Source organism: Apis mellifera, linkage group LG12, assembly GCF_003254395.2.
Source record: "Apis mellifera strain DH4 linkage group LG12, Amel_HAv3.1, whole genome shotgun sequence".
NCBI classification, from domain to species: Eukaryota; Metazoa; Arthropoda; class Insecta; order Hymenoptera; family Apidae; genus Apis; species Apis mellifera.
This window is the reverse complement of record NC_037649.1, coordinates 3420644-3481591: the sequence shown is the minus strand read 5'-3', so window position 1 is coordinate 3481591 and position 60948 is coordinate 3420644. Positions and strand designations below refer to the sequence as shown.

Here is a 60948-nt window from a genome sequence, read left to right as displayed (position 1 = left end):
ATAGCTTCGCATTACTTTTTTAATTCAGATTCATTTTTTGATATTTCAAAAATAATAATAAAATATATTATAACAGATATTTTTTCTTTAAAATAAAAATTAATGAATAGAAAAAAATTTAAATTAAAAAAAAAAGTCATATTTATAAATGGAATTAAATACATAAGAAATTTATTATTTCATTTATAGGATATAATGATATATATTTATGAGACATCTTTGAAAGTTGATTCTAAAGATTAATTGTTAGTATATAAAAATATTTGAAACTTATTTATTAAATTATAAACAATTTAAATTCATCTTAAATAAAATGAAATATCTAGAAATAGAATAAAACAACTTTATTTCCGTGTCTTCGTCTCCACTTTGCTTTATCTAATTAAAATTACAAACTTAAATTACTTATAACTTAATAAAATAAGTTAATGAAATAAATTAACTTAATAAATCTGAATTAAAATGGTAAACTTCAATAAATTATACATAATTAAACATTAACTATACTTCAGTTAATTATCTTTTCGATTATTCAAACACGAGATAATATGTAGATAATATGTACATATATATATAGATGTATGTTTATTAATATCTAACTGTTTAAATTCTGTTATATAATAAATATTTATTAATACGTGAAAATTATTTAATTTTATTTTATAGTAATTTCATATATTAATATTTCAGAATCATTAATTTAATTTTTTTTGATTGATTTAAAAATTATGTTTTTCAATTAATTCGAATAATCAACATTCTATTATACTAACTTTTTTGTTTATTTTGAATCAATTTTGCAAAAGTATTTCAATCTATGTTATATATTATTTATTTTGTATATGAATGATTTTTTTTTATAATATCACTGTCGCTATTTAATATTAACAATAATATAAAATTTAGAAATTATGACATTATAATTTATGAAATAATAATTTTTATGTAATTAAAAAAAATAATAATATCAATAATATCATCATCAAAATGTAATACATATCAAGATTAATATCAATATTTTATTATATTATTTAATTTAATATAACTTATATTACTTGTAATATATTTTAATGATTTTGAATCATCTTAATTACCACATTATTTTATAAAAGTAAATAAATAATTATACGAAATCTTTTAATTTATTTTTGAATTCAATTTACTAACACAAAAAAATTAAATTAAATTCCTTAAAATTAAATCTATTCTCATATTAAATAAAGATAAAAATTTCCATGTTCAAAATTCCTCACAGGAAAGAAAACATCTCGCATATGTGATCATTGCTTACCACGTATACACGTGCAAAAAGGATAGAAGAAAGACTGCGGAACACAGAGGCGGTATTTTCATGGCTTGTAGAATAACTTGTAGAATAGCTTTTGTGTGCACTTCAAGTCGATAACTTTGATTTTCAAGCGAGTAGACACGCTTGTTTCTTTCTTGTAGTGATCCTTAGCATCCTTTACATTCCTTTTTTATTTAACGCATTTCGATAACGCGAAATGTTTTCGAATATATCTCTGCAATCAACGAATGTGAATTTTATGGAGATATACATACTACTATCTGATTTATACAGCAAATTATCGTCTACGTCTTAAGAGAGTGTCAATGGTATCTATAAATAAAAGTTTGTATTTAATGAGAAATGAATTATCTCATGTATTTAACAAAGAATAAATTTCCACATATAAAAGTGCAATCTAATAACATGCTAAAAGGTGAGTTCTCATGAAAAAATAATGAGAAAAAAATATAAAATAAAATTTTTTTCTTCTAAAGCTTAGTTTTTAATATACAATTATTTGGTTGATAAGATAGAAAGTACAATACTGATTTATTAAGTATTGACTCTAACGTTATTACATAGTTTTTTCAATGCGTTTCTGATAATATTCCTGCATCTTGGTAGGCAGAACAAGGAAAGTTGACTGCAGACTATATTTTTTTTATTTTTATATTATTAAAAAAACGAAAATTTCTGTAGAAGAAAAATTTATTTTATTATATGAATAATATTATACTTAGTTTTTTATATTCTTTCCATGAGATGAATTTTTTTTTAAAGTATTTTAAAAAAATGTTAAATGGATTTTAATTAAGAAATAATTATCCTAAAAATTAATATTTCATAAAATATTACAAATACATCTACAAATATTACAAATAGTATATCTTATAATTATATTATGAATTTTTATGCTAAAACAAATTCAGATAATCAATTAATGCATAAAAATATAATCAAAATATAAACAAAACACGATATATATTTTAATAATAATAACACTCAAAATATATGCTAAATATAGAATTTATAAAATAATATTAAATTTTATTTTATATAAATTTAATCACATAAAATTATAATATTATAAAAATTTCTCATAATTTTTTAATAAATTTCTTTATTTGAAAAAAATGAATTAAAAAAAGATTTTCTACAAAATGATATAAATCTATATATTATATGTCTAACTAAAATGTTATATTTACCGTCTACAGATAAACTATTCGAAATTTTTCCAATTATTGAGAATATTTGTCAACATTACATTCCGATGATTTCATTTCTACTTAATGATGCTGAATCTCATTAAAATAATAATAGCCTGTTGATACGAAATGAGTATTGCTGTCGAATGAATCTGCTTGAAGATATTCTCGATCTTGTTCTCTTGATGATTAAATTTTTTTTTCTCTCTTTTCGATGTTAGTTCAATTCACTTGTCTCTCGGATGCAACATCTCTGATTTTTGTCTTTTCGAAAAATCAAAGGACATGTTGACATGTCCATCGCTGAACGTTCTCGATGAAAGGGATGGGGGTCTGAAATGAAAGACCGCGATATCTCGGAGACTTCGTTCTGGATAAGGGCCACGGTCAAGAAGAGTGTCACATATTGCTTTCATATTATCCTTCAGAAACTATTTCTAATTTATAACACGTCTGCGGCTATTGAGTGCAGAAAAGAAGAAATCTTGAAGGTTTATCATTAAAAATTTTCTAAAAATTTTCACTTTTAATATAAATATATTGTATTCGCTTTTTATTCATCATTCGTCATCTCGTTCCTTCATTGTAACTTTATTTATACATACTATCCATAACTTTAATATTAATTTAGATTTATTTTTACAATGATAACTCGTCTATTATAAAATACAATATTCTCGAGAGGACAACACGTTAACTTTATACTCCTTGATATCAGATTTTAATTGATATATTTAATTTCGATGACAACCAATGTTATCATCTCTCGTGGCGCGGCTCATATTCACGTTTCACACGATAGCTCATACTTGTAATGATAATATAAATCAACTAACGCACCTCGTTTAGGTTTCAAAACCAAATGAACATGTTGTTGCAACATAACATACCGCCTCTCTTAATCGGCTTCCTTCGATGAAAATGCAATGCACGTATTTCAGTGCGATTAATGTTATACATGTATAATATAATATGATTAATAAAGACATGTATAATATTGTAATTTTGTAATATAAACTTGAAAATAAGATGGTTTTAATGTGCTGATGATGACGTATTGACTTAATTGCTACTAAATATATAATATTGCGTTACATGATAATAAATGTCGCTATGATTATCGCTCCACTGTCAAAGATGCGATAATTTCACGGATTCGCCACGTGCTGTTTTCATCGTCCGCTTCCAGGATGACAATGCATCCATTTCATGCACTCTTGAACTTTGATCATAATTTCAATTAAGACGCTATCCTGGAATATTACTTAGTCCAAATATCATTCCTATGATATTCTCCATCCCTCTAAAAATATTGTTTTAATTTTGGATTGTTGACGCTCGTCCAAGATTTGCGAAAAATCGTGATAAATAGTGATTCGTTAAAAATTCGCTAATTAAAAAATTATCGCAATCAATGCGGTCAAATCTGTGGTCAGATCTGAAAGGTGAGAAATTAGTGCACGCGAGTTGAGAGCAGCAATTTGAATTAAGACGAAAAGCAGATTTTCGAAAGACAATAACAATAATTTACTACTACGCGAATTAATTAAATGATATTTCATGAATTTAACTATTCATTTTCCAAATATTGAAGTGCAGTAATTTTGATAAAATACAATCAATTGATTTGCTGATTTGCATGATCGATTAATTAAGAATTTTTTTAATTCGCGGTTGTCATATTATCTGAGTGATATTATACTTATCACATCTCGAAAGAAATTATCATAATCAATGTATATACCAGAATTTTCTTGCAGTAATATATAATGTTTTCTGTTAATCTGGAGATGCATTGTTGTGATTGTGTTGGAGACAATTCGCGCATAATTCTTTTTTTTTTTTTTTGACCCAGTCTATTCTTTTTTCTATGTCTAAGTCGATCAATCATTGACAATATTACGTGAAATGATTTTTCTTGCAGAGAAAACAGCGAACGTATACACTTAATATAATTTCTATGTTTCATAATCCACAATTATGCGGAAATCGAATTAATATATGTTGTCGATTCGAAATTTCTTGAACTCGATATCATATGACTTCTAATAGGTTTTTTTTTATGAAAAAACCTATTTTTTTCGATGAAAAATCGGTCCCCTATGTTTTCTCCGTCCATCCGTTGTCGCTCATCTAACTTTCTCGTTATCGCGTAGATCGGAAATGCTTCGAGAAATCGTTTATTAAGATTCTTCAAGCATTACAATTCGTGACTAGATCGATTAGCCTATTCAGCTTTCACGTGTTTGTTTATTATGACATTTGAATTATTGTATAATATTTCTTGAACAATGATTGCATAATTTGACCCGATTGTCTCCAACGACTTGATTTTTTCGCCAATTTTTTCTGTTAGACAAGATTTTAAATGGATTAATTTTTGCGCGTTGCATAGTGATTCGAAAAATAGAAAATTATTTTTTTCAGATTTTGAGCTTATATAGAGATTTAATTTTTAGAAAACAATATTATTTTTTATTATTTCATTAAAAATGTATGTAAAATGTATAAAAAATAATTAAAAATATAATAAAATTAACATTTCATTAATATATTGAGTTGGCAACTAAGTAATTGCGGATTGTTTTTAGAAAATCAAAGACAATTTTTTCATTTATTCTGTAATGTGTTGCCCATTTTGATTAATGACCTTTTGCCATCTTTCAGGCAGCATCACAATTCCATGATCATAAAACTTCTGGTTTTTATTAGCAAAAAACTGAATCAGGTACGATTTGATATCATCATTATTATTGAAATTTTTATCATTCAAGGAGTTTTGTAAAGATCGAAACAAAAAGTAATCAGATGGTGCAAGGTCAGGATTATATGGTGGATATGGCAAAACATCCTAATCAAGCTCCAATAATTTTTGCCGAGTGACCAAAGATGTGTGGCCTTGCATTGTCATGATGGAATACAATATACCTTTTCGATTTGTCAATTCGGGCCGCTTTTCTTCAACTGCATTGTTTAATTTCGTTAGTTGTTCAATGTAGATTTCGTTAGTTGTTCAATGTAGACAACAGAATTGATCGTTCGGTTGGGTGGTAAGAGTTCAAAATAGACAATTCCTTTGTAATCCCACCAAACTGATAACAAAATTCTTTTGATGAATACCAGCTTTTGATGTTGTTTGAGCTGGTTCATGTGGCCTGCTCCACGATCTTTTCCGCTTGATATTGTTGTAAACAACCCATTTTTCATCGCCAGTTATCAGTCGTTTTAAAAATGGATCATTTTCATTACGTTTCTTTAGCAAATCGCAGCTGTTAATGCGTTGCGTTAAATGCTTTTCTTTCAGTTCGTGAGGAACCTATGTATCGAGTTTTTGAACATAGCCAAGTTGTTTTAAGTGGTTTCCAATGCATGTATGTGATACATGAAACTTCTCTGCAATCTCACGAGTTGTACTGTGACGATCCGAATCGATTATTGCTTTGATTAGGTTGTCATCAACTTCAACTGGACGACCAGAGTGTTTTTCGTCTTCGAGTGAAAAATCACCAGAACGAAATTTGTCAAACCAATTTTGACATTACCGTTCTTTTAAGGCTTCGTCGCCATAAACAGCACATAACTTTTTGTGAGCTTGCGATGCGTTTTTCCCTTTGCGAAAATAAAAAAGCAAAATATGACGATAATGTTCCTTTTGATTTTCCATTTTTCAACGAACGCCAAACGAAAACTACGCAACTGATCAAAAAACTTTTTTTACTGATTGACAGCTGAATTTCCAACTATCAAATAACAAAATGTGTTTTACATTTGGACTACCCCAGCAAACCTAAAAATTCAACTGAAGCCATGAGTGAAATCCGCAATTACTTAGTTGCTAACCCATAGAATAAAAAAGAAATTATATCGATTATATAATCAATATATAATCGTATATAATCAATATATAAAAAAATATAACAAAATTATAATTTTTTATATATTATCCATTATAACATTAAAAATATACAATTAAAAATATTAATATAATTAAAAATAGAAATATACAATTAAAAATATGCTAGTTTTATTCACTATTTGAATTTAAATCTGAATCTGAATCCAATGACTTAATAATAAAATACATAAATTGAACAATTTTCAAATTGACAAGAGAAATAATCGAATCTATTCTATTGAAAAAAAAAAATGCAAAATGTGACAATTTTCAAGTCATTGGTTTACCATGACTTGATAACCATTTTCATTGGTTACTCTTGAGTAATCGCACAAAAAAATCTGCATGGTAGATATAGCAAAAAAATTATAGAAGTTCTAAGCAATTAACTTCGAAAGCATTTCAATTTTCAAATTTGATAAATATACGATAAACTGGATTTTGAAAAATGGAAATGATATTTTAAAGAAACAGATTAAGAAAAAAATGCTTATTAAAAAAAAAAATTTTGCTATGTTCAGGAGAATCCTATCCTATAAATTATCTGATAAATATGAGCCATAAATATGGAACTATAAATAATGATAATTTAATGAAATAACATAATAATAATAATCAAATTAAAAATTATAAAATGAAAAAAGCATTGTAAAAAAATATACCGATCGTTTAAAGATTGAAAGAAATAAAAAAATTGCTTACTAAAGTTAGAAATATTATTATTGCTTATTTCTTCAAAATATAATAAATAAATAATCATAGAAATGCATATATTATAATATAAGATAGATTAGAATTAATCTATAAATATCAGTAGCTATATTAAAAAATCTGTTAAGTGACAAACATTTGATTACGCCTATACATATCATGAGCGGCCGTAAACAAAATTAATTATAGTATAGTTTTGTAAAGTTTTACAAATTATTGCGTGGAATATATAAAAAAATCATTGATAAATCATTATTCAATATAATTACTCAACTTTAAATTTAATTTACAAAAAAAAAAATGCAAAATAAAAGAAACTTATTGATAATTTATAACTTAATAATAATTTAAATTAAAATAGATATTTCGAGATGTCATATCCTTTAATTGAAATTTAGAAATGATATTTAAAATTGAAATTTAAATGCTTCTTAATAAATTTACAAAATATTTCTCAATTATTGAAATATGATTGCTCAATTATCGATTAGTTCTCTGCTTATATACATGTATTTTGTTTAATCTGTAAACGTTTAAAAAGAGGATTAAAAATTTTAATGCATAAGAGTTTTAATGTATGATTATTATATATTACATTGAAACAATTATTTTTTTATAAATTTGAAAATGAATTTTATTCATTTTAATATATTTGTTCGAACCACTATGCGTCGCGGAAATTAGGGTTTTTGTGTATATTTTGTGATATAGTTTCTGCCGAAAGAGGAATCCATCATCGGATATTTAATTTAGGAATCCGATATGAATGGAGATAGAAATGATATTTGAGTCGTTACCGCGATCGATTCTGCCTTTAAATCTTTTCTTGGTTTTCCTTACAATATCCATCGCGATTACCATTCAAAAATTTCTAAATATCTATCTTCGAATCTCTTTTTTCATTGAACCGCGCTTCAAATTCACTTCATCAGATGATGAATTAATCCTAATAATTTTTCTTGAATTGATTTGAATGTGTTCGAGTTCTTTTTCGTGATAATTTTAGTTGATCAAGACGTGTGTTCTCCGATACTTCATACAACTCAACGAATTTCATAAACGTAGTTAATTTTGATTTAATTGCTCTGCGTTTCTTAACGAATTATTCTCGAAGGCCATTGTGAGAACGAAATTAGGAATAAAATTAAGAAATTGGCGAGTATAACATAATAATAAATAAAAGTAGGTTCATTTGCGTTGTGTGGACAATTCTGGAGATTATTGTGATGGACTTGCTCCGTGAAGTGTGAGAAGATTTTCAAGTTAATGGCCGATGTTAATAAGTCGATTCCTTAATGTCAAGTTGTTGGAAGCCCCTAGATTTGTCCTTGCAGTATGCAGATTTCTTCAATTCTCGTTATCATAGATTTGATAGAATTTAACAGCAATTTTTTTTTTTTTTTGACCGCTGGATTGTATTGGATAGTATGATTATGATGGATAGTGTTGTTGTCGTTATCAGTATATCAATATTAATGAATGCTGATAGAAACTGGATTTCAATTGTTAAGATTGTGGAAATCTGGCTCGAAAAACCAAACAATGTTGAGAATGTTCCGATTATACATTGTCGTTATACTTCCAATTCAATTTCAATTTAATGATGCTGAATCTCGTTGAAATAATGAATTCGTTAATGCAAACTAAATGTTGTAATGTTAATATCGATCTTGTTCTTTTGATGATTAGAATTGTTCTTTCTTTTCGATTCATTCAATTCGCTCGTCACAGTATCTTTGATTGTTGATTTTTATCTTTTTTTGAAATCAAAGGACACGTAGACGGTTATATTATCAAATGTTCTTGATGGAAGGTGATATTTGGCATGAAACCCGGAAGATCTCGAAACTATTTCCTGCGTGAGAACTGTGATCAAGAATGTCACATATTGCTACTGAATTTTCTTTCAGAAACCCTGGTTTATAACATGTTATAACGTCTGCAGAGAAAGGGAGAAATGTTGGAGTATCTGATTTATCGCTAAAAAACTTTCTCTCAAAAATAACCTAGTTATAAATGCTTGTGTTAAACCAACCTTTATGTGTTTCGTTAGAGTTTCCAAAGCTGAATGACATGCACAACACAAATCATTATATCGTAACCAAAAACTTTATTTTTTGAATATAATTAATAAAATAATATTTAATGATTATATGAAATAAAATTAATATTATAAAGAAAAATATTTTCATTTTTATGTTTTATGTTTTTACATGAAAATTCGCCTTCTATTTATATTTTAAAATTTCAAAATTTATTTTCAAATCTTAATTAATTGAAAAATCATAAAAAAATTTAAATTGGAAAATATTAATGTAAATAAATATATCTATGTATTTTATTACTAATGTAAATTTTTACGACTAAGAAAGCACTGTTATATATTATATTATATATTATATATTATATATATTATAAATATTTAAAAGAAACAAAGCGGTTTTTTTGGCAAATTACATTGAACTATGTGAAAATCGTGGAAAGAAAATAGGAAAACAAATTGGACTAGTCATTTTGAAAGAAAAACACGATTTAATCCGATCGAATTACTCATTTTGTTATTACAACTTGTTGAAAATATTAATCCTCCAACAAAATCAACCACTTTCTCCGAACCAGGCTAGGCGAATTCGCAATTCGAATCCGTGGTTACAAAGTGGTCTTATCGAGATGAAATTTCTATTGGAAAGTAACTGAATCGAATTGTGAGCGTTTCCTGGTCGATGATAAACGAACAAGAATTCATTGAAAATCATCGAAGAGACGATAAAAGATTTATCGATGGAAACGAATTTTTTCATCTAATCTTGTCTTCAAAATAGAACGAAAGATATCTAGAATCTTGAGCTGATCGATTTTTTTAAAATTATTTTTTAATTAATTTTTCAATTATAAAAAACATATTATATTTTAATACATTTGTTTTTACTTTTACTGTCGAAACATTGTCGATTAATATGATTTCTCTTATACCATCCGTCGATAATGCTTCAATAATATATTGATAAGAATCAAATTAACAATACACATTTATAATTAGAAAGAAATATTGCATTTTTCGACACGTTCATTATCAGTATTAAAGTACTATCAATGGATAATACATATTTAACAATAATAGCAAACGTAATTAAATATTACGTAAACTATTTGCAATATTTGCAGTTTACCATCATTGTTGATAAGAGCGAATGTATTAATAATTTATTTACAAAATTATAATATAAATAATATACAATAAAATAATAGTATACAGTAAAATAAGCATACAGCATGTTTTTTAGTTTTTTTAATAACAATATATTAAAATTAACATAATTAATTGAATTAATAATGTAAATATGTAGAATAGATTTAAAATGGCGATATTAAATAAAGATATCTGTAAATTTTTTGAATAAAAAAAGTAGTCAAAAGTTTAGTATTTAAAATAGCATCGATTAGAGAAATTATAGAGTCAATGGAAAACTTATCATTAAAACAACTCATCAATGAATATCGAAGTTCATAAATATAGATCATTTTTATAATTAATCTATATTCAATCAAGAGACACTTTTAATAGGGACACTTTTAAACCATTTTATATTCTTTTGACGATGTAAATAAAATTTAATATTTACAATTCAATATGAGTAAAAAATATGAGTAAAAAATGACCAGTTTTCGGTGATTTGAGAATTAAATTAAAATTATAATATTACGAATTATATTTATATTATTTATATTATTAATTACATAAATTTATTCATAATTATATATATATAAATTGAATCACTATACATTTGATAATTTTTTTAAAGCAATTCAATTTTTTTGTTCAATATTTTTTTGCATAGATATATAGGTAGATTATTTTCTTTGTAATCTCAGTTTATTAAATATTAAAAATTATATTTATTGTTATTATTAGTGACCAATTACAATAATAGATACTACTATGTAACATCATTATTATAAAAAATATAATATTTTAAACAGATATCTCTGATATCTATTTTATTCATGAATAAAATAAATTTTATTCTTTATATGATAAATTTTGATACTCCATATTCTTGATCAATATTGATCCAAATACTAGACTGTAAACTAAAAATATTTTAGCATAACAATTTTATTATATTTTAACAATTTTATTATATCACTTAAATAAAAATATAAATATATAAATATTATAAATAATTTTACACTTATTTTTAAAGATAATTTATCGAAAAATTACCTCTTTATTAACTTCAATGAAATTATAGTGAAATATATTATTAAGGATTCATTTTCAACAATTTTTTCTATTATACGAATATTATATTCGTGAAACGTTTTAAAAGAATTGATTCTAAAGACTAAAAAATAAACAAAAATTAATACAAAAATGTTTCAATAGCATTTTTGCGCCTATAATAGAAAACAAAGTTATTTCTATTATGTGATTCTCGATAACCAAGATTCAATAAACAATGTTCTTTCTATCTCATTCAACCTTACTATTTTTTATTTTTACTATTATCCTCATTAATAGTAAAAATACGGCATTCTACTATCGTGTAGAAATATCTACAGCAATGTGATGAAGATAGAGCTTACTTTCATATTACTTTATCTAATGTAAACTTCGATTGCTTATAACTCAATCAAAAAGTATCAATTGACATTTCTTCTATTACACTTCATGTTCTATATTAATTTTTGTTTTATTTTAATTTCTAGAATTAATTTTCCAAAAGTAATTCACATAAATTATTATCCTATATAGTTTTAAAATAAAAATATGAATAATTTCTCATAATCATAATTTATATTATCCAGATAAAGTATGAGAGAAGACATATTTTAATTATAAAATTGCGAACAAAGGATTTATAATTCTTTTGTATAATATATAATTTCCTTTTATATATATTATAATAGAATAATAGAATAATATAATAGTATAAAATTAATTTTCAAAATTAATATATAATAGCAAAGCTAAAAATTAGTTTAAAATCATAAAAAAAATTAAAGTTAAAAATTAATAATATATAGAATGCGATCAAACAATATATTTAGCAAACAAGTGATTTCTTATAAAAAAATAAAATAAAAAAAAAAATAGTATAAAATTTTATCGTCAAAGTTTCGTTTTTGAGAAAATCAAATTTGAAAATTTTTTAACTTTTTATATGAAATTGGATAATTCTCAATTTGAATAAATTATGAATAAATTATTAATAAGAATTGAATAATAAGAAATATATTTAAAAACTATGTTTAAAATAAACAAAAAATGTGGAATTAATTTTATTTTGTTTAAAAATTAATTTTAAATAAAATTATATACATAATTTAATTCTAAAATACAAATTTTAGAAATTGTCAATTATATAATTTAACTGATATACGTTCAATTTTGATTTTTTAAAAAAAACAATAAAAATTTAAACAATAAAATTTTATTTTATTCTATTCTATTCATTTTTATTTAAAATTTTTTCATTTAAAATATCCTCTTATTAATAATTCATTCATATCTAATCGAAAATTAATTAATAATTTTCCTGAATAAAAAACTTTGAATGAAAATATATATTTCTATAACTTTTCATAAGGAATGATATCCTACTCATTTGATATATTATTCGACCATACTTTTTATTTATAATAATAAAATTGATATTCATAATTATTAAATCTCATAAAGTTTTATTTATTTATAAGTTCTACATTTTCAAGATATTTGAATTTCATAACTTATTTTTATAAATTTAAAAAACTCTTTTGAAAATTACAAATATTAAATCTATCAATAGTTTACATATGAAATCAATGAAATCAAGTAGATTAGCAGATAATTTTTAATTTCTGATTTTAATCATCAACTTCTCATTCATTTTTTTATATTTTGATTTTTATACTTTGATAAATTGGAAATATAACAAATTGATTTAAATATGCGTATATTTATGAATTCTACATATATATATCATTATATATATACATTATTTTACATTATTTTTGACATCTAGTTGCCACGAAAAATACAACCATTCTTTTATTTTATCGCGGGATAGATACGAAAAATGCAATTAGTCTACGATTTATGTAACAAAATATGGATGGCAAGAAGTTTTTTGCATTTTCTAATAATTTCGCAACGAAAAGTTCTCCGTATGAAATATCCGCGTCGACGGTAAACTTTTATTCCTGTTATCCCATGAACGCAAAGAGTTAATTGCGAAGCGCACCATCGTATTGCGAAGGCATAAAATAAAGTTCATAATTGCATTCCCTTTGTCTACCATCAGTCAGCCGGCATCGCTTCATTTCTTTAATTCGTACAACTTTCAAAATCCCTTTCATGCCACGATCTCCCATCTCTTTCATTTATCTCCTCATTATAAAGAAAGATCTTTCTTCGTTAACGACAATTCCGATTGTATTATGAAAATACGACATTGTCCGTATCCTTTGCATTGATAGAATTTTTAATCGTCAATTTTTCATCTTTTCGCTACAAAAGAAGATCTCGGTTTCACGTTATCGTAGATATGATGCTAGTAACGAGATATCTTGTACCAGTTTTTATTATTCGCAATTTATATTTGTTAAATAATAACAACATATTATACAAAAATAATTTATTTGAGAATTGAATATGATTCTGCAGATTTTTTGATTTTTTTTCGAAATCATATATGATATTTATATTATATTCATATATTCAAATATAATATTCATAGAAATAAGTAAATGTAAATAAATATTAAATATAAGTAAAAACGTATATTAGATTTTTTAGGCATAATCTTTTATTAGTAAATAGTGATTCAAATATTTGTTTTATTTTAATAAAATAACTTTGTTTTTTGGAAATTATATGATTATTTCATCAATTGAATTCATGTATTAAATGTTCGTTCTTTTATTAATTATAAGAATTAATTTAGTTATTTTAATTTATTAGTTGTTGTCATTATATCATTTTTCAATTCAAATGAATTAAATTTTGAAAAATAGATTAATTGCCTCTAGTTACTAAAAAATATTATTAAATAAATCACTTGATATTCGTTATGAATTTTGCAGGCTAGTTTATCAATTACTATTCGGTTAACTATTCTGATGAATGTTTTTATCTTCAAATCAATATCTATTTGAATGTTAAGATTATTTATTATTATTCATTCATCATCTTTAGATATTTAAGTCATTATTAAAAATTGATGACATTTAAATTATTATAATTTTATGAAAAAAAGTTCTATAATAATCCTGGCTTATTTTAAAAATTTACTTTCAGAATTTCCCTTCATAATTTTTTTTTTCCCGTGAAATTTATACATTATGTAACAAGGGAAAGAAAAAAATTTTTTTTATTGAAAATTTTATATATTCAAATAAAGATAAGAAAATTTTTTTTATATCTACCAATACTAAATTTGGAAATTGAAAGTTTTTTTTAAAATGATTCTTCAAAAGTCACAAAGTAAGATTTTTTTTAACTTTGAATATATTCTATTGAACTTTGAAAAATATATCATGAATCCAAAGTTATCATGTGAAAATTAAATATGTCTAAATCATCGAACATTTAATAAAATTAGAATATGATAATAATTTATATTATAAATGATAGATTAATATTATAAATGATAATTATAAATGATAGATTATAAAAAAAATTATTAATTATTAAATATTAATTATTAAATAATTAAACAAAATATATATCATATATATTTATTTTAATTATAAAATCATCACGCATATGATGATTTTAATTTTGTTTTAATTTTTTATTTTATTTCATAATATTTATGTTTTAGAATAAATTTAAAATTATTATTATAATTTTTTTTTACAAAATTATTATTAATTTAAAATATTGATAATCTTTTATCGAATATTAATTCACTTATACTCTTTATTTATAAAAAGTTAGATTTTCGATGAAAACATGAAATTGTTAGTTGTTAGTATCGACTATTCAATTGAATTAGCTAAATAATTATATTATCTGAACTCATAAAATATAATTTTTAACATTGAAATTAATATGTAATAAATATCTTAGAAATGATCTAAGTACATCAAAAGTAAACAATATAGTTTCAAAGCATGTATATATTAATAAGAAACAAAACACAAGTGCTTTCTATAAAAAATAATAATTTATTTACATATCACCATAGAAAATGAAAAAAATTTGATATAATATATATATTTGAAGAATTTTTTTAATGTAACAAACATATGAAAATTTTGTATTTCTTATTTTATATTCTATATAGTTTTATAATTATATAATCATGTTGACAACTCAATTTTCTTTAATAACATTGTTATTAAGAATAAATGAAATATAACAAATTTAAATAAATTTAATATTTTGCATAACCATTAACATTGAAAAGAACTCCAATTCGTCTTGGCATACTTTTAACTAGATTTAACTACATTGCATAATTCCAAAAAGATCGTATACCGCTATTCTTTTATTGTTCTCCATAATTCATTCAAGATTATATAGTGGCATATCATGTTCGTCTCATAATTGTTTTTCAATACTGCCTATAAATTTTCGATTGGATTCAAGTCTAAATTTTAGACTAGTCAATCCAATGATTGAAAATTTGAAATGATTGCAACTAATATTGCACAATTTTTATTATATACTTTTACATTTTTATTAGAACACAATATTCCTTTTATCAATTGGCATGTTTTTTATCGTTTCTCGTAATGCATCTCATCATTTCTTTTTATATTTAAAACTTGTATAATATGTGTTGTATAATTTTATAATATGTTGTATAAATGTATTGATTTATTTTTTCATTAATACAATGATCTTATATTATATATTATGAAATATATCTTTATATCTTTACAGAATAACAGATCCACTAATTTTATTGTTTCAAATTTTATTGTTTCTTTCAAATGTCGTTTTTATGTTGATTTATAGATATTTATGGATCGAAGTTTATTAACGTCTATTGAATAAAATTCTTTCAATTTTGGATTCATCTCATTATAATATAATATATAATATAATATATTTCTAATTATCTAGTGTCCAATATATATTTTTTTAAAATCTCGTCATATAATAACAATGGCTGTAATAAATTCTTATGATTTTTATTAATTTTCCTGCCATTTAGCAGATTTTACGATATCTGAATTATATAATAAAGTATATGAAATTTTTCTTACTTTATAATGAGAACATTCAATCGACTCTCCAGGAATATCTCAACAATATTCTTTTCTAATCCTTTGCATATTGGATCGTGACATTAGGTACTTTCTACGTAGAGTTAAAATAATTCGCGAATCAAAATATCGTTTTTACAAAATTAAAAGGAAATTAAAAGGAAATTATATCATGTTGAATTTTTATTATGATTTCATTATATAGGTTTTATTATAACACAAGTTTATATTTGATCAATATAAATTCGATTTTCTCAAGCAGTTGTAAATATAATAAATACAAACATATTTAAAAGCAAAATTAAATTGAATGTAACAAATAAAATCAATGTAACAATTTAAGTCAAATGCTATAAAATTTACACAGGTTTCTTTCAATAAAATTGTTCTAATTTAATATACATAATACATTTTTTCTATTGTCTTTCTTTGTATAAATAAATTATTATTTTTTATAAAAAGAATTTCTATTAATTACTGTATATATATTAAATATGCATTGTAAGAATAAATATTATTCATTTTAATTTTTAAATGATTAGATCATTTCAATATTTATTATGATTTATCTAAATATAATATAATTAAAAAGATTTAGTAGAAATAAAAATAGTTGAAATTATTTGTAATACATTAAATAATTAATGCATGAATACAAAATACATAAATTTTTGTTAATGTAAAAATATATTGATTTTTTTGTATTGATACTGATAAATTATAATTAAATGCATAATTTCAATTCTTGCTTGAGTAAATAATAAATAATTTTTAATAATACGTATAAGAACATTTCTAAACTTCAAAATTATTTTGTATTCAAAGAACAACTTCGAGAATTATATATTAACTTAGAAAAATGACTTTAGAACTAGAAATACATATATAACTATTTGCAACTAAATATTTTTAAAAGCAATGCAATATTTTTATTTTTAAACAAATATGCAAACATAGAATTCTTATATTCACATTTCATTCAAATAAAGTATTAATATATCTGATGGAAAAATAAAAATTAATTTTAATCAGTATGATTTTCTTTTATTTAAAATTTTTCTTCGATATCAAGAGTAACAATACAGATTGGAAAATAATTAATTCTATTTTTCGAAATAATTATATAAATATATACAAATTTTTATGCAAATATATATTTTTTATATTACATATATTTCATATATTTCATATAAATAGTATAAATGAATATGTTACATATCTTTTTTTTTAATATTGTTTTTAATTATTTTTACTACTGAATGTCATAAACAAATTTAACTATACTCTAAATAAAACATTTGATCATAATAAAATATTAAAAATAGGATAAATTCGGAATAAATTTATAAACACACCTGTAGAAAATATATTACATAAAATTTAAAACATTTATTCATTAATTTTTTAAAATAAATATAAGCAATTTAAAAAAATTTTTATATATAGGAATATCCATTCATTAATTCGTGATATCAATCATCAGAAATTTTAGATGTCGATAGTTTCCACTATTTTATTTCTAACAATTACTAAAGATACATTGAAAATTCTTAAGAAAATTATTTTTCATTAAAAAATAATCTTACGATAGTGACTTATTAAACAGTAATTTTCAATCTCAATGCAATATTCATTAATAAAAAATTCTCAAATAAATTTAGATTTTACATTAATCTTATTATTCTTGTAATGGAAACACTTACTTCAATAATAAATTATTTTTCAATTAGATGTTTCACCATGTTTTAAAATTAGTATCTGTTAGACATTATAACTATTATATATCCCTTTGCATTCGAACTTTTTCGTTCGCCCGAAGCAACAAGTCGAAATTTTTTATATTCAATGAATTTCTTATAAAAAATTTAAAATGATTTCACACATAAATTAACATATAAAATTTTTATATTTTAATATTTTATATATTTTTATATATAAAAAAAATTTGTTATTAAAATATTAAATTCTATTTCTATATTGTTGTTTTGTGTAATATATTTATAAAACAATCGCCAAGATGCATCTTTCATTTATCAGGATAAGTATCACAGTAAAATGCTATTTGATATCGTTCACTTTTCTTAGTTCATTGAGAACAAACTTTTAAATTTAATTAATATAACGTAATATCACATTCACTATCTACTATTCTTATTTCTCATTTTCTCTTACATCTCTATTTTCATCATTGCTTTCCTTCTCTCTATTGTCAATTTCTTAATGAATAGAAGTAATATCATTCAAAAATGAAAAATCAAACTCATCTCATTTGAACTAATTTTATGCTTATATATTTTATGCTTACAAAACTCAAAAACTTCAAAATTTAAAAATAATATTCCGATTGTAAAACTCGGATTAATGGCGAAAATGCAAGTCAATTCGCAATCACGGTATACTTTCATATAAGAAAATCTAATCATTTGATAGTATATTATTCTATATTTCATAAGATTATATGTAAAATGTTTAGGAATTTATACTTGAAACAGTATTTTTAAAAAAATCAAATATAAATATTGTCAATATTCAAATTACCTCATCAATATAAATAATGCCCTAAAATTCTCGCATCAAATCATAAGCTGCCTAAAACCATTCGAATACAAAAAAATATATTTACTACATACTAAGTCTATTTATAAGTGAAAAAAAAGAGAGAAATATGCAAAGAAATACAATTTGTACAAAAATATACATTTCAATTTATTTACGAACATTAATTCTTTGAATTCAATCGAATATATTTAAAGCGGATATTTTTCAAGATTTTATTAAAATTATGCACATTAAATTTAAGATATCGTAAAAAAAAAATACATACAAATATTATATAATATATATATAATTAATTTGCATTACTTAAATTGGTGTATCTGACTGACAAGTGGTAAATCTTTCCATTATCGTTTTAAAGTCAATTTTATAAGATGCATATCCATAAAAGCATTGACAAATATGGTGCCAACGACCATACCACGTAGGAACTACTGGTTCTCGTTCGATCACCAAAGTCAAGCTACGTCGGGCACGGTTAGTACTTGGATGGGTGACCGCTTGGGAACACCGTGTGTTGTTGGTTTCCTTTTTTTCTTTTTTTTCTTTTAATCTTCCAATTTATTTTATCGGTATATATTAACTTTTACAAATTTGTATATTGTTTTCTAACTGTACGAATATTTAATTTTATCAATATAAAATACTCTCTTCTTTTAGGTAAAGCATTTGCGGATGATATTGATTTCTTTATACTAAATATTGACTAAATATTTATTTCACGATTTGCTGCATGTAAGACGTACTGTCATGTATGACAATGTACGTATACTTGTGTCATCGGGAATAGTGATCTATTCGTCTATTTGATGACAAGCATTGAAAATTTGAGAAATAAGGAAACGAAAATGGTAGGAAGATTGAAATTTTGAAGTTAATAGTTGTTGGAAATAATCATTATGGTTGTGTTCTGATTTGATCGTAAATATTGGAAACGTAAAGATTAATTGTAAAGAAATGCAACTTGTGTAAAAGATTTCGAGTTATTTTTAATCAGCTCTCGACTGTCTGATAAGTTTCGATTTTTTCCAATGATTTATCCGTCTTTAATAACCGATATCCTATTGTGTTTTCATTTATATTTTAAATCCTTTGAACTTCGTAAAAAATATAGATGCAGCCATCGCGTGATATTATTTTACGCAGTGCGTTTGACTGATAGATGGTAGATCTTTCCATTATCGTTTTAAAGTCAATTTTATAAGATGCATATCCATAAAAGCATTGACAAATCTGGTGCCAACGACCATACCACGTAGGAACTACTGGTTCTCGTTCGATCACCAAAAAGTCAAGCTACGTCGGGCACGGTTAGTACTTGGATGGGTGACCGCTTGGGAACACCGTGTGTTGTTGGTTTCTTTTTTTTCTTTTTTTTTTTTTAATCTTCCAATTTATTTTATCGGTATATATTAACTTTTACAAATTTGTATATTGTTTTCTAACTGTACGAATATTTAATTTTATCAATATAAAATACTCTCTTCTTTTAGGTAAAGCATTTGCGGATGATATTGATTTCTTTATACTAAATATTGACTAAATATTTATTTCACGATTTGCTGCATGTAAGACGTACTGTCATGTATGACAATGTACGTATACTTGTGTCATCGGGAATAGTGATCTATTCGTATATTTGATGACAAGCATTGAAAATTTGAGAAATAAGGAAACGAAAATGGTAGGAAGATTGAAATTTTGAAGTTAATAGTTGTTGGAAATAATCATTATGGTTGTGTTCTGATTTGATCGTAAATATTGGAAACGTAAAGATTAATTGTAAAGAAATGCAACTTGTGTAAAAGATTTCGAGTTATTTTTAATCAGCTCTCGACTGTCTGATAAGTTTCGATTTTTTCCAATGATTTATCCGTCTTTAATAACCGATATCCTATTGTGTTTTCATTTATATTTTAAATCCTTTGAGCTTCGTAAAATATAGATGCAGCCATCGCGTGATATTATTTTACGCAGTGCGTTTGACTGATAGATGGTAGATCTTTCCATTATCGTTTTAAAGTCAATTTTATAAGATGCATATCCATAAAAGCATTGACAAATCTGGTGCCAACGACCATACCACGTAGGAACTACTGGTTCTCGTTCGATCACCAAAGTCAAGCTACGTCGGGCACGGTTAGTACTTGGATGGGTGACCGCTTGGGAACACCGTGTGTTGTTGGTTTCTTTTCTTTCTTTTTTTTTTTTTAATCTTCCAATTTATTTTATCGGTATATATTAACTTTTACAAATTTGTATATTGTTTTCTAACTGTACGAATATTTAATTTTATCAATATAAAATACTCTCTTCTTTTAGGTAAAGCATCTGCGGATGATATTGATTTCTTTATACTAAATATTGACTAAATATTTATTTCACGATTTGCTGCATGTAAGACGTACTGTCATGTATGACAATGTACGTATACTTGTGTCATCGGGAATAGTGATCTATTCGTCTATTTGATGACAAGCATTGAAAATTTGAGAAATAAGGAAACGAAAATGATAGGAAGATTGAAATTTTGAAGTTAATAGTTGTTGGAAATAATCATTATGGTTGTGTTCTGATTTGATCGTAAATATTGGAAACGTAAAGATTAATTGTAAAGAAATGCAACTTGTGTAAAAGATTTCGAGTTATTTTTAATCAGCTCTCGACTGTCTGATAAGTTTCGATTTTTTCCAATGATTTATCCGTCTTTAATAACCGATATCCTATTGTGTTTTCATTTATATTTTAAATCCTTTGAGCTTCGTAAAAATATAGATGCAGCCATCGCGTGATATTATTTTACGCAGTGCGTTTGACTGATAGATGGTAGATCTTTCCATTATCGTTTTAAAGTCAATTTTATAAGATGCATATCCATAAAAGCATTGACAAATCTGGTGCCAACGACCATACCACGTAGGAACTACTGGTTCTCGTTCGATCACCAAAGTCAAGCTACGTCGGGCACGGTTAGTACTTGGATGGGTGACCGCTTGGGAACACCGTGTGTTGTTGGTTTCTTTTTTTCTTTTTTTTTTTTTAATCTTCCAATTTATTTTATCGGTATATATTAACTTTTACAAATTTGTATATTGTTTTCTAACTGTACGAATATTTAATTTTATCAATATAAAATACTCTCTTCTTTTAGGTAAAGCATCTGCGGATGATATTGATTTCTTTATACTAAATATTGACTAAATATTTATTTCACGATTTGCTGCATGTAAGACGTACTGTCATGTATGACAATGTACGTATACTTGTGTCATCGGGAATAGTGATCTATTCGTCTATTTGATGACAAGCATTGAAAATTTGAGAAATAAGGAAACGAAAATGATAGGAAGATTGAAATTTTGAAGTTAATAGTTGTTGGAAATAATCATTATGGTTGTGTTCTGATTTGATCGTAAATATTGGAAACGTAAAGATTAATTGTAAAGAAATGCAACTTGTGTAAAAGATTTCGAGTTATTTTTAATCAGCTCTCGACTGTCTGATAAGTTTCGATTTTTTCCAATGATTTATCCGTCTTTAATAACCGATATCCTATTGTGTTTTCATTTATATTTTAAATCCTTTGAGCTTCGTAAAAATATAGATGCAGCCATCGCGTGATATTATTTTACGCAGTGCGTTTGACTGATAGATGGTAGATCTTTCCATTATCGTTTTAAAGTCAATTTTATAAGATGCATATCCATAAAAGCATTGACAAATCTGGTGCCAACGACCATACCACGTAGGAACTACTGGTTCTCGTTCGATCACCAAAGTCAAGCTACGTCGGGCACGGTTAGTACTTGGATGGGTGACCGCTTGGGAACACCGTGTGTTGTTGGTTTCTTTTTTTTCTTTTTTTTTTTTTAATCTTCCAATTTATTTTATCGGTATATATTAACTTTTACAAATTTGTATATTGTTTTCTAACTGTACGAATATTTAATTTTATCAATATAAAATACTCTCTTCTTTTAGGTAAAGCATCTGCGGATGATATTGATTTCTTTATACTAAATATTGACTAAATATTTATTTCACGATTTGCTGCATGTAAGACGTACTGTCATGTATGACAATGTACGTATACTTGTGTCATCGGGAATAGTGATCTATTCGTCTATTTGATGACAAGCATTGAAAATTTGAGAAATAAGGAAACGAAAATGGTAGGAAGATTGAAATTTTGAAGTTAATAGTTGTTGGAAATAATCATTATGGTTGTGTTCTGATTTGATCGTAAATATTGGAAACGTAAAGATTAATTGTAAAGAAATGCAACTTGTGTAAAAGATTTCGAGTTATTTTTAATCAGCTCTCGACTGTCTGATAAGTTTCGATTTTTTCCAATGATTTATCCGTCTTTAATAACCGATATCCTATTGTGTTTTCATTTATATTTTAAATCCTTTGAGCTTCGTAAAAATATAGATGCAGCCATCGCGTGATATTATTTTACGCAGTGCGTTTGACTGATAGATGGTAGATCTTTCCATTATCGTTTTAAAGTCAATTTTATAAGATGCATATCCATAAAAGCATTGACAAATCTGGTGCCAACGACCATACCACGTAGGAACTACTGGTTCTCGTTCGATCACCAAAGTCAAGCTACGTCGGGCACGGTTAGTACTTGGATGGGTGACCGCTTGGGAAACACCGTGTGTTGTTGGTTTCTTTTCTTTCTTTTTTTTTTTTAATCTTCCAATTTATTTTATCGGTATATATTAACTTTTACAAATTTGTATATTGTTTTCTAACTGTACGAATATTTAATTTTATCAATATAAAATACTCTCTTCTTTTAGGTAAAGCATCTGCGGATGATATTGATTTCTTTATACTAAATATTGACTAAATATTTATTTCACGATTTGCTGCATGTAAGACGTACTGTCATGTATGACAATGTACGTATACTTGTGTCATCGGGAATAGTGATCTATTCGTCTATTTGATGACAAGCATTGAAAATTTGAGAAATAAGGAAACGAAAATGATAGGAAGATTGAAATTTTGAAGTTAATAGTTGTTGGAAATAATCATTATGGTTGTGTTCTGATTTGATCGTAAATATTGGAAACGTAAAGATTAATTGTAAAGAAATGCAACTTGTGTAAAAGATTTCGAGTTATTTTTAATCAGCTCTCGACTGTCTGATAAGTTTCGATTTTTTCCAATGATTTATCCGTCTTTAATAACCGATATCCTATTGTGTTTTCATTTATATTTTAAATCCTTTGAGCTTCGTAAAAATATAGATGCAGCCATCGCGTGATATTATTTTACGCAGTGCGTTTGACTGATAGATGGTAGATCTTTCCATTATCGTTTTAAAGTCAATTTTATAAGATGCATATCCATAAAAGCATTGACAAATCTGGTGCCAACGACCATACCACGTAGGAACTACTGGTTCTCGTTCGATCACCAAAGTCAAGCTACGTCGGGCACGGTTAGTACTTGGATGGGTGACCGCTTGGGAACACCGTGTGTTGTTGGTTTCTTTTTTTTCTTTTTTTTTTTTAATCTTCCAATTTATTTTATCGGTATATATTAACTTTTACAAATTTGTATATTGTTTTCTAACTGTACGAATATTTAATTTTATCAATATAAAATACTCTCTTCTTTTAGGTAAAGCATCTGCGGATGATATTCGATTTCTTTATACTAAATATTGACTAAATATTTATTTCACGATTTGCTGCATGTAAGACGTACTGTCATGTATGACAATGTACGTATACTTGTGTCATCGGGAATAGTGATCTATTCGTCTATTTGATGACAAGCATTGAAAATTTGAGAAATAAGGAAACGAAAATGATAGGAAGATTGAAATTTTGAAGTTAATAGTTGTTGGAAATAATCATTATGGTTGTGTTCTGATTTGATCGTAAATATTGGAAACGTAAAGATTAATTGTAAAGAAATGCAACTTGTGTAAAAGATTTCGAGTTATTTTTAATCAGCTCTCGACTGTCTGATAAGTTTCGATTTTTTCCAATGATTTATCCGTCTTTAATAACCGATATCCTATTGTGTTTTCATTTATATTTTAAATCCTTTGAGCTTCGTAAAATATAGATGCAGCCATCGCGTGATATTATTTTACGCAGTGCGTTTGACTGATAGATGGTAGATCTTTCCATTATCGTTTTAAAGTCAATTTTATAAGATGCATATCCATAAAAGCATTGACAAATCTGGTGCCAACGACCATACCACGTAGGAACTACTGGTTCTCGTTCGATCACCAAAGTCAAGCTACGTCGGGCACGGTTAGTACTTGGATGGGTGACCGCTTGGGAACACCGTGTGTTGTTGGTTTCTTTTTTTTCTTTTTTTTTTTTAATCTTCCAATTTATTTTATCGGTATATATTAACTTTTACAAATTTGTATATTGTTTTCTAACTGTACGAATATTTAATTTTATCAATATAAAATACTCTCTTCTTTTAGGTAAAGCATCTGCGGATGATATTGATTTCTTTATACTAAATATTGACTAAATATTTATTTCACGATTTGCTGCATGTAAGACGTACTGTCATGTATGACAATGTACGTATACTTGTGTCATCGGGAATAGTGATCTATTCGTCTATTTGATGACAAGCATTGAAAATTTGAGAAATAAGGAAACGAAAATGATAGGAAGATTGAAATTTTGAAGTTAATAGTTGTTGGAAATAATCATTATGGTTGTGTTCTGATTTGATCGTAAATATTGGAAACGTAAAGATTAATTGTAAAGAAATGCAACTTGTGTAAAAGATTTCGAGTTATTTTTAATCAGCTCTCGACTGTCTGATAAGTTTCGATTTTTTCCAATGATTTATCCGTCTTTAATAACCGATATCCTATTGTGTTTTCATTTATATTTTAAATCCTTTGAGCTTCGTAAAAATATAGATGCAGCCATCGCGTGATATTATTTTACGCAGTGCGTTTGACTGATAGATGGTAGATCTTTCCATTATCGTTTTAAAGTCAATTTTATAAGATGCATATCCATAAAAGCATTGACAAATCTGGTGCCAACGACCATACCACGTAGGAACTACTGGTTCTCGTTCGATCACCAAAGTCAAGCTACGTCGGGCACGGTTAGTACTTGGATGGGTGACCGCTTGGGAACACCGTGTGTTGTTGGTTTCTTTTTTTTCTTTTTTTTTTTTTAATCTTCCAATTTATTTTATCGGTATATATTAACTTTTACAAATTTGTATATTGTTTTCTAACTGTACGAATATTTAATTTTATCAATATAAAATACTCTCTTCTTTTAGGTAAAGCATCTGCGGATGATATTCGATTTCTTTATACTAAATATTGACTAAATATTTATTTCACGATTTGCTGCATGTAAGACGTACTGTCATGTATGACAATGTACGTATACTTGTGTCATCGGGAATAGTGATCTATTCGTCTATTTGATGACAAGCATTGAAAATTTGAGAAATAAGGAAACGAAAATGATAGGAAGATTGAAATTTTGAAGTTAATAGTTGTTGGAAATAATCATTATGGTTGTGTTCTGATTTGATCGTAAATATTGGAAACGTAAAGATTAATTGTAAAGAAATGCAACTTGTGTAAAAGATTTCGAGTTATTTTTAATCAGCTCTCGACTGTCTGATAAGTTTCGATTTTTTCCAATGATTTATCCGTCTTTAATAACCGATATCCTATTGTGTTTTCATTTATATTTTAAATCCTTTGAGCTTCGTAAAAATATAGATGCAGCCATCGCGTGATATTATTTTACGCAGTGCGTTTGACTGATAGATGGTAGATCTTTCCATTATCGTTTTAAAGTCAATTTTATAAGATGCATATCCATAAAAGCATTGACAAATCTGGTGCCAACGACCATACCACGTAGGAACTACTGGTTCTCGTTCGATCACCAAAGTCAAGCTACGTCGGGCACGGTTAGTACTTGGATGGGTGACCGCTTGGGAACACCGTGTGTTGTTGGTTTCTTTTTTTTCTTTTTTTTTTTTTAATCTTCCAATTTATTTTATCGGTATATATTAACTTTTACAAATTTGTATATTGTTTTCTAACTGTACGAATATTTAATTTTATCAATATAAAATACTCTCTTCTTTTAGGTAAAGCATCTGCGGATGATATTGATTTCTTTATACTAAATATTGACTAAATATTTATTTCACGATTTGCTGCATGTAAGACGTACTGTCATGTATGACAATGTACGTATACTTGTGTCATCGGGAATAGTGATCTATTCGTCTATTTGATGACAAGCATTGAAAATTTGAGAAATAAGGAAACGAAGATGGTAGGAAGATGGGTTGAAGTTTTGAATTTAATAGTTGTTGGAAATGATCATTATGGTTGTGTTCTGATTTGATCAGATCAGTAATTTTGGAAACGTAAAAATTAATTGTAAAGAAATATAATTTGTCTCACTGATTTTTTAAAAATTATATGATGTTATGTACAACTGTAATTTTATTATTATTTTATTATTTTATTATTAATTTTATTATTTTTAGAAGTCTTTCCACATCTGAATACACTTGTATATATCAGCAGTATTAATTTTCTGTTTTTTAAAGTTTTGTTACAATAATGGAAAAATTAAATAGACAATATTTAGCTAGTGACAAATTGAAGTCAAAATAATCATTTCTTGCTTTATAAATGAAAATTTTCACCGAATGTAAATAATTATTATTTATGGTTGAAAATAAAATCTTTGAGAAAAATTGAATCTAATTTCTGTAATGAATGTTACGTATATTGGCCAAAAGTGTTATGTTTACGAAAAAATTATGTATACCTCTGAGTGAACGAAAATGCTTTCATTAGTCATATGTCGTCTCCCGAGATTTCTTCACAAATAAACATAGTTTATATAGTAATATATTATATATTATTTTTATATATATTATATATAAATGCTTTGCTTTGTTTAATATAGATTGGATGAATATAAAATGAGTGATTTAATTCAGATTTTATTAATATTATTAGATTATCTTTAGTATTTTGTGCAATATAGACATAAAATATTATTTTTTGATGATTGCAAAAACTTTCAGATTTATATTTCTTCATATTTGATTAAAACAATGTTTTAGTATTTAAATTATATTATTTTCAATATAAATCATCATTTTAATATTTTGATGTAAGCAGTTCCAAATTATAAAAATCGTTAAAGGAGAGATAGAGTTAATATAATAATTAAAATAAAACTTCTAATCATATATTCATTAAGTTTAATTTTTCTTTGTTTTTATTAAATCATATTTTTTTTTTCTTTTTAAAATACACATATTATATTACACATGTATATTATATTTTATTTTTTCTATCAATAAAAAATTATTTTATACATAATTTTTTCAAAAATTCTAAATATTAATCAAAACAATAAAAAAAGTTCATAAATCAATTACTATATTTTGAAAAAATGAAGAATAAATTACTGTGCTAGTTGTTTAGTTTTCCAATAATAGTGTCCTACTATTGGATATATAATAGATGAATGAACTATTAACTTATAGATAATATAAAGCATCCTAAATATTATACTGTATATATTGGTTATATGGTTATATGAAATATTGTGCTCTAATTTATTATTTTTGTTTTACCAGTATAAATAATTTATTCAGAAATAATTAATTTTTTCTAAATTATATACAATTACGGAGAAAGATATTTGTATATTTTTTAGAATGAAATGAAAACTTGTTGGATCATAACAAATAAAATCATAATAAAGAATTGGATCATGATTTGATTTTTTTTAAATATTTAAAAAATTATTTTATTAGATAATTATAAAAAAATTTTATAATTATAAAAATTATAATTTATTATAATTTTTTTTATAAAAAAAGTGATATCCTGAAAAAAAAATAAAGATTACTTATATTTTTAAATTTTTTATCTGAGTTTATAATAATAAATATAATAATAAAGATTTAAAATACATCTTTTAAATCTAAATTATAACAGTTAATTGTAAATTATATTAGTAAAGTTGTATACATATACACAAAGTTTCAAAATTGGTTAATGTTATTATGAATTATTGAATAATCGAATTGTTCAAATTCATAGTTTTTCTCTAGATTTTTAATAATATTATAATTAAAATAAATCTAAAAATTTTTACATCTTTCGATATCTATCTATATCTTTTTTTTTAGATAACTTTTAGATAAATATAGAGTTATTTTAATATCTTAAAAAAGTTCAAGCCATATAAATAGTTAAGCATTTAAAAAAAATAATGTTGGAAGAGATTTATATTATTTTTAGATAAATTTAGAAAAAATTTTTTCTAATAAATTATTATTTTAATTTAAAATTAAAAAGAAATCAATAATTTAAAAAATAAATATATATATATTTACATATTAAATATAATAATTATTAAATTACATTTTTATCAATTTTTTGGTGAATTTTTTTTAGAATTGATTAGAACAATTATTCTTTGTTGATGATTAATTTAAAAAAAATATTAAAATAAAATAATATTTATGTATACTAAAATATAATGTTATTCTTGAATTTTCTAATTATTTTTTTCTGTGAAAATATAGAATTATAAAAAATTTTATTAGATGGAACGTAATTGATAACTAATTGTAATACAAAAAAATTATACATTCTACATTGTAAATTGTACATTGTTGTTTTGTGTATCTTATATATTTTAATAGCAAATAATTAAAATAAACTAGAAATTCAGTTGATATAATTATATAAATTTATATGATTATATGATTATATGATTTATATTTCTATATATATATTGTATTATGTATTGTATTATATATATATATATATATATATATATATATATATATATATATATAAATGATTTTATAAAATTTATATTTTACATGAAATTTATATTTTAAATGAAATAGATGATAAAATATAAAAATACTTGTAATTATTACAATAATTTTATATTTTATATAATACAATTTGATACATATGTTCCGAATCTAATATAAAAATATGCTAATAATATTGCTAATAAAAAATGATATAAATACAACTCTGGTAAAAATATTAAATCATTGTTTTAAGTAAAATAATTTCTTTAAAATTGAAATAATATTTTTGCTCAAAAATTATTAGATGACATATAAAAAAAATTTTATAAAAATTGCAATTTTAGTTAGAATTACAAAGAAAATAAATAGTAAAGATCATTTTTTTTTCATTTGAATTTGTAATGAAAAATAAAATAATACTTTTAGATTGTAAAAACAAGCGACAAACACCGAAAAATATAAAAATCTATAAATTTTAAAGAATGAATCGAATATTTTCTAGCAAAAGAAAAATTATTAAAATATTAAAATTTTTTTTTCTATTTTATCACTTTTTTATTAATTATTTTTTTTGAAATAATTATTATTTTAATTTTCATTAGAGAATCATATCATTTGGATTAATTGTAATAACTTAATAAAATATTTATATAATTTTTACATATCTGTTTAATAAATTTCCTTACAGATCACGATCTATTCCTATTTATAACGAATAAATATTGAGAGCTTATAACGAATAAATACTGTATGATGCAATCGTTTCCTGTTTGACATAAAACAGTAATAGCGGCAGTCTGTAATAAATCTGCAAGTATCTGCAATAAATCAGTCATTTTATTGGATTTGCATCAAACATGCATCGAACGATGCAGAAAATTTTTTACGTAGTGTATTACACGTAATAATTAAAGAACTGTCAAAAATGGATTTATATTCCTCTTGCTGCAGGATTCTCAATTGAAATCACATGATATACGGTATCATATAATATGATATTTAATCATAAATCGTGATTAATGAGAAAAAGTTATTGAAACATAATATATAATAATTAATATAAGTTAAATATGGGAATATTAAAATAATTATTAATCAGTAGATTCATTGTAATTTTGTAATAATAAAATTCTTATCTTAATATTTCTATAATGAATAAATTTCTTGTTAAATTACTTATTATAATTATAATTTCATAATATCTATGTAAATTGATTATTTTAAAATATTTCATTAAAATCAATCCTCAAATTTCAAATGATTTGATATTTGAATAATTTAAAATTCAAATAAAAAATTCGAAAATCGAACATGCTGTCATATGCATTTGCACGATAAACATTAATGAATTGTTGGATTATTGATTAAAATTTCATAGAAAATTGCATTTCAATATCACAGTTTTAAACAAAAATATCAATTTGTTTAAAATGATAATAACAATGTAATGGAATATTTTAGAAAAATTTTTTAAATAACGTTTTTTAACAAATAAAAACAAATAACATTAGACTGCTATCTTTCAAAATAAAAATTAAATGATAATTAAATAGTAAATGTTAATATATCATAACTTCCTAATATATATATTTTATATTATATAAATTTTAAGAATTTGAAATTTAATTAATTCAATTTGTTCAACATTATTTCAAATGGAAAAATTAATTCAAACTAAAATAAACTCAATAAGATTAAATTTGAAGATTAAATTTTGAACAAATTTTGTGTTTGAAATTCAAAAGTCTACTGTATTTAAATAAAGAGAATGTGTATTTAATATAGTGAACAAAAACTCAAACATCTTCCCATTCAATCCAATTCCAATTTCTTTCAAAAGGTTTGCTATTTCCCATGAATGTAGTTAACGATACCGGATATATACTTTTTCTTCGAATGTTTCAACGTAATCGAAGAAACCGATTCCAGGATTCGATATATATATATATACAATACATATATTGGCATATATACAAAAATTGGCATATTCTCTAAAACACGATAATTTTTTTTTTTTTTTAGATTAGATTTAATGCATTGAATTATTTTGAAAGTTAGTTTATACGTAAAAAATATCTTAAAAATCTTAAAAATTTTATATTATTGATCGGGATTGCAAAAAAAAAAATAGCAAAAGTTATTTTTTCCAATTTTTTTATCTGTGCTATTAACGAAAATTTAAAAAATACATTTTATCAAATAAATTTATATCAATTACATACATGTTAAAAATTTTGTTGAAATAGACTAATATTATATCTATAATCGGTTAAAAAAAACGAAAATCATTGTTTTTTATGAGTTTCTAAAAATATTTACATTTTCGATGCTTTTTATTAATTTTTGCATCAACCGATATCAATAAAATTTTCAGCATACATTTACAAAATAAATAATTTGATGAAATAAATAATATTGCATTTTTTACTTTTTAATATTGTTAAGATCATTACCCTGAATAATATTAAAATTAATATTAAAATTAAAGACTTCAATAACAATAATTATTCATTAATTATTAATAAAAATTATTAATAAAAATATTTCTTTAAAATAGTTTAAATCAGATTAACTCGGTTAGTTTTAATCATGTTTACTATAAACAATTGACAGATTTAGAAAAATAGTCCAAATTTAATGCAAATCATTTATTTGATTAACGATTAAATGAATTTTTATTTAATTTTGATTTGAAATGAAACGAAAGTTAGAATTAATATAAATTAATTGATCGTCAAACAAAAATTTATTTAAAATCTGATTGGATTAAATTAGATTATAAACTTTTTAATGAACAATGGTTACCAAGTAAAATCTTCATACACTTGATATAATTTTGACAATAAAAAATCATAAAAATCGAAGAATATTTTTTTATAAATATTTGTATATATATAAAACTAACATAAATCTTTAGAATCTGTTTTTTAAACTAAATTTTCATTACAAACTCATTGTCAGATAAAAAACGATCTTTATTTTATTTTTTTCATTTCGATAAATTGCAATTTTTTAAGACTTCTTTTTTCATTTAGTCAATTAAATTATTGTTTTACTTTTACTTTTCAGAATAACTCAATATATTAAATCCAATTTTAAAAAAGTTATCGCGTTTGAAAAGATGTGCCAATACTTTTTGAAATCACTATGTACCACTGTATGTATCACTATCTATATCTGTACAAATATGGTTTCTGAGGTTTCCATATAACGAGAATCTATATAACTGAATTCTTCGCTACTTTCACCAAGAATCACAATTTTCTCTATAACCTCATATATATAACCTCCCTATAACCGTTGGAAACGTATCCATGGAATTGTGGCAAAGATAAGAACCACCACGAATCAAGACTTTGGTATTCGATGTATCGAATAGGTCTGTTGAACAGTGGAGAAGGCTTTGAGAAATCAAGAAAAATATTATCCTCCTTGCTGGACCGTTGCGATTTATCAGGTTTACTCCGAACATGATTTAATTTTCCTATAGATATAAGAAAGTTAAAACAATGGCTATTGCGATTCGTATATATACATTTTGTGTTTCTATTCGATTATCGAAATCCATTATTCTAACTGTATATTATTTGTTTTTATTATTATTCCGTATATATTGCTTATATCATACAATATTTATTTATTTATTGTATTTTTTGTATTTTTTCTTTTATTAAAATTATAATAACAATTAAGACAAAATTTTTTTATATTTTAATATTTAAATTTGAATCATTTTTATATTTGAATTTATATTTGAATCGTTCACAGAAGAATAATAATTTTGTTGAATAGAAATGAATGAATGAAGTAGTATTAATTAAAGAAAAATGTAAAATTATTGAGAAAATAAAAAATGGCGAATATATAACGAATTTATTAAAAAATGGAGTATTGGAAAATTAATAATTAATAATAAATTAATTAATAATAAAATTAAGAATTGTCTATTGGATTGTGACTAATGATTATTAATCGGAATCCTATTATTAATCGGAAAATTTTAAAGTTGGAAAAAAATAATGATTTGGATTGATGAGATTGGGATAAAGATGATGATAAACAAGTTTAAATTTGATAAAACAAATAACGAAACAAAAGAACGTTCCAATTCTTCAAAATGTTATATATTAATATTAAGAATGAAAAATTACAGTTGACTTATGAAGCGACCAAGATAATTTAAATTTTAGCTCTAGCATTTTTAATAGTTTAGGTTTTGGACGATGGCGATCAAAATGATCACAATACTTGCATGTTAAATACAATCTTGCGATGCACCATTCTTAGAAACCGTAATCTTTAACACAATTATTAAGTTCTTTTTAATCTCTTCTTAGTATTTTCGCTAAAAATAATAATTGAACAGAAATTCGTGAGTTTTCAAAATCGCAATTAAAACTCAATCTAGATAATTTAGATTAGATCAATAGTTACAATTTGAATAGTATGCAAGTTAGAAAGAATTTAAATCAGTTTGAGATAAAATTCAGATCAGATTATAATTACAATTCAGATACAGTGTAGATCAGAGCATAGAAATCAAATAAAATTTAATCAATCGCAAACGTTAAAATTAATTATCATTAGTTCATTCAAACTTCGTAATATAATCAATTATAATCTTACATTCATAAATGGTTTAATTAAAGTTCAATTAAATGATTATTGCATAAAGAAATACTTCAATTGAATACTATCGCTCAAAAGACTATTTACGATTATAGCACTGTACAATTGTTTATATTATGAGCTTTGAGTCAGTTAAAGATGATTGATCGTAATTGCTTTTGATAATTGAATTTGGATATTTGATATCTGACTGATTTTTGACGATATCTGACGATTTTGATCTCAATTTTAAATATGATTTTAGAAAGTGTCGCGAGGCTTAATTTTTTCTCTAGTAATTTTTTGATGAAAAAATATAATTTAAGATTTTTTAAAAATGAAAAGAACCAACATATGTGAGAATCAGAAATTTTTGTAATTATTTCTATAATTAGTGTTATGTGATTCGTTGCAAGACATTTGCCGCGCAACGTATGATTTATAAAGTAACCATTGCTATTATATCTTAGTGTTATAAGTTTAAAAGAAAATGAGAGAACTGTTAAAGTGGCTCATTAAATCTAATTATTAAAATTTAAACTATTGAAAATACTGAAACTATTGAAAATGAAATTCAAATTATTTTGGCCACTTCACAAGTTAATTCTGGTTTTTTTCCTTAAATGAAACTTTAAATTAAGAAATTAATACATTAACGAAGATGAAGATATGTTTTCTTATTCTGAAGTATTCTTGAGAATGAAGTAAATCTCGAGGGAAAAAAAATGGTTTAAAATACAAAAATAATACAGCTTTAAAAAATTATTTATATTAAAAAATTTATATAATTTAGTGGCAAAAAAGATATGAAATTCATAAATTATACTATTTGATTCAAAATATGTCAAATTAAATATAGTTAAATAAATAAATAAATATATATATATATTTATTTATATTAAAAAATTTATATAATTTAGTGACAAAAAAAGATATGAAATTCATAAATTATACTATTTGATTCAAAATATATCAAATTAAATATAGTTAAATAAATAAATAAATATATATATATATATCGTTTATTTGTTACTCAATTCTATTATTCGAATAAAATAAAAATAAAAATTCTATTATTCGAATGTGCTTATTTCTTTTTTAATTTCGATAATCGAGATTTTACTATATTTTATTTTGCGTATTTAAAATTGAGAGAAATTATATATATATAATTATGATCATTAATATATTAATTATAAATATTATTTATTCAATAATTGATAACTATTAATAATGATTAAGAAAAATAATTATAATTATTCAATTAATAATTCAATATTTATTAAAATAAAATAATAATTAAAATAATATAAAATAATTGCAATTTTAATTATAATTAATTAATAATTTATTTAATAATTTTTTATTTAACAATATTATATTTTAACAATATTATGTATTTTTTTAAATATTAATTTTTTAATTTTGGATTATAGTTTGACCAAATTATTTATTTACTTTAATATACTTACTTATAGTTATGAATACAATTTGCTTTTAATTTTGTGTTTATTTTAATTCTTATATTTTTCTTCAAATATTTTATTTCATAATTTTATATATCTTTAGAACATGTATTATTATTTATTGCATATCAAAATAATCTCTTGATTGAAAATAGTTCTTGATGATCAAAAAAAAAAATTTTGTTTATCAAGGAATATTGAATGAGAAATTTTAAATTCAATTGTTTTTCACAAAATAAAATATATACAATTATATAAATATATAATTGAATGTATACAAATTGATTAACATTATTTTCAAAAGCAAAAAAATTTATTATGAAGTAATTTTTCCATTTTTTAAAATATTTTGGATTTCTGAATTTGAAATTATTTCAGTTAATATTCTTTAAAGAAATTGCATTAGATTTCTTTTTTCTATAAATTTTGTTTTAGTACAAATAATTCATAATCATTCAAATAATTATAAATATATTAATTAATATAATATAAATAGATGAAATATTTGTAACAATTAAAAGTATTAATAGTAATTCTTATAATTAAAAATTAAAAGTTAGAAAGTTAATGATCAAAAATTTTTTCTTTTATATTATCTTCGTTAAAATAATTTGATATATTATTGCAATTTCTGAAAATTCCGTAAATTAAATTATTCTATTTATTATAATTGTTTGATTCTCGATTATGATTATTATTATTATTTTTAATAATCAATTAGTAATTTAAATCAGAATAATAATAAAAATTACTTTTTTTATACACAGTGAAAAAACGTGAATAAAATAACATAGAAAATAAAATTTTGAAGAAATTTAAATTATTAAAATATCTTTTATAAGAAATTTGCGAAATATATTATTTTTTATTTTATCACGAAATTTTTTTAATATTACATACCAAGGAAAAAATATGAGTGAAAAAATACAAAAAGATTATTCATGAATGATAGAAAGTTAATAATAATTCTGAAGTTTTGATAATAAAAATATTTGCAATAAAATAAAATAAATTATTTCATTTTTGGATTAAAAAAGTAAAATAAGAATAAAAAGTAATAATTTTTGATATGATTTTGTAAAAATCATTGAAATCTATAAGATAATCCATAAGATATTTGATATCTACAAAATATGTGATTTATATTTTTTTTTATAATATAATTTTAATATAATAAATTTTATATATAATATATATAATTCTTATGCAGAAATTGAATTTGGAAATTTAAAATTTAGTAAACTTCTGCGATGTTACTTCGATAGTCGCTATAGAAACAGATCATGATTTTCTTATAACAATTATTATTTTTTTATATAATATAGAATAAAACTGATAATATTATATTATAAATTTTATATATAAATAAGAAATTTGTATCTTGTTTAAAAATTAAAAGATATATGATATGATATATGGCTTTATTGATAAAGCAAAATATATTAAAAATAATATACCAACAAAATTATCTACATGCATATGCAGTTTAAAATACATAATTTTCATTTTATTAATAATAATCTTTAATTTATTAAGAAGATATTATAATTTTTGAACGAGTATTTATGTACATATATTATATTTTTATTTTATTTATAATCTATGAATAATATTATCGGATTAACCAACCATTTATTTATTTAATCAAAGAATATAGCCAACCCTATAAGGCTCAGTTAGAGGAAATTTATTATACAGGATATCCCACAGATAATGACACAAGATTGAAAAAGATGTTTATATATTAAAAAATAAATCAAAAATATAGAATAAAATTATTTTATTTAAAAATAAATCAAATTCGAAAATTTTCCCAACCCAAATGAAATTATTTAATTCCGGATTAGAATGAATTACTGACAAGTGATTACATGTGAAAATAAACAAACGGAGCAACATAGAACAAAATTTTAAATTCTTTTTATGAAAATCGAGATTGAATATATACATATATAATAAGAATGTATATTTTGTATATAATTAACGAATTTTCAAATTCAATTTTCTTTAGAAAAAAAAAAAAAATATGAAAAAAATTATTATTTTTTACAAAGAAAGTACAATATAGAATATTTTCATAATATTCTTTTAATATTTTTTTTATAATATTTTTTCTTTAAAAAATATTTCACATTTTGAATAAAATAAATATCTTATATTTTCGATTTATTTTTTTATATATCTAAAAATTTTTGAAACTATATTATATTATAAACGGTATAATATATTATCTCGGATTATTTACATATAATAATATACATTGTTTTAGATAAATATTTAAATATTTTAAATTCTAATTAATTTAATCAAATTCTAATTAAATTCTAATTAATTAATTTGATCTTGTGAATTATTTCAAAATCTGATTGTTTCGATTAATTTGATTGAATATAAATTAGATTATTTGATAATTTAATAATCAAAATGCTAAATTTTCCAAAAATTAAGTTTTATCGAATTCCCAAATGAATTTTTATTAATGTAGATATCTATGTAGTTTTTTATCATTTCATTTCATATTAAATATAATGCAAATATGAAAAATTTATCCAAAAGTTATTGAGTTTCATGTCTTTAAATTGAAATAAAATACAAACTATTTAAGATATTTCAAATTTTTTTTTAATATTTTATTATAATTATGGAATATGATATCATTTTTTTATGAAATCGATTTATTTTATTTAATTTTTTAATCCTTTTTGCATCATAATGGCTATATTTCATTAAAAAGTATTATCATTTTTTAATCATTTTTGAATTATTAATGTAAATTTACAAAACTATTACTTTTTATTTTTTTTTTACCTTTCTACACACAGTACCAATGATTTTGTCATTCGAATGTAGAACTGCATTTATATGAATTCAAAAGAAATAACTGATTCGTATAATCGGATAAATTATTAATAATAAAAGTGCATCGATTATCTTTTTAATTTTTCGTTTAAATAATTAGAATTGTTCAAGTAAGTAAATTGTTCAAGTATATACAATTTTTTTTTTAAAATTCTATGTGCATTAGCTTATCTTCTTTTTTATTAACAAATATTCATATAATAAATAAAAAATTCTATTATTAATCATTTGCACTGTTTATGTGTATGTATATTTATGTATATTTATGTATATTTATCTATATAACAAATTATATTACAATGTTCAATTTTAAACAAATAAAACTATAATGTTAATATATATTGTTATGATGTGTCGATTTTTTTCACAAACAATTAGTCGCAAGGTTTATAATCAAATTAATTCAAGAAAAATCCCTTCCAAGAATCTCAATTATTATTCAGTATTAATCTCTATTAAACTAAATAAAGAGTCTAAAATAATTATAAAGTACAATACTATTTTTGAAGATAATATTTATGTGACATTTGCAATTGTATATTTTTTAAAAACTTTTTGTATATTTTATATATTTTTTAAAACATTTCAATCTGATTAAAGTAATATAATCTTGATTCCAGGCATGATATGCTCCAGTTATTCTCAAAAACAACTAGACATAAACAAAATTTTAATAGTTGAGAATAAAATTACTTCATTAAGTTATTTTAATAATTTATTTTTTAAAATATGAAGCAAGTATAACATAATATAAATAATATAAATAAATAACATTGACGAGACTTTTGGTAAACAAATCTATTATGTGCAACATTCATTTCAAGTTTAGTTAAAAACTTTCTTCTATCATTCAGAAGATATCATTAGTTATAATTTCATTATAAATCTTTCAAAAATTAGTATGAATTAAGAGTTAAAATCCATCATTGATCATTGAATCATATTGTGAATTATTAAAAAATAGCGGTTTCATATAATCATATATCCATTTAAGTATAATCCATTTATCAAAAAAAAAAAAAAAAATATCTTATTTTCATATTCATCTAAGAAGAAAATTCTTTTTTGAAGAAATATTTCAACTCACTTATATATTTATCTAAATGGTATTCCATCATTCATCCAACAATTCGCAATCATGAATAGTATTCATGAAACTTTTTTGAGAATAAAAACCGTCTACATTTTTTATATCAAAACAAATTCAAAAGTTAATATGCAAAAATGTTGGTTGAGATTTATTTATTAAGATATGATCAATTTAAATTTGTTATATGAAGCAAAAAAAAAAAAAAAGAAGACAATGATAACAATGAAGTGACAAGTGAAATATCTTCATTGTTTTGTTTTTTCGTTTTATCTTCACTTTATTTCATTCAACATAAACTCAAATCATTTATAACTAATTAAATATTATTAAATATTATAATTTATTTATAATATTATATTTATATTATATTATTATTAATATATATATATTATATTATTAATGATTGTAATGTAAAATAAATTATGAATAATGAATATTATTATATTTATATAATAATTTATATAATACTATATAAATACTATATATTATTTATAATAATGAATATAATGATTAAATATTACATGTTATATTTTTATTATTAATATTATATTATATTAATAATTAATTTTAATTAATTAATATTTTTGTATAGCAATTTTTAAAATCGATTTTCCAATGTCTCACAAATATTCATTAATACTTTGTAATACTTTATAGTATTTTATCGTTCCTTAAATAAAAAAAACATCAACATACAAGAATAATATTAAAATAAAAAATAATTATATTGAATTAATATATATTGAGATATGATAATAATCGAATTTGTGTTTTATTTAATTATAAATTTAAAAATATGGCATTTAATTTAGATAACTTTATATTTGTATATACCAACATTTTTCAATTTAGAATTTCGAAACTTGTTAAATATTTGTAACACCTTGTATATACGAGTTGGTTAAGTGGGAGAGTTTCGTCATTGCGGTACACCGCAATTTTCGACCTCTAATTTTATGGTTTTTCGCATCAGAGCTAGCATGAAGACTCTCTCGACCAGAATTGTGCACGATGAAATACCTTTTGCATATATTTACGTGCAATTATTTCGTCAGTTACACTACAGATACAGATCGATTATTTTTTTCTCGCGTTGCATGAAAAAAAGAACATTCTTGTTTCCTTCTCTTTCATCCATCTTCCGATGATTAATTTGTTTTTGATATAATATAATTTAATTTATTCACCGCTGATCAAATTTTATTATAATTTTATAATTTATAATAAAATATATTTATTATGTTATTTTCATTTTATTTACAAAATATTTTTCCATTAGATTATGTAATAAATCAGTTCATGTTTTTTTAGAATTTTAAATATTAACAATTATATATATATATATACTACTATATATACTACTATATATACTAAATATACTATATATAATACTATATATACTAAATAAATTATAAATATATTATAATATATTTATAATTTATTTAGTTATGTATTTATCATTTTATTCTTTGATATTCTATCGTCGTTGAATATTGACATGTATAATATATAAATATTGGAAATTTTGGATTTTTATTAATTTATTTATTTGTTCTTGGATAAATATCATTAATCACAATCTTTTTATCAGAAAATATTTCTTATCAAATATGAAATAAATTCTTTTTGAAATCAATAATTTTATCATTTTTTGAAATATAATTTTATATGTATACTTATAATTATAATTGAGAAAAACTTTAAATTATAAAATGTTTAAGTTTTAATTTGTTGTTCTATATATAAAATATATTCTGATATAAAATTATATTCAAAAAATATGAAAAAAAATATATAAAATATATGAAATATATGAAAAAAATAATGAAAATTTGAAAATTGATTTCACATTTGAAGAAATTTTCCATCAAAAAAAAGTTGTAATTGACTATATTTAAATAATTAATTTAATATTATCAATATAATTATAATTTAACTTTTTCTTTACTTATTTATCTTTTAATTAAAAATCGTAATTTATGCCAATATTATTCTATTTCTTATTATTATACTATCAAAATTAGTACTTATTATATATAATAAATTGCTAATTTATAATAATTTAAATACTTCTTTATTATAAAACTTTTATACTATCTATTTATACTAAAAAATTTTTATATTAAAAAGCTCAATTACGTATATGTTCATTTTTTTTAATGATTTTCCATTAAAAAATTTTTGCAATGTACAAAAAAAAATTTGTAAAATGAGATTTTGATGAATGGATGGATAAAGTAATTTCATTTCAACTATATCTAATTATTGTTACATCATTAAAAGTCAATACATATATAATCATATTTTGTTATAATATAAAAAAAAAATTGTTTTTTGTATGTAAATAATTGATAAACTTTTAATTGGTTTAAGCACAATATTTTTTATTGTTATATTTAGGCCATAAAAGTTGTTAATAAAATATTTTTTAATAATTTTATGAGAGAGATAATAATAATAATTAGAGAGATAATAAAATCTTTTTTTAAATTACACAATCTAATATATTTGTATGATCTAATCTAATCTAGTAGAATTTTCATTATCACTGAATATAGTCTATTATCTAATATTTGAATATAGTATATATAGTTTTTTATTAACCGAACATTCTATCTGATTTCTATCATTATATTATCTATTATTACACTATCTCTATTTGCAATAATGTAAACAAACGTTTTTTATATCATTGCCTCAATTTCATTGTAAATCTATTATTTTTCTCTAATATGAATAATTTATCTAAGAAAAATTTATGTTCTATTATCCAAACAATTTTATCTATCTATTAGTTTGAATAATAAAATAATTTTACTATATATACATATATATATATATATATATATATATATATATATATATATATATATATAGTATATATATATACAATTTACTATGTATAATATACATTACATATTATGTATATATAGATATAATTTACAAGGAAAAATTAAATAAATTGCATTCATATTAAAAAAATAAAAGAATATTCATATTTGAATTTAGTTTTATTTACTTGAAAATAGAATCTAAGTATTATATTACTTTTCTATTATAGTATTCAAAAAATTTTTTTGAAAAATTCATATGAAGTATTGAAGAATAAGGTATACTGAGTAAAAAAACTTTAGTAAATATAGATCGAAAATTTAATCATTTAGGAAATATAATCTTTTTTTTATGTTAGTATCATAATTGATTTACTATAGTAATATACTATAGTAAAGTATACTATACTATAGTAATAATAGTTTCTTTTTAGAATTTATAAGTTTTTAAATGTCTTTATTACAATTATTTACAATTATTATATTTATTTATAATAATTACATTATTATAAATATAATAATAATTATATTATTATAAATAATATTATAAAATAATATAAAATATAATTATATTTAAAATTAATTATATTTATTTATAATTCTCATACTTCATAATAAAAGTATGTCAATTCTTTATCGATAGGTAACTTAATGAAATAAAATCTTATATGTTTGTCAAATAAAACAAAACCTTAAAATTTTTAAAAGATTTCACGACTCATAAAATAACATGCCAAGCGTTTGTGAAAATAGAAGAACGAAGATGTGAAATATCTTTTATAAATATTGAGGACCAATAATAATTTAATTATGATGTTAATATAAAACAAAAAATGATTATTATCTTAAAAACAATTAAGATTTCGATCAATGTTTTTTAAGGCTTTTTTATTCAATATATTATATTAAATATAGTATATCCTATACCATATAAATCTTGAATGGTTTTTCTTGAACACTCTATATATAATTTTTCATGTTTATTGAGATTTTTTATCATATTGTAGTACCAGTTTTTCCATTACAACGTTGAAAAATTGCCATCCGACTTGCAATAACCATATTCGCGTCGCACTTTGAATTTCTTTATGAGAACCATATCTTCGCTTTGAAAAGTCTTTTTTATTGGTTCTAAAACATGAAAGTCCCAAGAGGAAAGATCTGGATTATATAAGAAATATTCCCATATTTTCCACTTGAATTTTTTTAAAAAATCACAGTCTTCCAATTTAAATGTTATTTTCAACGGATGATATGTTTTATGATTGATAAAAAATAAATAATGATTACTATGAATACAATTTCAAAATAATAAAAAAGTATTATCATCAAGTTTTTTTTTTTAATTTGCAACTTACTTTGAAATGCATCTTATTTTTTTTTATTATTATATAATAATAATTTAATATACAAAATGTTCCAGTTTTTTCCGTTCAAACTTTGACAGTGTTCTTTTAATAATATATTTTTCTAAGAAAAAAATATCATAATATACATCATTAAAAACATTATTAAAAAAAAATGAAATATGAAATGATAAATAATATGCAATATTACTACAAATTATGATCAATAATATTTATATGTAGTTATCAAAAAAGTTCACAAATTTTTCTACAATTTCAATTTTATTTTAAAATATCCATCTATCATTTTTATCAATACAATATAAAGTAGCAATAGAAAATTAAATTCAAAATTCTTGGAAATTTACTTTGATTTTGATTTTTTTTATTTTAAGGAATAAGGTGAATATTTGAAATGAAATATTTGAAATAGTTGAAATTGTAAAAGTATTATAATATATTCTCACAACTATTACACGTATAAATGTTGCTAATTTAATCATATTTTACAAATACTAATACACATTATGTGGAAAGCTGAAAATCATAATAATATAAATTCAATAAATGGAAAATAAAACTGTCTTATAATTTCACATTATTTTGAATTACTTGGTTATCTCAACATTCTACTTATAAATTAAAACCAATTTAATATTGAAATCAAAGAATATGAAAAGATAAAAAAAAATTATGTTTTTTTTAAATATTAAGTTTTCAAAATAATTTCAAAATAATTTGTTATTATAATTCTCTATACTTCTTTATTTATCGTTTATTTCATATTTCATTTTATTGTTATAACTTTTTAACTTTTAATGTTTCCAATGATAATGTTCATATTCTTTTTTTTTCATTTTGATTTATAGAATATATTGTCAAAGTTTTTTTGAAAAAATATATTTACAATTTTGTGACAAATTCTAATAAAATAAATAAATTTAAAATGTTATTATATCTTTTCCATCGATTATATTTATATATACCTAAATATGTCATTTATTCTGAATAGGTTAAATTTGATTCATTAGAAATCATGGAACATCATAAAAAATGCAACATCGCTTTTGATTTGATATAAATAGAAACGAGCGAATGTTTACCACCTTTAATGCTATCTATATGCAAAATAAATACTTAAAATTTTTTATAAAATTTATCATTTTATCATAATTACAAATACTAATTACAAATTTACTACCCATCTTCCATTATTCTTCCTCTTATTATAGTGATGCAATGTGAACTATAGAAGATTTCTAGATCTTTTATCAAGATCTTCGCTATTAAATGGACAAATGACTCCATTCTTTTTTCTAATGATTGCCTTTGTTAAATCTATAATATCTATCAATATCTACTTTATGCGATTCGACAATTTTCGATATGTTGCTTTACGAATTTAAATATTTATTATTATTTGTTTTTTTTTTTTCATTTCGAAGTTAGAAACTGTAGCATAGAATTTTACGTTTTAATTAGAATTGAAAATTTAAAAAATAAACTTTAGATATACTTTTGTTGTTTAATAAATAAATTATAATGGATTCTACTTTTCCATATGGAAAAGTTTTACGGATAAAATAAGTCTGACGAAGAAAGCCTTAAAATAAAATCGTAAAAACTATAAAATTTTCGAATTTTCAATTATTTTGATATATTTTTTTATTTTGTATTTTTGTATATTTTATATTTATATAAAATACATCAACTATTATTTTTCGTTTGTTTTTTAATTAAAAAATTAAGTTATATATAAAATAAAAATAATATCGAAAATATTCTCAAAAACTTTTTATGTTTATTTTTTAAATTACAAATTATTGACATTTTATCAAAAAATAACTTTCGAAATATAATGCATTATATAATGTTCAGAGATTATGTTTATGTTTTAATGAAATTATCTTATGGTTATTAGAAAAACAAGTGAATCATCATTCTTTGATTTTTAGGTTAGATAGCTCAATTTTTTACGAGATAGACGATCTACTATAAAATTATATATCTGATTTAATCCATTCCAGATTCCAGCTCTTTTTTAAATGAAGAAAAACGATTAAGATAATTAAAACAATATGTTTATATGTTAATAAAATTATAGAACCAAAAAACATAATAAAAAAAACTTTTGCAATAGAAACAACAAATATATTATTGAATTAGATTAATCCAATTCTTCTTTTATTTTAATAGATTCAATAAATAGTATCAAAAAAGCAAATCTGCAGTGGAAATAATCTCAAATAAAAAATCGAGCGAAACTATATATAAATGTTTTTATATATTTAATTATATTTTTTTTTCAAAATCTATGATTATTTTTTCTTTTTATAAATCTATATGTATTTATAAATATATGCAAATATATTCTTTTTATTTAAATATCAATTATATTTACAATGTACCAATCATTTAAAAAAAATTATCCAAACTTACGTATATACTCATAATAGATTACAAAAATATAAATCTATAAATAATACTTGAAAATTCTAATTTTAATTTCTTTATGTTCATGTCTACATTTTATATAACAAATGTATATATCATGTTTGATATTATTGGAATTATTTATTTTTGTTATTGTTATTTACGGATTTAAAAATTATTATATCAAAATTATTATATTATTTATAAATGATATAACATATTGTTATGATATATTTTATTGTTGTATAGATTATTATATATAAATTTTATTTTGAAATTTTGCGAAAGAAAGATTTTAGAACTTGAATTAATGATAGAATATAATAGATTATATAATAGCAATTGCTAAAACTTATATTCAAGTATATTATTTAATAAATTTACTTAATTTTGCAAATTTGACACTTATAATACTTATAATAAAATTAATAATCAAATTGATTAAAAGTTTAATTTTATGATAAATATAATAAATAAAATATTAACATAATATATATATATATAATTTATATATAAATATTAATAAATATATATATAATATATAAGTATATTATACATTTGTATATAATATATTATATATTTATACGTATATACATAATAAGATTTGCTACTTATCTAAAAAAGTTTTGAATCAGCAAATATGGAATTTCGATTATACATAGAACAATAAAAAAATTTTTAATTTTCTTAAAATTTTAATATTATTTGAATATAATATTTCATCTAGAAATATTTTTTACGAATATATTAATGTATATTTAAAGTTTTTTTCTTATATAATTATTATATATATATATTTGAAAATGAAAAATAAAATAAAAAAATTTATATAATTTTGACTTTTATTTATCATTTTATCATAATTACAAGTATTTTTGAAATGTAAGTTTAATATGCATATTTTTATTGTTGACAGATTTATTTAGAGAGAATATTCATAAATTGTTTTACTTAGTCTGTATAATTCGTGTCTATCTTAAATGTAATATAAATAAATGTAATATAGGATATATATATATATATATATTAAATGTAATATAAATAAATGTAATATAGGATATATATATATATATATATATATATATATATATAATCTTAAGTACAAAAATAATAAACATAGAATTCCTTAATATCTGTCAATCTAATATAAATATATAATGTAAAAATATTTAATAAATATATAAATATAAAAATAAATAAATATAAGTAGACTATACATTTTGTAATACACTATTTTTTAGCAAAAAATATAATTTAATAATTATAAATTACATATAGAATTAAATGATACAAAGACTACTAAGTTAAACTACTAATTGATCCTCTTTATTCATTATTAACACATCATCTGTTCATCTTTATTTTCCACTTTTTCTTTTTTTATCTTCTTCCAATTATCAAAGACATTTTTTCTTTTTTTTTTCATATTCAATCAGGCTTCTTTTTTCTCTCTTTTATTCTTCCTTTTCTTCACATTTTCTTTTTTAAGCAATTAAAATATTAAAGGATTATAGTTATATAAAATTATTTAGAAAAAAATTCTTTAAAATAACAATTTCGAATCTCAATTTCTTTTTCATCGAAGTTATGAAATTGTTTTAAGATCCCAGTTTTGCTCCAGTTTCTTTCATTTTTATCTAGTTTACCTGATGTTGGAAAGATTAACCGTAATTTCTGTAATTCATGCTTGAATTTTTTTTACTTTCTTCTTCTTCTACTTCTGTGATTTTTCAATTTAACGATATCAATTTATAAATTTAACGATCGACCGCAAAAGAGAAATAAAAATAATTCTCAGTCAGATATTTATAACGAAAAGATTGAAATGAAGAAATAGTTCATATTTATCTTATAATTATTTTGCATTTGAATAGCATGAATAGATGAAAATGTCAATTTTTCGTGATATGAAAAATTTTTTCTTTCAAATATAATTTCTTTAGGACTTATTCATTAAGATTTTGATCGTACAAAAACATTATTTATATAAAATGTTTCAAAAATCGTAATACAAAGTAACAATTCTACATAAATATATGTAGGTATATACGATATGAAGGTATATAAGTATTTAGATATATAGAATATTTGTGATTTAATGTACAAAAATGATTTAATATATAAAAAAAAAAATCGAAATGAATTTTTTTTCATTTAACATTTTGTATTTGAAAAGATAAATTTAAAAATTTATCAGGTATTTAAATAATATAAAAAATATTACATATAATATATATATTATAAAAATTTTTTATATCATAATGATATGTATGATTATATCACGAACTTTTCAATAAAAATTTTGTGTGAAGAAAAATTTTTTCAAATATTCAACTTTTTTTTGTATGGATGTTCCTATCAGTATGCATAATCATTTTGGATTTCATCAAATTTTCCATTATTTCATGTTACTTTTCACTTATCGAAAAATAAATATTTAGTACAAAAAATTTCAATTTTTAGATTAGTACCGCGTTGAATATGTTAAATGGATAGTTATAAATGATTACAAATGGAAAGAATAAAATTTTTTCTTTCTGTTTGTTTTTACATTATTAATATAAAAAATTATTAAATTATTAAAATTATTAAACATAGTTATTCTTTGTTGGGATGATTTTGATAATATTTTATGTTAGCCATGTAGATCGCTAAATTTAATTACTCGACTATTATGCAGTTTCATTAAATTTAAAGAATACACTAATTTCTTTAGGATTTTTTCATTAAGATTTTTTTTTATTTATATAAAATGTTTCAAAAATCGTAATACAAAATAACAATTCTACATAAATATATGTAGGTATATACGATATGAAGGTATATAGTAATAAAATATATAATAGTAAGAAATTCATTTAAAAATAAATATCGTTTGGCATTCGAACATTTTAAAATTAAATATAAAATTTATTATAAAAAATATTATATATTATACAGATATTATACATAAAAAATTTAGTTCATAAACACAATTATACAATGCTGTTAATGCTGTTAATGCTGTTAAAAAAAATATTTGTTATATTAACATATTGTCAACAGATACAATAAAATCTAAAATTACTTAGATTTTATTTAAATTAATATTTAATATTAATTAGAAGAATAAAATTATGCTTAAAATCTTTAAAATGAGTTCAATTTTAAGAAATATTATATTGAAAGTGTATTATATTAAAAGTACAGTAAAATGAAATTTTTAAAAATTTAAAAAGTTAATATGAAAGTTATTTATGATCTGTATTATTTTCTCTAAAAAGTTTTCAAAAAGATAAATAATTTATAAAAAAAAAATAATTATGAGAATGTAGAACTCGATTTATAAAAAAAAAATTGTTATAAAAAAAAATCTGTTATTTTTATATTATGAAATTTCTTTACATATATATTAATATGTTATATAATTTTATGTATTATATATATGTACATGTATATTATTATAATGTAACATCAAAGATATTCTCCTAAGTAATTTTCAGCTTTTAATGTCGTTCATTTTTTATTAAAAAATTATTAATAAAAAAATTTCACATAGTATATCGATAGATAGAAGATTAAATAAAATAGGATAAGATTAAAAAAATATGACAAAAATAATCGACAAGTATGAGGATTTTAATCAATATTTAAATAATTTAATGAATATAAAATATTCATTATTTTAAATAAAAACGATCTATATGTTCATGAAAATCGTAATTTTTCTTAAATAAAATTCTGTCAAATAATTTATGAAATGTTATAATTATCATAAGAAAAATACTCTTGTTTCTTCACAAATTTTCTATGTTTTTATCTATATTATCGATATTGTTTATATTTAATAATACGATACTAGCAGAAACAATAGTTTCGAAACATCCAATTTAATAAACGAATATCTTTTTAAATAGATTTTTAAATTTATTTTTTTCGAAAATAAAGCCTTAAATGGAAAAATTCTTTTTTTTTTTACATTTATATGTAGAATTATTGCAGGTTGATTTGCCACAATTTTTGAAACAGTCTATATAAATGTCCTCTTACAAGTTATTAAATAATTAACAATAGAGTATAACGGAAAAAATTCGTCAAATTATATGTATAAAGTCATAAATAATATTGGAATAAAAAATTCATAATAAAACAGGCAATTTAAAAGAATAAATACAATTTAAGTGAACATGCCAGAGTATTTACATTTACAAATTTATTGAAACATTTCGAACATTCATTGATACATTTTATCAACTTAATAATATATTAATTGATAATATTAAATCAGCATAGATATAAAAATTAGAGTGAAACGAAACTTACAAAATTTTTTTTTTACTATTCTAATGATAAACAAAAATTATTTTTATATATAAGATGTAAATATATGCATATTGTTAAAATTTTTGACCAATAAATTTTTTAAGAATAATTGAATAATTTAAAAATTATTATTTTGATTTTTATTTTATTATATACTTTTATTGAGTAATTTAATTATATTTGATATAAATTAAAAAAAGCATTTTTAATTTCATAATTTTTAATATCCTAATTTACTTTTCAGAATATCACTTTATATATCTATTTTAAAATATTAATAATTATATGATATAAAATTAAAAATATTATATTAATATATTACTAATAAAACTAAGAATTCAAAAATTAAAAAATATGTTTAAAATTATATTTGAAAAAGAATATCGAACAATAATTAAAAATAATTTATAAATAATTTATAAAAAAATTATAAATTAAAAATATTTTTAGATTAATTATTGAAAATATTTGGAAAAAATTATTTTTTATATATTATATATTTTATATATTATTTATAAAAAATTAATTTTTTATAAATTATTAAATTTTTATTATTAAATTTAATTTTTATAAATTTTTATTCAATAAAAAAATTTAAAATTATTTTAATTTAAAATAAAAATAATAATATTTTAAATATTATTATAAATAAAAGTTTATATATATTATAAAATATATATAAACTTACATATAAACTTAAGTATTATTTAATATATATATATATATATATATATATATATATATATATATATATATATACCACATATACCATTATATATACCATTATAAGTTAAATAAAATAAAAACTTAAGCTAAATAAAATAATATATTAAAATACCAAAAAAATTAATATTTCATAAGATATTTTAAATAAAATAACTCGTTATGTTGATTTCATCAAAACTATTTCAAATTAAATTTATATATTAAAAAAAACTTATCATTTATTTATTGATTTTTTTATATTTCATATTTTTAAAAATTTTAAAATGATCTTTCTTTTAATGGAACCATATAGATATTTTTTTGATAATATTTGATTACATTGTAACTTTTAAAAAGAATTAAAGACGAGACGTCTATTACGTAATATTCCATTAATCTTAAATTTTAAATTTCAAAATGAAAAACTTTATGCAGAATAATTTATTTATTTATTTTTTAACATTTATATTCAAAATTTATGCAGATAGAGCAAATAGCTTCTTACGTACAAACATTCATATTGATCATATTCATAATAACTCATTATTTTACTAATTCTGAATATATTTTTCTTTATATAATTAGTTATATAATTAGTATTTTCTTTATATAATTAATACAAAGATATATACAAAATAAATTGAAGTAAACATAATTTTATTTATGCAAAAAAAAGGTAATAATAATTGATAATTGAATAAGATTTTGACTAAATTAAGAACTATTTTATAATTATGTTATAATTATGATAAATATTTGATACATGATAATTATAATAAATCATAGTGTATACATTTTATCATTTTTTTTCTGGCCATTTGTACTTAATATACTATATGTAATTATTTTATTTAATAACAAACCAAGAAGGCAATAATTTTTAAAAAAATTATCAATAAGTTATAATATTGCAAGTAACTCTGATTATCAATATTATAATAATTTTAATCAAATTTTTAGGATGCAATTATTAACTTTTATTAACGAAATATTAAATAATGATAAGTATTATTGTTCAAAAAGATCAAATTAAAAATTAAAAGGAAAAAACTACTTATTTATGTAAGAAATGTTCCTATAAAAATTTTTAAATAAAATAAAATTTCTATTAACTAATGCGCAAGATTTTGATTATCCGTCTTTTATTTATTAAAAGATTTGAGCATAAAAATTCTAGAAAATTACAATCAGAAGTTATTTTTCATTAAAAAACATGGCAATGAGAAAATGATCAAATTCAATTCTAATGATTTTCTTAATGCAATATCTATTAACAAAAGACAATTATCATATTTTAATAAATCTTAAATATAGCTGTACAAACATTAAAACAATTTCATATAAGCGTTCTTTGAATTTCTATGTCTATGAATAATTATATTTATAAAAGATTTTTCTCAACAATTATTTAATACTAGATAGACAATTTTGATATGACAATATTTGATAAAAAATATTAGATATTAGATATTTAATATTATTAAACAAAAAAAATTATTATTAAATTTAAAATTATTATTAGATAAAAAATACTAAATAACAAAAATTATTAAAATATAAACTTACAATTAATTCCACAATAAATTTATAGAAATATAATTAAATATTTAAAATGTAAAAAATAATTTAAAAAATGTAATTTAAAAGAAAAAAATTGACTTCTCATTATTTTCTACGAAATTTCGATTAATCAATAAATATAATTAGATTTTAAAAATTTCAATAACAAATACAATCATATAATACAATTTGTTATACTATTTCAATCTGTACATTTGACTATTTGTAGATCTTTCCATTATCGTTTTAAAGTCAATTTTATAAGATGCATATCCATAAAAGCATTGACAAATCTGGTGCCAACGACCATACCACGTAGGAACTACTGGTTCTCGTTCGATCACCAAAGTCAAGCTACGTCGGGCACGGTTAGTACTTGGATGGGTGACCGCTTGGGAACACCGTGTGTTTGTTGGTTTCTTTTTTTTCTTTTTTTTTTTTTAATCTTCCAATTTATTTTATCGGTATATATTAACTTTTACAAATTTGTATATTGATTTCTAACTGTACGAATATTTAATTTTATCAATATAAAATACTCTCTTCTTTTAGGTAAAGCATTTGCGGATGATATTGATTTCTTTATACTAAATATTGACTAAATATTTATTTCACGATTTGCTGCATGTAAGACGTACTGTCGTGTATGACAGTATACGTATACTTGTATTATCGAAATTCAAAGATTAAAATCTATTTGAGATAACTATGATTTACTAAATTTTTGTCTTGGCAGGGATCTGAGATTAGTATACTGAAAATGAGAAGATTGTATTAAAAAAAATATCTAGATTGTCAGGTAAGATCACATTGTATTTGATAGATATTAAATTTAATTACTAATAAATTTTGTAAACTTAAAATTGTATTATAAAAGAATTAAATTTTTTTTTTATGGAATTTATTTCCAGCAAAATATTTTTATTGTGTTGGATTTGTGCAATTTGTTTGTCGCTTATTTATGTATGATAATTGTTTGTCTTTAAATCATCGTTTTACTGTATATAAAATTATATTATTATTTCAAATATCATATTAATTTTTTATATTTTTTTTATTTCATGATATGTATGTATTTCAATTAATAAATTATTTTGCATATCTAATATAAAAATTTAATTAAATGTTATGCTAGATTTTGAATTATTTATTATATTAGTCTCTTAGCCTTGTTTTATCCTTGATTTCGATCTTCTTAGTCTTCTTATTTTCATTCAACATATGTAAAAATATATTATAAATAGCAAAAATTAATTTCATATGTATTAATGTATTGAATGTATTGATTATAAAATCTAGTTAAATAAATATTTTTAATTTTTATTAAATTATCTTAGTTAATACTATCATTAAATTTTTAATCTGTTTTATCATCTTTAATATTTTAATATATTTTATATTATATCAAAATTAATTTACAACATATAATGTCAGTAAAGTTGGAATTTTTCGATTAAGAAAATAAATATGAGATAAGAAGTATTCTTCATATTAATTCAAAAAAAAAAGGAAATAATGAAAAAAAAAAATAACTTTGTTAATTATAGAAATAATAAAAAATGAGATAGTCTATTATTAGAATATTTATAATATTATTAATCTATTAGAATATTTTTTAAAATATTCAACGTATTGAAAATTTAATTGATTTTACTTCTTTAAGAAACAGAGAATAGTAATCATTATATTTAAAATCACAAAAAAATTATTAAATTAATATTAATCTATATAATATTATCTATATAAAAAATATATAAAGACTTTCTAATGGTGGATATTGATTTTTAATAAATATAAAAACTATTATAAAACGACAAAAAAATAGAACACAAATAGTTGTGCATTGACGACAATATTTGTATTGAACTCATATATGATAGAAAATTTAAAATAGAAAATTCATTTTTATTTTTAATGTTTTTTCAAAAATTTATGATGCGACTATATATTTCAACCGTCATAGAAAATCCTCATGATGCATATATAGTACTTTTTATATATTGCATTAAAAATATATATATATATATATATTTTTTTTTTTATTATATTTTATATATTATATATACTATAGCATTTTATATATATATATATATATATATATATATATATATATATATATATATATATATAAAATGCTATTAATTGATTTATGAAGTTTTTATATATATATATATATATATATATATATATATATATATATATATATATATATATATATTTTTTTTTATTATATTTTATATATTATATATACTATAGCATTTTATATATATATATATATATATAAAAACTTCATAAATCAATTAATTATTAAATTATAAAATTTTAAATAATTATAAATTATCAAAAATTATAATAAAAAATGAGATAGTTTATATTTTTTAAAATATTCAATATATTGTAAATTTAATTGATCTTTAAACAAAAAAATATATATTTGCAAATATAAATATATGTTATTTATTAGATTTATAATTAATAATAAAATGATAATTAATAGAAAGGTAAGGATAATTAGTAGAAAATAATTACTTTTCACCAAATGATTTTTATGTAACAATCTTTTTTTTATACATGTTCGCTGCTCGACTATAAATTCCGAGATGTTTACAAGAAAACTTTTAATATAAATTTAGATTTATAATTGACAGTATATATCACATTCCAATACATATGTATATATATATCCGATATATTCCGTATATATCCGAAATATATTATTAACAATTGGTTTGTAGTTATATATATGAAATTATATATTATATTATTATTATATTATTATAAATTATATATTTGAAATATGGTATAATAATGAAATTAATTTATTACAAAGTTCTGTCATTAAAAAATATCTGATTTAAACGATGAAGAGCAAAGTCTATATGCACATAAAATTTATGTTTGAATAATTGTGTGAATTCACGAGATTCTAAATTCTATTAATTTACAAAGAAGTTACAAAGTTTACGAATTAAAAAATGTTTTAATATAATTTAATAATTCAATAATTTTACTAGAAAGCTTTCTAATAATTCGAATAGTTCTAATTATTCAATATGTTTATTATATAATTCATGTTGTATAACGTGTTTTAATAGTTCAATAGTTTAATATGTTCTAATTTTTCCTCGAATTTTACAAATGTATTCTCTGAGATTCTCTACATTCATTTTAAGATTCGTGAATCCTCGATAAAATACATTGGCGGTCAATGACATCATAGATCAGCCTCCGGTTATACAACATTCCCAACTTAAGGAAAATTCTTAGAATTAAACTAGGGAGGCTTATCCACAGAATCCGCTGTTCCGAGAAAATTAATCCGCGAGTGTAATAAATCTTCTCTAATATAGAATGAATGATGCTGATTACATTGAGGAACAGATGAAGCATGGGGAAAATATTGTCTCAAAACCAAAAATCACATTCATAAAATTGAAAATTCTAAAAATATATAAATTTCTAATTTCAAGAATCCTTTAAATCTTTCTCTCAAAAATGTTATCAAGAAATATCATCCTGTATTCTTTGTTAAATGTCTTAATATATATTATTATTATTATTGAATATTATTTGAATATTTAATATACATATATACATATTATATATGTATATTACATTATATATGTATATTATTACATATTACATATATTACATATTATATATATATACATATATACATATATACATATATACATTATATACATATATAATTTTCGAATAATAATTTGTCAGCAATTTGAGAATGAAAAATATATAATATATTAAATAATATTGAAAATGATAAAATTGTTAAAAAATCAAGAAATATAGTTGATAACAAAATTATATGAATTTCTAAATAAATAAAATAATTCATTTAAAAATAATCAACGATAGCTTGATAGTTATTAATTAATTGATGAATTATGTAAACTATAATAAATGAAATATAATTTATAATCCATTAATTTTTTCTTTTATTGTTTATATTAGGCTAACATTTAAACTAAGATTGAACAATGATAATGCATATAAAAAAAAGTTATTCAAAATAAAAATGATAAATTGACAATATATTTCAAAGTCATCGAAATCGATGAATACTCTTTTATAAATAAATATTAATAAAATAAAAAATAATCATAGATTTTGAAAAAAAAATTAAATTCTATGCATAAGACCATCTGATGAAATAATATGATGAAGTAATGTGATCTAATAATCATCTAAATAAATAAACATTCTTTAACCTCGATTTTTCTCCATTCTTAACATTTAATCGTTCTTGATCCGATTTCTTATCATATTTCTTCCTTCGAATACTTAACGATGTTAAATCCAAACAGTATTGACTTTGAAATAATAAATCAATGAATGAAGAATAAACGAATTCGTGTAAATTCATCTCAGGTTTCATTTATATCTTTATAATTTAAATTTCGTAGACTGTTTCTTTTAAATTAAACATACGTTGAAATAATTTAGCATATTTACAGATTTGCGTTTAGAGATTAGGAAGCCGGTCTATTATATCAGGCGAAATCTTTAGAGAATAAGTGACTTCCGGCTCGCGCGAACATTGAGATATCTTTTTTTAGATTTTATAGAATGTTTATTCTTGTAGAGAAACTCTAAATCTTGTTTAGAGAATATAAGTAAATAGTAAATATAATATGTTCCGAATTTGGAAAAATTCTTTGAAAGTTTATCGGAAATTTATGTCGAAAAAAATAAAAGAGATTGTGCGATTGATATTTTGTTTTCTCAACTTATATAAAAAGATTCTGAATAGTCTAAAAAAAGAAAAGAGAATTGTATAGAATTTTATTATGTTTTGTTATATAATTTTGTTATATAAAAGGTTTAGAATTTTTTATCTTTTCTGAAGAGAGTTAAAAAATAGTTTTGAAATAATAGTATATACATATATGTATACATAATATGAGTTACTATGACTTTAAAATAAGATAAGTTATAAAATTTTATTTTTTTAATTCTTGATTGTATACATATAATACATATAACATGTATATATATATATATATTGATTATATATATTGATTATAAATTAGATTATTGCTAGAATTCTCTATATATTTCGTACTTTTTCATAGAAGTAATTGATTTTGTTTAATCATTGATTTTATTTTATAATAATAAAATGATATTTGTTTTTTATTAAATTATAATATCAATATTTTATTTGTAGTTAATTATAAAAAACATCATAATTTTTTATTTACAATTCATTATTTTTATTTCTAGAATGATAGAAAAAATAAAAATTTAAATCTCTTTGACTTATTATTTTATATTATGTTATTTATGTGTATAATCATTAAATTAAGTTCAAAATTAATTACTTTGTATAATGTAAACACTGTGTTACTATTTGTTTATAATAAAGCTTATTTATTAAATTGTAATCAATTATGAAGAAAAGCAGAGAAAAGTAAAACAAATGCAGCATATTTAAGAAAAATAGAATATCAAAATATCTAAAAAATAACATTATTTAATTTGTAATATCTCAAATAAGAATAAATGATTTTTCAATCAATGATATTTATGGATTTATAATTTTTATATTTTCGACTTAATTTGCAGAAGAGTGAAAAGTTTTTGAGCAAATATTCAATTGTTGCAATTATGATTAAAATATATAAAAATTTTAAAGTAAATTACGTAATCTATTCATCTGCATATTAATTTTGGAATAATTTTGAGATCATAAAATATAACATTAAATTTTAAATTTTAATAATTGCTAATTTCGAATCTATTAAAATCTTTATTCATGATAATATAAATTTTGATGTCATCAATATTTTAAAAAATAATATTTTATAATACAATTACTTTACTCTTTATATTTGCTAAATTATATTTTATCTAAAAAACAATAAGGTTAATTTATTAGGTTAATTTATTTATTTATAGGTTAATTTATTAATTTTAAAATATTATAATTTTATTTCTTTTATCATCAAAAGAAAACAAAAAATGATAAAAATACAAGAAAAAATTGTTTTACATTTTTTTACAGTTTTACAGTTTTTTCATATTTGAACAAAATATCTTTAATTTCATTCGTAATTTCCATCGTTGTGTAATAAAAATTGATTATAAATTGATTATAAATCCATAAATCGTAATTCAAATAAGTATTTATATTGTTTTATGTAATAATGTTTCTGTCATATTGTTGTATATTTTTTTATAAAGAATAAATGAAAATTCTAATTCGTTGCAAAAATTTGAATCTATCTTCAATTTCAATAAATTTCATTAAATTCTGAAATATTTGAAAGTGAATTTGTATCTTCCTTAATAATATTCTTTCAACAATGTAATAAAAATTTAAATCAACTTTCCATTTTTTTTGTCAAAAACAATCAAACACGTATTTATATTTTCCACATATTTTTCTATATATTCACAAATGAATTCATTTTCATCAACTTTAAAATTCTTTTCACTTTTAAAATTCAATTTCACTCGAAAAAATATTCATTCCAATTTCTAACAAATATTAATAAATATTTAAAATGTTAATATATTCATGAAATGAAAATTTTAGAGATTTCGGTTTTAAAAGCAAAAATAAACACAAAAGTTTAAAAATATCAATTGATGCTTATTTATTAAATTATAAATAGACTCTAAATGCATGATAAATATACAAGAATATTTATAATTAAATAAAATATATAAAATTGCAAATGTATATCAAAAATATATAATTATGTGTGAAAAATATTATGATAAATATTATCGTCAAAGTTATAATATGACATAATTAATAGACAATAAAGTAAATTTTTTAACTAAAGAAATTACAAAATTAATTTTAATATAGATATTTTATAAATAAATAATATATACAATATATTATATATATTATTTTAAATATTTTAAATTTTTAAATATAAATATACAAAGCATATGCAAAACATATATAATAATATATTTTTGGCATTTCTTTATCACAAAATAAATTTTTTATAGTTTTATTTAAAATAATCAAAATAAAATTCAAAATAATCTTTTGCATAAATATCTAAAATCTAATTATAAACAATTTAAGTTTACATTAAATAAAGGGAAATAAAAATAGAGATAGCTCTGGCGCGATAAATATATTAATATATATTTATATGTTTCGTAAAAAAATATCTTAATTTGGAAAAATGTATTTTTATAAGATATCACAATATATTTTATCCATCCATTTATTTTGAAAAAAAATTAAAAAGTTTAATTAAAATTTGTTATGAAACACATTAATTTAATTCAATAATTTTAGAATTTTTTTTAAAATTCTAAATGATAATGAACTTTTAGAAATGACATAAATGATTAAACATTTATTATTTATGCAAATAAATAATAAATAAAAAAGTATACAATTATATTTTTAAGAACTATTTGATAACAATTGATTCATAACAATTCAGATAACTTCATAAATAATTTATTTTATAATAATTTTACTTACTAGTTATTTATTATTTTAAAATTATTTGTTTAAAATTATTTAAATATTTTTAGATTAATTTTAAGATAGATATTTCAAGTTAATAAATTAATTATAAAAATTAATTTTAACAAAAAAAATAATAACAAATGACAATGAAATAATAACTTAAAGTTCCTAATGATAAATTTATTAATCATTATTAAAAATGTATTAATATTGAAAATTATTCATAATAAAATATTTTAAACAAAAAAAAATATTGTTTTTGATATTAATTTTTTTGATTCTTTAATAAAAAACATTGATTTAGATTTAGGAAAATAATGAAAATTTAAGTTTCATAAACAGAAATTGAACTCTATATAATAATTTTATAATTAAATTTTAAAAAACATTTAAGATTTATTTCAATTTTAAAATCGCTTAAATTAATTCCATAATATTCTATTTATTTTCGAATTATATATAATATATTTACCATTCTAATTATAATAAAATGCATTATTTTTAATTTATTATTTTTTTAATTACATAAATTAAATTTTATTTTTCTATTCTATTAATTTTTATCCTTCTTTA

General features: G+C 21.0%; 11 non-coding genes across 11 annotated transcripts; all 11 read left to right on the top strand.

The window, feature by feature from the left end:
- Nucleotides 1-19269: 19269 nt before the first annotated feature.
- On the top strand, nucleotides 19270-19388 carry LOC113219171. The gene has a single exon (XR_003305910.1). It is a non-coding gene; the product is annotated as a 5S ribosomal RNA (ribosomal RNA).
- A 712-nt stretch (nucleotides 19389-20100) lies between these two features.
- On the top strand, nucleotides 20101-20221 carry LOC113219174. Its single transcript, XR_003305913.1, has one exon. It is a non-coding gene; the product is annotated as a 5S ribosomal RNA (ribosomal RNA).
- A 710-nt stretch (nucleotides 20222-20931) lies between these two features.
- On the top strand, nucleotides 20932-21050 carry LOC113219170. The gene has a single exon (XR_003305909.1). It is a non-coding gene; the product is annotated as a 5S ribosomal RNA (ribosomal RNA).
- A 711-nt stretch (nucleotides 21051-21761) lies between these two features.
- LOC113219169 lies at nucleotides 21762-21880 on the top strand. The gene has a single exon (XR_003305908.1). It is a non-coding gene; the product is annotated as a 5S ribosomal RNA (ribosomal RNA).
- Nucleotides 21881-22590: 710 nt separating this feature from the next.
- On the top strand, nucleotides 22591-22709 carry LOC113219181. The gene has a single exon (XR_003305920.1). It is a non-coding gene; the product is annotated as a 5S ribosomal RNA (ribosomal RNA).
- A 711-nt stretch (nucleotides 22710-23420) lies between these two features.
- Nucleotides 23421-23540, top strand: LOC113219172. Its single transcript, XR_003305911.1, has one exon. It is a non-coding gene; the product is annotated as a 5S ribosomal RNA (ribosomal RNA).
- Nucleotides 23541-24250: 710 nt separating this feature from the next.
- On the top strand, nucleotides 24251-24369 carry LOC113219180. The gene has a single exon (XR_003305919.1). It is a non-coding gene; the product is annotated as a 5S ribosomal RNA (ribosomal RNA).
- A 710-nt stretch (nucleotides 24370-25079) lies between these two features.
- Nucleotides 25080-25198, top strand: LOC113219179. The gene has a single exon (XR_003305918.1). It is a non-coding gene; the product is annotated as a 5S ribosomal RNA (ribosomal RNA).
- A 710-nt stretch (nucleotides 25199-25908) lies between these two features.
- On the top strand, nucleotides 25909-26027 carry LOC113219177. The gene has a single exon (XR_003305916.1). It is a non-coding gene; the product is annotated as a 5S ribosomal RNA (ribosomal RNA).
- A 712-nt stretch (nucleotides 26028-26739) lies between these two features.
- On the top strand, nucleotides 26740-26858 carry LOC113219168. Its single transcript, XR_003305907.1, has one exon. It is a non-coding gene; the product is annotated as a 5S ribosomal RNA (ribosomal RNA).
- Nucleotides 26859-53208: 26350 nt separating this feature from the next.
- LOC113219173 lies at nucleotides 53209-53328 on the top strand. The gene has a single exon (XR_003305912.1). It is a non-coding gene; the product is annotated as a 5S ribosomal RNA (ribosomal RNA).
- Nucleotides 53329-60948: the final 7620 nt, after the last annotated feature.